The sequence below is a fragment of the Oreochromis niloticus genome, linkage group LG17 (assembly GCF_001858045.2).
Source record: "Oreochromis niloticus isolate F11D_XX linkage group LG17, O_niloticus_UMD_NMBU, whole genome shotgun sequence".
Taxonomy (NCBI): Eukaryota; Metazoa; Chordata; class Actinopteri; order Cichliformes; family Cichlidae; genus Oreochromis; species Oreochromis niloticus.
This window is the reverse complement of record NC_031981.2, coordinates 28191337-28263425: the sequence shown is the minus strand read 5'-3', so window position 1 is coordinate 28263425 and position 72089 is coordinate 28191337. Positions and strand designations below refer to the sequence as shown.

Genomic DNA, 72089 nt, shown 5'->3' with positions numbered 1-72089 from the left:
ATCTCCCTGAAAACTTCAGATGGATGCTCTCAGCATGTTTTGATACTAATTTATGATGCTAATTTAATATTTAAAATTCATTTCATATTTGGTGGAATATGGTACATATGCATTATCTTTATCTAGAGTAATGTGTTTAGTTTTGCAGTAGTTGAAAGTTAAATTATTAAACAGGCATATTAGTTTTTGCTGAATGTTTATTTTTTATAAAACATTAATAACTGTTGGTACAGTAACTGTGCAATTAAATGCTGTCAAATGTAAATATTAAGTAATTTGAAGAAAAAAAACTGCATAAGTGGTTTTGGAATATATTGTTTTGTTTTCATTGTCTAAACCAAAAACTAGTTTCAGCCACCTTATTATAAGTGCAGCACAATGTCCAATGAAATCAACAAGAACCACAATGGATGGCTGAGAAAAGAAACACTGGACATCCATGTCTTATCAACTCAACACAGCGGGAGTTCTGTTTCGCAGCTGAGCCGCTGCACACATATGCTTATCTGAGCCTCACAAATACCTCAATATACACCTCACACACACACGCACCCCTCCACACACACATGCACACACACAAATACACTATTTCAAAGTCAGGCTCCTGACTGCAGCAGCCTCACATGATTTGCCAGCAAAGAAGGAAAAAAGGCAGATTGCAGGAAGAAAGGTTTGGTCTGTGAAGCGTTCTGAATCAATGCATCTGGGTTGCCTTTGAACATTCACTATAGTGCAATTCAGAATCATGAGAAGAAGAGGATAAATGGGTTAATTGAAATATTAAGCAAGGGCATAGACAAGAAATTGAATAACCCAAGTGCAATGCTGCTGGAAAAAAAAACAGTAAAACGAGTTCCCAAATTTTAAAAGAAAAACACTCTGGCTTATGCATTTTCCCTGCTCTGTTCTGTTACATTAAGGTTGTGGAAAGGTTTGCTTGTGCGCCTTAACACAACGGGGGTCAGCCAGGCCGCTTCAGAGCTTACTCAACAAAGTGTCAATCTCAGCCCGTGTTCACTCCGAAATCAAATTCCACACAGCCATTTCTACAAAGTTTTCTCCGAGTAGGTTCATGTGACACACAGCAATACAGTGCCATGGAGCCTTTAGATGTCCTTCAGCACGCTGCGCTCCATTTGGCCCTACTGCGCACAGCAGGCAATTTCAGACATTTGCCTGCTATTGCCTCCCACGGCTTTGCACTCTGTTCATGCTATCGTACCACTGTCTAACACTATCTTTAAGTTTGAACTTACAGATGGAAGGAAGGGGAAATGGAAGATAGATCCTCTACCTTTGATCATTCCTTTAGTTCCAGCACAGACTTCATGGAGAGTATTACTGAAAAAAAGAGAGAAAGAAATTGAGCCAGCTCCTCGGAATGAGAAAGAGGTCCATCTCTGTCTGCTGTAATATAATGGGAAATGGACTGCAGGTCCGAGATAATCAGGAGCATAATGAGTTCAGAAAGTGAGGTTCAAGATCAAGTGATCCTAGTACTGCATGTTGCAGCGTTGCTTTTTCAATACCATATTTAATGCAAATAATGTATGAAAAATGCAGCAGAATTATATCAGCACCAGTCTAAGTATTATCCAAACACCATAAAAATAGAGTATCCTCATGTTTTTGGTAAATAGCTCAACATGACAGCAATTTCTTTTTCATTTTCTGTCTATTATAGAAAAAATGAGTGAAACATAAGTAGGATAAAAGCTACACAGCTCCTTTCATTGCATCGTCAGGGAATCATGACATAAAGTTGCCAAATAGTTTGATTTATATGCAGAAACAGAATACACAGCAACAGGAACAGTGTTCTTATTACTAATTGTGTTATCTCCACTGCAGCGGTGCGACACCTGCTATGATTTTATGATTTCACAAACTATGGAGGAAGAAATGTTCACAGAATGACAAACAGCAGAAAATAAGGAGGATACTAAAACATTTAGAAATGCCTTTTATTGCACAGCATATTGCAAGCGCAACAATTAATGCATATTGACAAAAGACCCATTCGCTGATTAAATTTATAAAAGAATCGGTTATGGTATTTAGTTCATCAAGCTTTATTATTCGAGAAGTCTCATTAAGAACTGCAGAATTGTGGTTAAATGAAGTAGATTATCTGTAACATGCAGCTGTTTTGCCGCTCATTATGTTATGGGGGAAACTGTTTTTGCATTAAGTATTTGTGTATGAGAGAAACACCCATGAATTTTACTTTTCATATTAATTAATATTTAAGGAGCATGTGGGACATGCATGTGAATATGCAGCATTTGTTAAATGCTGCATATTGCCCGGACAACTTGCGAAAAACAAAAATATAATCATCCTTTATATTGACGTACTTATTTATGTGTGTTTAAAATCTTTTTTTTGAACATCTGGACATACATTATGTAATGTGAGTGTTCATCCACCTTGTGTCTGTTGATATCTCCTCTATATATCCTTGAAAAGTAACTGCAGCAAAGGTGAAGACGCAACTAACAACTGCAACCAAAATACAACAGCAACAACTATATTTAAAGATATTAAATGACATTAAATACTTGAACAACTTACTTTCCTTATTGGAAAGTAATGATCATGTGGACTTTTATATTACTGGTTGTACAGCATGTACTGAATGGAAGAGAATGGGAGGAACAGCAGAGAATATCATTGCGGGCTTCATGATTTTATGACATTTGAAAGGTCATATTTTTTTCAAATGCCCCCACCCCCCCAGCTGTAGTCACTGTACATTATGCTGTAAACACAATAACATTAAATGTGAAATATATGGATGCGAATAACATTTTCTCTGCTGTGACCTTGATGTTGAGAATTTAGTCATGGAGGCAGCCTGACAGTTTGAGCTGAGGCAGAGCTTTCTGTTGACACCTCACTGGTGAGTCATTATTCACTGCTGGATATTTTAAATTACAGACTGTAGTGATTCTCATCTGAGCAATAACTGACTTACTTATTTTTTCCCAAAATATTAAGAATTCACAGCGAAGCCATCCAACTAAAGTTAACCCTGTGGCATTTGTTTACAGTTATGTTTAATTTGGAGTGAGGATGGGTTCAAGTAGGTATGAAAGTGGTTATTAAGTAAACATAAAATCAGGAAGTTATCTAGAATTTCTTACTGATTTGATGATCTGAATGTTTGGATTTAACACCTTTTGCTGGACTGTGTTGGCTAATGGTGGAAAAAGTTAAACAGATAAACAGTATGTGCAGGCTCAGTGCAGGTAAACACACCACTAAGCTGTGTCTCACATACACACACACACACACACACACACACACACACACACACACACTTCTACACACACACGCACGGACTCATACATATTCCTCTGCTTGACGTCTTCCACAATATCTGCAAAAATTAGGGTGTTTTTGTATAAAGACAGAATAGGAGACAGTATTTATTATAACCTGCTGGAGCCCCAGGGGCTCAACACCTCATATTTCATCTTAATGTATCTTCACTCACAGCCTCACATTTTTTCCTGTCTTGCCTTAGCCAGGAAAACTTCAGAGAAGAGAAACAACAATGGCAAAGCAGGCGGCTTGGTGTTCACAGTCAGTCTCACCTTGGCCTTATCTGGGGCTTCTATATCTCAACAGATTAAACTGCCTAAATTAGGCTGTGCTCTCGCCGGATGCAGCTAGACGTCTCTAGGGACTGGGAGAGGAGCGATGGACTTTTGCTGGAACGGGGAGTGTGGCAATAGGCCTTTCTGGGCAAGCCATTATATGCCCTGCCAGACTGGATGGGTGGGCCCTACAGTACTGCTCTGCATCTATGGCTTCTGCTCCATGATGAGGCCCATAGCGCCTTCATGACAGAGTTTCTCATGGGAACTGGAAGAATCTCACCACTGAGCAAGTGAACTACTGAACTATGAAATGAAATATGCTAGTGCTGTAAGATGATGGAAGACTAAGGTTTTTAGATTGCCTGGGTTGTTTTCATTATGCAGCATGCACAAATAAAGCAGAACATCGTCATTTAGCAGACAGCAGGGGCTAAAATGTATCTCCACAACACCAACAAGGAACCATGTTTTTTAACATCTTGGATTCTAAGCAGTAGTTGGATTGCTCTGAGTTGGGCAATAGACTAGATCAAAGTTTCAGCATCTTTGAATATCACAGATTTTGTAGATGTCTTTACAATCCAAAAATGAACAGTCAAACAAAAGTACTGTTAAATGTATGTTTTTGGACTTTTTCATAGTTCCACTTCTCAAATGTAGCGATTAGTTATATTAATCATGAGCTTCTTATAGGTAGAGTCAGTGATGCATCTCATGAGCCCATAGTGTGTTTCACAAATGACATTGCACATGGAACATGGATGGGATGGAGTTACCTGGAAATAAGGTTCTCATTGAAAAAGTATCATAGTATTTAACACTCTGTATTTGGGTGGATAATCTTTCTGTCTGAATGGCTATCAATAAATAGTCTAAAAATCTGGAGAAATCTCTGTGCGCAAGTGACTGAGCGAAATTTCACGTTGGATCCTAATGCATTAAAAACACGTATGATTCTGTCATGGAAATCAATGCATAGGTTCAGGACCACTTCCTGACGTCATTGTCAGTGACTGCAGTCTGCTATGCAGTATGCATCCACAAATACAGGTCAAAGATCTATCACGCAAAAAAAATGTGGGAACATGAAAAGCTTCCATCTTCTTTGGGCCAAAGCTCATTTCAAATGAGCTGAGAAAAAGTGGAAAAGCCCTGTGGGCAGACGAATTGCAATTTGAAATTCTTTCAGAAAATCATGAATGCCTTTGACCTCTGGACTAAAGAGGAGAGGAACAGTGCTCAGTTCAAAAGCCTGCGTCTCAGATGGTATTGGGGTGTACCATGCCTGAAGAATTGGTGGCTTGCACATCTAGAAAGACACGGTCAATTCTAAAAGGCATGTACAGCTTTTACAACCATATATGTTGCATCTTCTTTTTAATGAAAGGTCCAAGGTCCAGACCTTTCACCAGTTCAAAAGACTTGGACCATTATGAAACAAAAGGTAAGATAAAGAAGAGCCTGTTAAAAATTATATATATCAGAAAAGAATAGGACAAAATATATCTCCCAAAAGTCCAATAGCTGGTCTTCTCAGTTTCCAGAAATTTCCGGATTGTTGTTAAAGAACAGGGGATGCTACATGGTGTAAACAGGACACTGTTCCAGCTTTTTTGAGACGTGTTGCTGTATCAAATTTAAAATGAGGTAATATATTTCATAAAAAGATCATCTTGATATTTTTTCTATATGCTAATGTGAGTAAGATATGGCTTTATGAGATTTGCAAATCAAATCAACAATCAACAATCTTCAAATCTCTCTTTTTTTTTAATTGTGCATTTAAAATAGTTTTATGTCCTGTTGGTTTGGTCACCTTGATCATAGAATTACCTTCAGAAAACATGAATGGTTAATGTGTTTGTCTACCTCGGAGAGTTCAGAAGTCCTTCACGGAATTCTCTAACTGACTATATACACTCACTTACCACTTTATTATGTACTCCTGTTCAACTGCTTGTTACACGACCAACAATCAGCACATGGCAGCACCACAATGCATTTAAGCATCTGGGCATCCTCAAAACGGCCTGTTGAAGTTCTTCCAAAAACACTGCATACTTTTTTGCTTAACAGACTTATTTTGTGCATTAGGGCAGGTCTTGGATGAAAATGATGTGAAACTGATGCTAGAAAAAATATTTATAATCCCTTGTCAGGCAACCTCGTGGTTGTGTATAAAATATGCTTATTTTTGGATGGCTATACCTCAGGCGGTAGAGCAACACCTACTAGTCGGAATGTTGCTGGTTTGACCCCCGTCTACTCCAGTCTGCATGCCAAAGATACTAACCCGAAGTTGTTCTCTAATCCATCCATTGGAATATGAATCTGTATAAATGATAAGCCACCGCCTCTGTTCAAAGATGGTCATTCACAGTGGACATAGATGGCTTCTTTCACTCATCTATTTCAAACCATCTGCCAAAATGTGTGGCCTACGACATCAACTGTCTGCCATCTATAATCCAGTTTTGAGATCCTTTCCCAAACGCCTTAATGCCCACTAATATCTATGGACATTTAACCTCAATAAACCACATGATAGGGTGGGGCTAGGTTTTCACAGTGGGTTCACTCAAAACCCTGATTGTGACCCACACCCGTTTTCACACCTTGGCTCGTGTGATTAGGTATAGGATCAAAAAGGGGTCCATGACCCTCATGGGGTCACTCCTATAGGGCTTAAAATCTGGGACTCTCCACCAATTGCTATTAGAACTGAAGAAACTTCTCGAATGAGAGGTGAAACGTCTTCAAGGAAACTTAAAGAAGTCCAGACGCTTTTCTTTCCAATCTCCTTAGACTAACATCAAGGGCAAAATTTCATTATATTTCTTCACGTCAATATATGGGTCGCAAGTAGGGGTGACGTGGTCGCAAGTGGCCATGCAAGTGTCATTGTCTCTAGATAAATTCATGTACAACTGGGGCAAAGTGATCTAAGCATGCATAAGACCGACATCAGTAGTCCCACCATGTTCACATGATACTGAGTGAATTCAGAGATGAAATAAAGTTTGGAACACAGAGGAGAGCAGAAGAGCCCTTACAGTATCCTGCCTCACTGGCATTAAGGAGAAAATGAGATCCTTCACACCTCTGCAATGACAATCACTTTGTGATGCACATGGTGGAATGAGATCTGCATTGTTCACACAAATTATAGCAGATGCACTCAAGGTGTATTCATTTGATGCTCAATCATGTGTGATGCAAATTACCTTTTCAACTTGTGGCCTGAGGGACTTTTGAAATTTATACGAAGTTGGAAGGAAAAAAGTTTCCAAAGAATGCACACGTGGTACTAATTCAATTTTCTGCTCTTAACATAGAAGGAGAGATCATTTGGAAGAAGAGCAAAAACATCAGCATGTAAAGTATTTTTGGCAGTTAGACTCTAACGAAAAACAAGTCAGCGTTGGTATCTTCTGACCTATTTCATCAACTAGTCATTCAGTTTGTCTCCACAATGACACTGGTGAGAGTAAACCAACAACAGTAAAGGCACTGGTCATAAATTCCCAGCAAAAAATTAAACACTTAAAAGCTTTGTGTAAAGCTTGGAGGGAATGGTCATCGGTCACTATAAGCAATTGCTATCACATTACATGTAGTCATGTAAGCCATTAAGTAATTACTGGCGCAGCTTTAGGTAATATATTTAAATTTTAAAGCATTTAGTCACCACTGGTCATTCTGTTATTATTATTATTAGAATCGAAACAGGTTTTCCCCTGTAGTCATGCATATGATTTCCTGAAGACTTATTCCATTAAAATATTCAGATATACTGATTCACATATAGTGTATCTATTAGAGCTTTCCAAAACAAAGGCCTCAGTCAGTCATGTTACAACCTTTTATGTCATATAACATACATATTTTTTCCTGACATTAGTCATAGAAGAAAATTGTGCAGTCTGGGGGAAAACGTTGTCTAAAGGGCAAACAAATGCTCCTTCATTGACATTCAAAAAGTCTGCTGATTATGTCATGCTAATACAAATACGAAGCAAAAACCTCAGTCCACCTTAAAAGTTTGTCAGTAAGAAAAATGCCATCTGCCAATACTTACGCCAATGACCTCTGCCAGTAAGAGGGAAAAAGACAAGATTACATAGACACGACAATTGTTGTAGCAGAAATAATCAGATTCACAACATCACTGCAAGACATAATAATCCAACTACTGCAGTTCCATATTAAACATAACTAGTTCTGGTTTTTGTAAATAATAATACAAAAAATTCATTAAAGCTTATGGATGTTATACACATTCCACTACAAAAAATAATTGAATAAACAGACAGAAAAAACACCACCCTTTTCTACAGTCAGTATTTTGCAAACCCCAAAGCACAGCAGACAATAGGAACAGCATTAATTAGACTATTTAATTTCATACTCTCATCCCCATATGGGTATAGCAGCTGCTGCTGCTATCCAGCCAGTGCACTTTTATTGATTATAGCACTGATACATATCTGTATTCCCCAGAAACCAAAGGCAATTACTCTGTGTAAACCACATCCAGCTGTATGCCTTTCACTTGTAAATGGTTCGGTCCAACATGCAGTCAAGCTGTAGGGCCCATGTCTGATATTTCCCCAAAGATTCTTGTTGTATTTTTCTCTATTCCACACTTAGAAAACATCCCTGAGGAAAAAACCTGGTGGAACCGATAGGGAACATATGAATATGGATTACCAACATGATAAAATATGGAAGAAAAGCACAACATAATTTACTATTTTCATATTCAGCATATTAATAACTGTATGCCCTGGAGTGTGGAGGGAAAAAAGCGTATTGGTATTAGAATGAGACAAAATGCATGTGCTGAGTCCTGCTTTGTACTGCGTGATTGTCAAGGAGACGATGTTACAGAGCACCACGACCCATCTATTTATCTGCGGTCTAAAGGAGTAAGTCCAAGTCATTTGCACATCAATCATTTGAATAATATATTCAGTTTTCAGTGAGGACATTCCTTTTTCCAGGTCAGGGATGTCCAGGATTGAATATAGTTCAATTTAGATTTACACTACAGCAACATAAACGACTTCTCAACCCTTCGCATGCTGATGCTTACTCAAGATCGCTTTTTGTCACCTTAACACCCTGGGTACCACGTTAGCATCAGTGTTCATCATATACCAGAACACAGCATGTACTAATTCAAATCCCCCACCTGTAACCTTGTGCACAGTGTGATGCCATCTAATCAGTGTGAAAAGCCAGCATGAATGAGGTCACAATTTTTCCCTGTCTAAGGTTGGAAATCTGCAGCTTGTGTCTGAACCTTTAAACTATGATATTAGAACTTGTGATCTTCTTAAAAAACTGATGATGAGTGTTAAACCGGGGACCTGAGTTCAACATATGTGGATATTTAAAGACGCAGGAGGGGATCTAAGGAAAGATGTGCCCTTCTTATTAGTCTGGAGGGTCATGTCGGTCTGTACAGTGCAGGCTCAAAACCTTGTACAGATACTGTATTTTTAAGGTGCCCAGTAAATATTTTTTAGACATTTGTAGGCACAGGAAGCTTTTTGAAAGTGATGATGATCTCATTTGTGAAGATAAACTTCAAACTGTGTCAATCGTGAATGTTTATTCCTGCATTCGTGTGTGGATTGAAGTGTGCATTTCTGAGTAATCAAAACTATCCACAAGTCATCGTGCTTATTTGTAAAGCACAGTTTATGATTGGGGATCATATCGTACACACTTGTGACCTTTCTGATACTATTTTCACTCCATCAACCATGAATCACAGTTCCCCAAGCTTAACTTTCTCTTATCTTGAGCATAATGTAGCAATACTGGGCTTACTCCAGTAAGCAGTTAGTTTTAAGCCTTTTTAAATGGGACAGTACAAATGAAATAACACAAAAGGCATCATGTAAATACAACAGATTTAGTATTTTATGCTAGTTTTCATTTGTTGTCCATGGCGAACTCTCAGTAAAAATATTTCACAAAAGACTTAGGCACAATCTTCTTGAAGATTTTCAATGTGCTATCAGATGGTTTAAATTATAAAATATTTTCACATGTCCAATGAGCATCTGATATTTTAAATGAACTCCTGCAGTGTGAACATCCTGTTACATTATTGATCTCTATGAAGCTTTACAGCTAGCTCCGGCTGACCCTGCTAAGCCTCCAATTGACACTGCTCTGGAAACTGGTTTAATTATTCAGTCTTCTTTTGACCCCAGTCTGCAAATCAGAGCCAGGGGGATTGATTAAGTACATGTTAGATACACAGACTGGCCTTAGTGGTGTTTATGTTGGACTATTAGCATGGATCGGCCAGGAAGGTTCAGGAATCAAAGGAAACACATAACCTGTGTTTATATTTTGGTAGATAAAAAGCTCTGAGTGAGTGGATCTGTGTCTCTAGGGTGTTCTCATTTACACCAACCTGACTGATCGACGTGACTCGGGTTTAGCTCCTATTTAACCGTCAGCAATTAGAAGTACAGTTTGTCAAGGCTACTTGCATTGATTGGGAAATATATGATGAATATGTAGCAAATAGCTTAATAAGAGAAGAGGAGAGCGAGAGGACAAATCAGAACGAGGAAGAGGTTAAAATAATCAATGCTCCGAAGAGTCACAGCCCCCAGTTTCACATCCTCTCATAGGTCTCAAAGGAGCTTTGTGGACTTTTGTGATGAACCAGTTACACTGCGCCACCGTGTGGCACAAGTGAGAAGTGTCATTTTCCATCAAATTCTTGTCACCTGTCCATAAGTAATGAGGTTTTTTGTTGTTGTTGTCGTTTATTGTTCAATATTTTCTATAGAAAAAAAGTATTTAAAAAAGTATAAAAAGTACAAAATATAAACTTAGTATACCACACGCAGATTCCACATGATAACACATAAAGGGGCATTTTATCTGTTATATTTTTCCTAAATATAATAATCATAGCTGAAGCTTTCTCATAGTATATATATATATATATATATATTCATAAACTGCATATGTATATCTGTTAAGAGGATGTGTTGCTTTTGCTTGACGTCCTCCTAGTTGTTCTCTACTATACAGCAGAAAGCAATTTGAACATGGATGACAGGACGTAAATCATCTTTTCAGATGCTCCTGACATTGGGGCAAAGCCATACAATTGTATACACCACAGAGAAATACACTCTTCACATTTTCTTTCCAGTTGTCTTCAAAATATTACAGTCTTTTTTCCCTAGTACATTTTGAAATACAATAGCTGTTTCAAAAGGAGTAATTTTCTTGTTCGGTGTTTGTGTTACCTTAAATTCCCACTGTGTTACTAATTTAAAAAAAACAACTCTCTGTCTCATTTTGCCAGTTCTTATTTACTCTAAAAATATTTGTGTTCTCCTTTAGGAGTTGTTGCCACTGCTGTTATGGGCCACATGTCTCTGGAGTGGTCTGTGTGGGGGGAAGTGGTCCTAAGGGGTTTCTCGTTCCCCATCACTGGGGCCGTATTCCTGACGGATCTAACTGACAACATCTGGATCAGCTACACATGCTCCCTTTCAAAATAGTTTATATGCCTCTAACCACTATCTGCATGTAGGATTACATTACATATTTATGTCAGCAGCCAAATATGTGTACCAACTCGCAATGTTCTGTGCAAAGCGTTCCTTCTAAGCCTTTATGGGTCTACAATGAATGGAGGCATTTTTGATAGCCAAAAAATGGCTAACTGTATTTATTATTTGTCAGAGTGGAGTTGATGAAAGAACTACTCCTTTTTGAAATGTTTCAAAAATAATTGGATAAACTGCAGAAACATTCAGCAAATATGTTAATATTAGCTCATTTCCTCCTGAAATGTAGGAACTTGTTCTAAATCCATGTAGTTAAGTACAGGAAGATAATTTGATATTGTAGGATGTATGTTTTTCCCCAGTTTTAAGGTAGCCCGGATGCTAAAGATCCAGCACTGCGCGATGGTACATGGACATGAACAAAATGCTCACTGCTACTGTCCTCAACAGCAAGCATCTGCAGCTCCCCAACACGTCTCAGGTGCTACAATATATGCACATAGATAAGATCAGGATTTGACTTTTGTTTTAATATTCCAAGTTTAGTATGTTTGTTTTACTCTTATTTATTTGACTACACATGTTATAAAATTGTAGTAAAAGACTGGTTTATTCATATATTATCAAAAGACAACTGAGAAAATCATGGGTAGGACTTTATGAAATCCAGCTATTTTACAAACAAACAATGAAATGATTAGTAATTAATAAGATATGTTATGCTCATGTGTGTTATTACTATCTTCTTCTTCTTTCAAGGAGTTTTGTTTAGAGGTCACCTCCATCTCACTCTATCCCCATCATTCTCCTCTGTCACACCAGCTCTCTGCAAGTCCTCCTTCACTCCATCCATGAATCTTCTCTGCGGTCTTCCTTTTTTTCCTGCTGCACGGCAGCTTCATATTTAACATCCTAAATGGATGTCATGCCATAAAAATATTCGATCTTATCCAGCTTACCACAACATAATATTACTTTAGAGCTCCAAATGTTCAACAGTTGCATTCTGAGAACACATTTTCTGTACTTTATGTTCCCCTGAACTGCATCAAAGAAGGCAAATTTAATAAGAAACCTGTGGTAAAAAAGTGAACTCTGGTGTCCTCCAGTGCCGATTGCTGAGTGGAGTCCTGCTTCACAGAGACAAAGGACACACCCACTCAAAGCAAAGTAGGTCTGCTAATGGAAGATATATTATGTTTTAATGCTTGAAATTAATGCTCACCAAATGTTATTACTTTTGTTATTAACACTGATATGTGAGCATGCATAATTATGCATCATTTTTCCACTAATATTCTAAAGTGTTTCTTTTAACCCCTTCTGTGTTTTTCCTAAAAGATTTAACCTCCTAGGACCTGGCGTCCACATATGTGGACATCACATTTTGGGTTATTTAGACCAAAATACTCAAATTTGCTCTACAGAGGCCTGATATCCACTTACGAGGACATTATACTGCTACTGTTCTATCAAAATTTTAAACGAATATCCTCATTTGTGGCTCTCATTTTTCTTAGAAACAAAAATCAGGTAAAAAAATGGTTGGTTTTTTTTATCCATAAATCGCTCCTTGTGTTGATTCCCTCTCATCTGTGTGATTATATGTGTACAGGGAGTGCAGAATTATTAGGCAAGTTGTATTTTTGAGGAATAATTTTATTATTGAACAACAACCATGTTCTCAATGAACCCAAAAAACTCATTAATATCAAAGCTGAATGTTTTTGGAAGTAGTTTTTAGTTTATTTTTAGTTTGAGCTATTTTAGGGGGATATCTGTGTGTGCAGGTGACTATTACTGTGCATAATTATTAGGCAACGTAACAAAAAACAAATATATACCCATTTCAATTATTTATTTTTACCAGTGAAACCAATATAACATCTCCACATTCACAAATATACATTTCTGACATTCAAAAACAAAACAAAAACAAATCAGCGACCAATATAGCCACCTTTCTTTGCAAGGACACTCAAAAGCCTGCCATCCATGGATTCTGTCAGTGTTTTGATCTGTTCACCATCAACATTGCGTGCAGCAGCAACCACAGCCTCCCAGACACTGTTCAGAGAGGTGTACTGTTTTCCCTCCTTGTAAATCTCACATTTGATGATGGACCACAGGTTCTCAATGGGGTTCAGATCAGGTGAACAAGGAGGCCATGTCATTAGTTTTTCTTCTTTTATACCCTTTCTTGCCAGCCACGCTGTGGAGTACTTGGACGCGTGTGATGGAGCATTGTCCTGCATGAAAATCATGTTTTTCTTGAAGGATGCAGACTTCTTCCTGTACCACTGCTTGAAGAAGGTGTCTTCCAGAAATGGCAGTAGGACTGGGAGTTGAGCTTGACTCCATCCTCAACCCGAAAAGGCCCCACAAGCTCATCTTTGATGATACCAGCCCAAACCAGTACTCCACCTCCACCTTGCTGGCGTCTGAGTCGGACTGGAGCTCTCTGCCCTTTACCAATCCAGCCACGGGCCCATCCATCTGGCCCATCAAGACTCACTCTCATTTCATCAGTCCATAAAACCTTAGAAAAATCAGTCTTGAGATATTTCTTGGCCCAGTCTTGACGTTTCAGCTTGTGTGTCTTGTTCAGTGGTGGTCGTCTTTCAGCCTTTCTTACCTTGGCCATGTCTCTGAGTATTGCACACCTTGTGCTTTTGGGCACTCCAGTGATGTTGCAGCTCTGAAATATGGCCAAACTGGTGGCAAGTGGCATCTTGGCAGCTGCACGCTTGACTTTTCTCAGTTCATGGGCAGTTATTTTGCGCCTTGGTTTTTCCACACGCTTCTTGCGACCCTGTTGACTATTTTGAATGAAACGCTTGATTGTTCGATGATCACGCTTCAGAAGCTTTGCAATTTTAAGACTGCTGCATCCCTCTGCAAGATATCTCACTATTTTTGACTTTTCTGAGCCTGTCAAGTCCTTCTTTTGACCCATTTTGCCAAAGGAAAGGAAGTTGCCTAATAATTATGCACACCTGATATAGGGTGTTGATGTCATTAGACCACACCCCTTCTCATTACAGAGATGCACATCACCTAATATGCTTAATTGGTAGTAGGCTTTCGAGCCTATACAGCTTGGAGTAAGACAACATGCATGAAGAGGATGATGTGGACAAAATACTCATTTGCCTAATAATTCTGCACTCCCTGTAAAAGCCACAACAAATGTAGCCTTCACTCTCACAATCGTCAAACAAACGATTGTCTTGAGAATAAGAACAGAAGGAACTGAAATTGTCATGGTTACCATGGGGGACATTAAAAAAAAAGGTTTTATGTTGTGAAATGTATTTTCACTTTTTTGTTTTAAATCACACTTTTGCAGTCCATGCGCAGACAGTTGACTACTTAAGTCACCCCCAGAGGAGGCCATACCTCCTGTTAACTTTCTTTTACATACAGTAATGTTGATCTATTAAATCTATTTAAAACTGAAATCTGCATTTCTTTGTTTGACTAGAATATTGTGAAGTATAAAATTATGAAACTGAAAAATGCTTGGACTATATTCAAGCATAATTTCTGTTAGCATTTAATTGATTAGTCATCACTTGGCTATTATTTAACAAAAGTGTTTAACCAATGGTTTTTGAAACTGTATGTATGTTAAGTTAGCTTCACTTTAAATGACAAATCGAGGAATATAAAGAAAGGAAAAGCTAAAAATTCTTAGCAGTAAAGAAAAAATAAATATTTGCATAAAATATCCCCAGATCAAAAATAATACTTAAAGGGCATCCAGTGAAGGCATCATCCTCAGTGCAAACAATTCTCACGTCCCTGTTCGGTTCCTTGTCTTTGCTTCCCATTTTACTTGTATTTTCCTGCTGTTTGCAGTCAGGGGTTAATGCTGCACTCCACCGGCACACCAGAGATCACCTCCAACTAACCTGACTGCTCTTAACTGTGATGAGCCGCTGTGATACAAGAAAACTGAGAATTTGTATAACTGTCACCACAACTAACAATCTCTGTACATCAGTACTGGTCCATTAAGTAATGGCTGTGGTTCAGTCTGTCGTCAGTAGGCGTAAACTAATCGATTCGTCACACAAGCTGGCTTAAATAGTGAAAGTGCAGTGGATTGAAGAGGCCACTAGAGAGCAGCAGAACCTTTGTGGCAGATTATGGCGATTCAATCACAGACTATTGTTCTCTTTTACCATTAAAGCAGCACTTTGATTTAATCAGATTTTAGAAATGACTGGATTGAGCAATTGAAAATGTATTTCTTATATAAAAAGCCTACATGGAAAATGTGTAAATTACAATAAAGACATATAAATATGTTTACAATGTAACGACCAAATAAACAGATAAGCTAATAAATAAAATAAACCAATTTATCAGCTGAATATTTCTTAAATAGAGACTTTATACATTTTTTTTTTTACAATTTTCCAGTTAAAGTAACCTTCCTGCTAATTAATAATTAATGAAAAACACTTATTTGCTTAGCTATTAATTTTCTTTTTCAATGCATGCACATTATTGTGTGGGGTTTCATGGAATAATGAAGTGACAGTGAAAGATCTGCTTCATAGACTCGCTAACATGAGCTCCCTGATGCATAATGCACAGTGACTATTCCTGGACTTTCTAGAAAGTACTTTTCTACCCTGCTAAGGAGCCAACTCCTGGTTTTTGTTTGCACCATCTCAGTTCCACCTCCGAGCTGGCTGTTAATCAAAAAGAAAGAAAGTATATTTCTAGCAGTGTACTGTTGCCAGGTAACAGGTCCAGGTGTTTTTGAGACTTTAAAGCCTCTGTCAAAAAAATCTGCTACCACTACTGCTGTTTGTTTGTTTGTGTGTGTTATTATTGCTTGCTTATTAAATATTTGCATACTTGCACATGTCTAATTTTCAGGAGCCACATTCAAAGAACTAGAACTTTATTTGTTCCATTTTCGTCATTATCCTTGTTTGAAAAGAGACCTCGTTAAAGTCAGCTGTCCTCTGCTGGGTTTCTCAGCAGGCAGTGTACAAACTAATTTTTGCTTTTATTCATAAACCCCATAGAGAAGTCAGGATCATGGAAAATATGGAAATGACCCTTCACAAGTGGTCAGATGATTTATGTATGCTCACGTCTGACCTATAATTCATAATTATGTCAGTAAACTAATCAAGGTTCCAAGATGGATAACAGAGCAGCGATTACTTGGAATGAGCTGGCATATTATATGTGTCACACACCCTAATTTATAACATCTTGACAATGGCATGTCCCATGGTTTTGCTCGTCATTGTAATTAGGAGCTTTATTCAATGTATGGTAAAGTGGCTTCCACATTTGCCACTCAAAATAAGGGCTGGAAAATTAATACCTAATTGTTATTTTCCCAATATTATTAGGTTTACTTAAGCTTGTTTTATGTCGTCATTAAAGTCAACTTACCAAGACCCAGTGATATAAATGATTAGAGAAAGGGCTTTTTTCTATGTAAATGACATTGAGGCACTGGTACGAGTGTGGCCCTCGCTAAATTTCGGTTTCTGTGTGTCTCGTTTGTTTCTTATATATAATCCTCTGTCTAACTCACCAGCTGGTCAAACACGTCTGTAGGAGAGGTGATGGGAGAATCATGCAAAGGAAGGGATAAAAACATAGGACGTAAGTGAGTTTATCTGGATGTTACAACTAAAAATCGAATATTTGGGTTTGATGGCTGTTTTCAGAGCTCATATTCGACATCTAAGGGAAAACTGGAACTTTTAACTGGAAACAAAAAACATCTGAGACTGTAGCACAATGATGATGATTTTTGTGTTTGTTTGTTTTGTTTTGTTCCATTTTAGAGCTCTTACAGTTTTCTCTTTGCATTTATTTGTGTTGTATGTCTACTGACACTGACTATTTTTAAAATTTAAATTAAAAAACATCAGATGAATATACAAATATCTACATTTGCTTGATTGTAATGGTAGAGAGAAATGTTAATGTGACAGTGTGTGGTCGGCGGTGTCTCTGGGTAAGCCATGTGATAGACTGACGATCTGTCCCATCTTCACCCTTCATCACCTGGGTGGGTGAATGAATGGATGGATGGATGGATGGATACTGGCACTGATCTCTTTAACAATAGTAATTTAATATATCTTAGTCGACTGAGACATGCCATTAAGTCACAATGAACAATACCAGACTCTGAAATTGAGGAAACTGAAGAAAATTCAGTCATAAAAAATTTTCATGCTCAATTTGTGCAGTTGTGCATTTCCTGCTATGATGGGTCAAAATGTCCTCTGCTGGAGTTACAGTCTGAAACAAATAAAAAACACACATACACAAAACCACTGCCACTGCTGTAAAACAATAGAAAAAAATTTTTTATTTGATTAACTTGCAGATTATTTTCACAGTTAATCTGTGTAGAATGCAGTGTACACGCTCTAATGACAGATGTGTTAAAAACTCATTTTGTCCTTTGAAGATATTAAATCACCATCAATCTGTAGGAGAAAGATTGGAAGGAAACAAGCAAAGACAAGTGCCTGAAACAACTCATTATCTGAAGCACACTACAATACGAGTAAACGTCACCGGAGGCAATGAGATGCATGGGTATGCATGGCTTCCAGTGGCGGAGTCAGTATTGGTGACGTGTATAGATGTATACTTCTATACACGTCATACTGAGTGTGCAATTTTTGAGATGACCAATCTAAGCCCCATTGAGCATGCGTTTGATAAAGGTCAAACTAAAGGCAGAATGACCAGCACACAACGACGACAGAAGACAGCTGCAAAAAATAGCATCATAAAGGAAATCCATTCACTGATGCGGTCAACAGGTAATTTGAGAGCCTTCATCATTAGAATTAAAACAAAAAAAAAAACACCTCATTTGCTGACCCCTGCTGAAGGCTGTCACAATAAGAGAAAATGCAGTTGTAACCCTTGTTTTCTCTATATTTTTTGAAGCTCAGCAGTTATACTTTTATTGGAACACCACCAGTAAAAAAGATTTTTAAAGCTACACTCAGCACCAGAGCCACAGTCCTACAGGCTCTTGGCAGCCATCAGCATCTCTTTTTCTTTCTGGAGAATTCAGAAAGAAAGTGCAGAGAATATTCTGCTCTCCATCCCACGCACAGCTGTTACATGGCCAACATTTTTTGGCATTTAGCTGTAAAATCTGGAACTGTTACAGCAGCTCACATTTTTCAAAAACTGGCGGCTTTATTTTACTTATCTGTTGACTACTGACACACACATAGAGAAAAGGGGCATTCTAAAAGGTCAACTTCCTTTTCTTCCAGCTTACAGATATATGAGTGGTGATGATTAATGACAGCTATTTATATTTCCTAAAACTGTGAGTCAGCACTAACTCTACAGGTATGGTGCCTATCAATAATAAGAAGAATTGCCCAACTTTCATTTCTCTTTTTTTACTTAAACACTCAAAGAAAAAAAAGTGTACTAGATCAGGTGCAGCTTGGAGGCAATCTCTGCACGTGAGCAATGCTTGATAATGTTATTTTCTACTCAAACTGTTGAAATAGAAAAAGTCACTGCGCTAGATGAAGCAAACTACTCCAATGTGCTGGCAGAGAACACACTGGTCACATCACAACCACACTAACTGTAACAAAGAGGAAGAGGATATATCTTGTTATTGCACATATACTCTTGCCAACTGGCTACTAAGAGACGTGTTATACAAGAAACCTTCTAGTCTTCTCTGCTTTGATCAGCAATTAACAAACACTGCACATGGACACTCTTACTTGTGTTCCTCAAAACTGCTTCAAGCATGTCTTTGACACTTCGTCGCTCTCCGTACTAGATAATGTGAGGGCATAATGCCCTAACACAGTAAGAGCTAAAAAAGGGGGGAAGGATTTGCAATGTCATGCAACAGGTATGTGGGTTAACACAAATGATACTGTATAATGATAATGTATTTAAAAAAAAAAAAAAAAAAACTTTTCCATTGGAGTGTTTGAAATGGATAAAAGTAATAAAATGAAGGGTAGACCCTAACCATTGTTTCTCACCAGTAACCTGGTGGATGTTAGTGGTGACAACTGTCTAAAATCCAAACAATCCACATAATCCGTTTCACAAATAGGTCATGATAGCAAAGCTAGACCCTGACTGTATTAATATAGGCCACAACTATTCAGCTTTTGTTCCGCCTCAACAGTGTAACATTAATGACATGATTAAACCGTGGCATGTGGCGTGGTGGCCCACATTGTCACAGTCTCTTGCCAATAAATATGATGACATCAGATAGTCTTTATAACCCTTTATGAAGCCATTTGAAAAAAACCGTAGTGAACCACTCCTTGTTTGCCACACTCATATGCTGATATGATAATCTGGTCATCAAGTCATTTCTATTGAAGATTTCTGGGTATTAGCTACAATAAACAGCTCCCAGAAAATGTGCATTACAGAAACCCTTTTTGTAACCGTAACCATTAAAAGCTATGACACAGCGTTTTCCGACCAAATAATTAGGCCAAAGTGTGGAATTCAATTTCATTACACATATACACAGAAAGGCCTCTTCAGACCTACTTCTTCTGCTTGGCTTTTGACACAGTTTAAGTTGCTAATTAATTTTCCTTTTTTTTGTTTAATTTATGTTTTTTGTTGTCTTGTATTTTATTTATGCTTTTGTTTTGTGTTATGATTTTAATTCTATTGATTTTAATATGATATACTCATTTTTGATCCTATGTCGCAAACTTTGGTCAGTGGTTTCTGTTTTTAAAGTCATTTATAAATGACATTGGATATATGTTTCTAATGAGATAACTCTTGATTAAATAATACCAAGGTTTATATGTTCACCATTTGGAGAGAGAGCTCGGGAAATTCCAGGTCATGTTGCAAACTATGAGTGTGTAACGAAACAAAAATACAACATGAGTGAAAGGCAGAAAGATTAGCATAGAACCAATAAAATAAAATGGGATCGCTGAAAAGACTGAAAGAACGACAGTGACCAAAAGCATCTCTATATTTAGATGTGGGGACAATAATTTTGTATTGTACAGGTTTAGTAGGGGTAACATAAAATCCCTGAACCAATCTATAAACCTACCCCTTGTGGTTTTTTTTCACTGTGTATGACAGAATAATGAAGATGTAGGGCATAAACACCACAAATAGATGAAAGGGATATGACACCAGAATTAGAATCCAGTAAATCTTCCACATAGTGCTCTGTCTCATAGTGGAGCCTTAACAGTCCAGAGAAGACAACAATAATATACTTTTTCAGGTCACAGCCCTTTCTTTATGAAACTGCTATTGGTACTTTTTTCCCCTTACAAAGCTACAGTATAACTAGAAAAACAAAGAGCAGCATCATGACTATTCTTGTAAAATAAGAAAACGTCTCTGGTATTGTAGATGAAAAATAATCAATCAAGCTCCAACAAACCAGAAACTGATCCAACATTATTGTAACTTTAAATGAGCTATTATTCATATTCATACATGTTCATACAGGGTGAGGAAATTTCCAGGGTTAATAATAGTGCTCCACAATTTAGCCTGAATTCTGAACTTAAAGCCACTCAGAGAAGAATAATGAACAACTGAGTGAATCGTGCTTTGAATTAGCTTTTGCTCTTCAGTCCAGAGAGAGCAAAAGTTGCTTTAATGATGCATAAAGCCAGGTCATAACTGTTTGGACAATAAGAGTTTTTGTAGCTAACCTTGTGCACCCTTAGAGTGGATTTTAAATTAAACAATCAAGATGTGACTGAAGTGCAGTTTAATGAAAGTATTGCATTAAGTCATTTGACATTACACATATTTTTGTTTAATATATTCCTAAAACTATTCAAACATTCTACCATTATCTTAAATATAAGACTTGCTTTTAATACATGAAATAAAATAATTTGCGGTCAGTGCCTTCAGTAACTGAAAATCGCGCTCTGCTGGGTTGAGACCAGGTGACTGAGTTGGCCATTAAATAATATATCATCATATTTTGTGCCTTATGCTTTTGCAGTTTCTCAAAGCTATTGTCCATTTGCACTGTGAAGTGCTTGGCAAACAGTTTTGTAGCATTTGGCTCAATCTGAGTGTAGCTGTGTACATTTCACAGTTCATCCTGCTACTTTTATCAGCAGGAACATCATCAGTAAACACTTGCAGCCCAGTTCCACTGGCAGCCATGCAAAACCATGCCAAAAAATACCAACTAGGGGTGAGAATTGAGAACTGATTCTTGTAGAGAACCGGTCCCCATTTGTTCCGTTCCTTAGAATTCTTTGTCCGCTTGCCTATTGATCCCACTTTTTGGTTACACTTGCTTTTATGGTGAATTTCAGTTGTTGTGTGTCAGAAGAGGAAAGTAGTGGGACACTCTACAGTGTGGATATAGACACTTTTATTTTTATTCCACAAAAGGATGAGAGTGTGCTCATCAAGTGCAAACTGCACTGGAAACGCTAAATTCTTATCAGTTCCCAACACTATCTCCCACCATGTTACATAATGTCTATCAGCTGTTCTTTCCTGTCTCCATACTTTTCTCTTCCCCTCATTCAAGTTACAAGTTACAATTTAATCTTGGCTTCATTTGTCCAAAGAACTGTTTGTTTTTTTTCTCCCAGGACTGGGCAGGCTATTTTAGATGTCATCTGGCAAAGTGTGGGGGGCAGCTTGGATCTTCCAGATGTTGGAAAAGTGGTTTCACATCCAAATATTTTGTACTTTCATGCAACTGCTTGAACTGATGATCTTGAAATCTGCATCTGAAAATGTCTATTTTAGATCTTCACCGAGTTCCTTGGACTTTCCCATTGTTCTGAGTATCGGTCAATCCAGTGAGGGATGTCAAATCAATTCCCTTTTTATACTGGCAAAGAGAAACTGCCGTCTGTAGTCAATCATGATTACTAACATGAAGTTAATAGGCCTTGTCCTTGTCAAATTAAGGGACCTTGTAGACTCCTCAGCAGCACTTATTAAAAGACAATCATCATTAACTATCATTCCACCCTAGCAAAAGAACAGTTCAAAGAAATCACTAAAAGCCTAAAATTTATAATGTCATTGTTGCCCATGATGAGCATATGTAAACTTCTGACCACCTGTATAATGATAGCCTAGCAAAAGGTGAACACTCTTAACACTCTAAACAAATATCAAAAGAGCTCAAAAAAGATTCAAAAACAAAAAAGATCCAAAAAAGTAGGTGCAAATTAAGAAAAAAACTCAAATTTAGAAGTGAAATTTTTTGTTAACCTGCACTAACTCTGCACCCTGGCACTGAAACACTACTCGGGTGGCCCCACACAAGAAAGGAGTGCAAGGCAGTGATGCACCAGCAATAGTAGCTGCAAACCTGAAGATTAGAAATGAAATGTGAGTCCTATAAAAAGACATAAATGCATAATGGAAACCCATGAATTGGCATACACTTATACAACACTACTCATGCAGATAATTGGACATAAGCTCAAGAATGCAATGTGCAAGGATTGCTCTCCTTGAAATAGAGTTCTGTTAGCCAACATCAAGAAAGCTGAAGGTTTAGACTAAGAAGTCCCAACAAACAATAATGGTCATATAAGAAATACTTTAGTTCTTTAGTTCTGTTCAGCCTTCAAATCTCAATCACTGAAATCTGAGTTGTGTAAAATGTCAGACAGAGCTGGGGGTGTGTGCGTGTCAGGCAACGTGAAACATAAATTACTTGATGAGGTAAAGATTTTTGCTTCCAGGAGAGGATTTCCGATGAGTCACCCAGAGATACAGTAAGAGACAAAGGCGACTGGGAAACCTGTGATGTAAACAGCATCATGAAAGTCGCACATACCTGGCCAACTATGTGTGTGGGTGAACATTCTTTATACACCCTCTCTATGTGGCCAGCCTTCTTCTAAATGAAAAGGTCTTTGAATTGCTCAAATTATTCTCTGCTCCGTGTAATGTGTGTAATTGCTGAATGACATTAGCACACAGAGGAAAAAATGGATTGTGTAAACCGTCGTTGTGTGTGAGCACAATTTCCTGTTTTGGGCGCATAGACAAAGATGTGTGCTTTTTGCGCTCCCTTTTATCACAATACATAATTGGTGACTCACAAGGTAAATTTGTCCTGTTCATCAAGTTCAAGTTGAAAAGGAGACTTAACAAGGAATCACTGCTTTCTTGCGTTTTTACTTTCTTTCTAGTGTTTTTACTCTTCTTCTGAAGTGCATCAAAGGGATTTTTTTTTCTTTTTAACAAACTGCCTTTTGCCCATAAAAAGTGTAGCCATGTGTTTAATCTTTTCTTTGTATCCACTATGTCCTTTAAGTCATTTATCCAGCCCCACTGGTATTATATACTTAGATTTTTCAGTAAGATTAGTAAAGGGCTACAAGTATATGACATTCTCTGTGATCTTGAGTTTTTGACAAGACAGTGTTCTACTATGTGCCACTTGTTTCGCTTATTCATCAAGGAATACAATAAAGTTTTACAGCAAAAGGTAAAGCAATTCATGGCTTTCTAAGTGACTTTGAATTTTACAAATTTTTTTATCAGTACCATCTGCTTTATCAGTATATCTGTGATTAGAAATGTCACATATGACTGAGCATATGACTTATCAACCCTCATTCTGGGTCCAAACACATAAGGCTGTCTGTTTTTTTTATATATATATGAATAAGCCAGTAAAAATATTCAATGGTGACTGTCAGTCTGTCTGGCTATTTGTTAGCATCATTCATGTGCATTGCATTTTTAAGCTCGATTTTTAAAACCATATTATGTAACTACAGCCCTTGGGCTCACAATATGCCAGACGCATATCATTCAAATGATTCAGAAAAGAATCACTCTGAGGTAAACTAAGAATTGAATGGGTACCTGAAGCTGAGGCACTGAATTTTTTCATAGGGAGTAATCCAAACCACGCAGTAACATAATGACTAACTTTGCGTTGTGGATGAATCATCGAACGTGCTCTCTTGACTGAAGTTTGGTTGTTTTCAGCCTCTTTTCCCTGCCCTGATAGGATTGCGTTTGTCTTTCGCCATTGGGGAGCCTAAAATAAACTTTTATTGAGGATAAAAAAAGTTAGCATTCATCTTCTATTTTCATTCTGTTAATATGTTTATATTATCCAAACCATACCTGTGTAGCTAACTACTAGGTAGCACACCATTGTGTACCAGCTACCCAACATTAGGAACCCTGAAAACATTTCTGTTGTTTAATTTTCTGACCACACTTATGTTGAAAGTGATAGCTGAGCTGCACATTTTAGTTTTTTAGAAATTCCTCAGTCAAAACATGGTATTTCGTCTTTAGATGACACGTAGCGAGCTAACTTCTTGCTGACTTCAACTTTTGCTAGACTTTGTAAATCCTCTTTCTCATGCATGTCTGAATGTTAAACTTTATTGCAAAGCAGCGACACTACCGGTAATCTTTTTACTGAACATGAAGGAGTTTTGACTATTTTTAACTCTCGAAGTTGTTTGAGTTTGGGAACTGAAGAAAGGTTCGGACCTAGTGGCTAGTGGCGTCAGGTATAGGGAACTTTTTTTTTATTAGCCATCCAAACACATGCACCCCTATAAACCCTGTAAAAGTCAGTTTAACTTGTATTTCTGTAGGTTAGCGTTCGGCTTGTGTTACACGCTCTTTTATGGCTGCCACCATGTTGTTTTTTTGGAGCCAGGAGTTACAATATTTGGACAAGACTGCTAAGGTAACAGCTGAGGCTAGCTAGCTTTGTTAGCCTAAAGCAGGGGTAGGCAACCTTTCTGATGACGAGTGCCATCTAAAATTTCCTCAGAAGTCAGAGTGCCATATGATTGCATTAGCAATAAATTTAATAACGCTCCATATTAACAGTTACACACTATATAGAACCACTTTATAGAATTATATTTGTTCGCAGATGTTGGCAGCTATCAGCGAATAGTTATCAGCTATTTTGAAACAAAAAAAGACACTTTTTATACATAACAAGAACTCCATAACAGCAAGTACAACAGAAAATGCAAATGCTATTTATGGTCTCCTCACAACAATGATAAGAAAAATAAACTGAGCCAATATGGCATGTTTGTTAATACACATCTTAATCTGATCTCTGGTCTCCCACTCAGAGACACAGGTCTCAGAGTTTCCAGCATTCAGACGGCTACCTGAGGACTCTCATGTGAGAGAAAATCTGCTCACACAGATATGTAGAGCCAAATACTGTCTATAAGGCCTCTGCAATGTTCTGAAGACAGTTAAACGTGAAAATGCAAGCTCCATGAACACGCACAGCTATGGATTCCAACTGCTTAACTGACATTAACTCAGCCAGTTAATGTGAGACAAACCCAGCTGCTCATTAAAGCTTTCTGGTTTTATCAGGAAAGAAAACATTGGTCCATACACCTGAAAGTCCCAAAAACAGATTGTGAATTCTGTCTGGAGTCTACGGATGTATCCATGTATTTCCGTGGTGCTGATGCTGTGCTGAGCGGACAGCTCCTGAAGCATTTGAAGTGTCGGAATGTGGAAAGCTATTTTTAGCCAATTACAAGTTGAATCTGGTAGTTGGGGTTGTTAGCTAAGATACCATCATTAAGAAGCGGCAGAACTAATGTGTCTATGTGAGCTAATTTGCGATGTGCACTGCTGGCGCTGCCATTTATTTTTTAATGCACCTTCTCAGATTAATTCACTGCGTGTCGTGCCCAGGGCTGGACTGGGACAAAAAATCGGCCCGGCATTTTGACTACAGACCGGCCCACCAGGTATTAAAGGAAAAGCCATAAAGCCTTTGAATGAAAACAAACGCTGTTGTGACAGTGATGTACACATACATTATTATACATTTTACGTCAGATAAAAACTTTGGGTTGTAAGATTCAGATAATTATTTAATAAAAGCTAGACATTTTAAATGAGAATAAAAAATAAAAGTATTTCTTTGTGTCCCCCTTTCCCTGTTAATGCCCTACCTGGCCTCCTGGCAAAACTTTGCTAGACCCGCCCCTGCACAGTTACCAGCTGTCAGCTACATAGAAAAGGATCCTGGTGTTATTTGTCTCTCAGAAACAGTTCATAACTTCCCTTCAACTCATCCATGTCACCTAAAAGGTAAACCTGCTTCTCCATCACCTGTTCAGCTCTGATGATTCAGTAAGGACATCTCCTGGTTTCATCTTCATGTTTCCCTCTCACCAGATATACAAACCGACATCATGACCAGCAGTTTTTACAGCTGTGGCTCCAGCAAACATCAACTGATACTAGAAAGTAATATGAAATAAATTCTAACAACAGCTGATCAAGCTTAAATGTGCTGCTGTTGTTTAGCGCGACATCTGCTGGTTTCCTCTTTCTGGCGCAAAGTGGGTGATAAACAAACAAGAGAGAAAAGACGATCAGCTGATCATTGATCAGTTTCATGATTGAAGTAGCAACAGGAGAGGGAGGGGGAGAGAATGAGAGAAGAAGAGGCAGCTGTGCAGCGTAAAGACACAGAATAACTCCAGCTTTGTGTCTTTTTCCATTCTAGCTGAAGTACGGGACAAACTGTGTTCCTTTTCAGCTCAATACGAAACGCGTAATATTTTCTCTGAATACAGGACGGTTGGCAACTCTACTAACTAACCTTATGAATAAAATAGAGTTCACTATGAGTAACATCATAGCACCCACCCGGGCTGTATAGAAACTCCGTCATGCTAGCTAGTACGCAGTACGAGTTATTGTAACTGACTGTAAAAAGTCAGCACAACGAAAATAAACTCCACCTAAACTTGGTTTATATCTGACCCAGATAGACTGCAGGTCATAACTTCTTACCTGAAGTTCAGTTCAACTGACACTCGGACTGCCCCGCCTCGGGTCTCTCCTCCTCCTGCCTCCCCTTTCTCTCATCCACCTGCCAGCCTCCACCACTTGCTAATGTTACTGAATCTGTGGAAGCTCCGCCATAGCCACCACCAAACAACTGAGTTATTTTTACACACCGGCCAGCATCTGGCCAATCCACCACCTTTCATTGTTTATAACGTTACAAAAAGAGAAAAAAAAATCATCGGCCCATAAAAAGAAAAAATCACCATCGGCCCACCGAGTAAATGCCCGGTATGCCTGATGGCCAGTGCAGGTATGGTCGTGCCATCAGTTAACCCTTCGCTTGCCAGCTGTGGCACGCGTGCAGGGTTGCCGACCCCTGGCCTAAAGTCTTAAAATGCCACAGTTTCACTCACCGAAACTGAATCTCACATGTCCCTAATAAATCACACAGCAAGCCATATTATGTTATCTGTCAAATGACTCCATGAAAAATTATCTAACAAGGCAAAAACACCATTAAAAAATCTAGTTCTGGGAGCCAGCTATCACATAGAGCTTTGTGCATCAGTACACCTGTACACCTCAAAGCAGCCACACTCCCAGCATGATTATGCACCACTTCTACAACAATTTTAAACATCCTTTGTACACCTTAATTCTTAATATGTAGTGTACAGGATTCACTTTGCTCTGAAGCAAAAAAGCAGTTTCAGTTGGAATTAATCTTCTTTAACTGATGTCAACACAGCAAGAAAGTAAGCAGTTTAACTTCACTCTCTTGGAGGGGGTTAGTGCATCAGTATGCTTCACACAAAGTACTTGTCAAATTGCGTAACATTGCCTAAAACCTCCAGAGCAAAATGTTTTTAATTGGCTTGTAGATTTACTTTCTCAAAAGAATAGTGGTGTAAATTACTCAAGCTGCTAAATCTTTTTACACTTTACCACTGTAACACCGTTTACCCATGTGTGAGTGCACATCCAAAGCTGGAGAAAACGAGACGGGAGGAAACTCAGAGCATGTGCACGTAGGCAGCGCTGTTTAACTGCTTTGTGTGTGTGCGTGCGTCCTTGTGCAAGTGCGTGCATGTGTGTGATTTTATATAACACTTAGTTGCCTATTCAGCAGCAAGAATTATTGGTTCTCAGCCAGACTGCCTCCTCCACACTCTCAGTTCCTTGCAGATCTTATCTTTCTTTTCACGTTGCAGTAAGACAAATAATTTTCACTTTCACTCGCATCTATGTGCCCTAAGCTTGTCATGTGCCGTTTTCCATATGCCTTTGGCTTGCAAACAAATGAAGGTGCAATCCCACCTCTTGCACGCATTGTCTTTATGTTTTATGCAAAATTGCACATACACAAAGATAAATAAAAGCTACTGCAAGATAACTAGGCTTTTGTTGACTACCAAATCATGTTATCATCATTGTTCCAGTTTGCCTGAGTGTACACTAGGTTTTGGGTTACGTAATCTTTATTTATTTATTTTAGTTCGTTCAGATGCACAGCATCTAGTGATCCAGAAGACGGACATTAAAGTGATTGTCTTTTATGCTGATCATGTAAATCAGCATCAAAATGCTTTATTCATCACAGAGGCTTAGTCAAGTATTAAACACTAGATTAAAATGGTTGAATTTCATATGCAGTTTCCTGGCCAGAAAAAGTGAGAGAAAACTGTAAGAAAATAAAAAAATAAATAAATAAATAAATGACTTCTGTTGCTGTCGCCCTAATGTCCTAAAATACCTCACAATCAATTTCAACAGTTCTTAGAGTGTTAATTTCAAACAAATAGTTTTAGTTTCCTCTTGAGAATTTTGGGTAGTCAACCTTAGCCTTCAGTAGCCACCCACAGCTGTATTCCTGCACTACACATTTACGTTCCCATCTTTGCAAACGCAACCTCACTGACATCACCGAACAGCACCTCTCCTCTCCACAGATGTGCTCTGGGCTGTCCTTGGAGATTTCCCCATGCAAACAAAGCTCTCCTCCCCTACGACTCTCTCTCTGTTTCCAGCCCCACTCTCTGCCTCCATCCATCTCAGCTGCTCTCTCCCCCCCACCTCACAATTTCACACCAATGAGCATGCCGCATGTAGCTCCCACTCACTGGCATCAGAAACACTAGATATCTTCAGTGCTGAGCGGTACAGTTTCACACAAATACACAACAGCATTGGCTAGACGGAGGCTGCGTTCAGCCAAAAGGCACGTTGGGGATAGGCAGTGATAAAAAAAGAGGGGGAGAAAGAGTCCAGCTGCTCTCTCACACCGGACTCAAGGTAAAGGATCCATATTAATTTATTGGGTGACAGAGTGTTATGTAATTCTGTTGTAGACACTGAGCTCCAGGCATTATGTAGGTCTTTGTTATTCTTGATGGTTCACAGCACGGATTATTATGTGTAGCTTTGAATGGAGGCTTACTAGTAAATCAGGGAAAACACTGTTGACTAAGTGATATGACGTCTTTGGGGCTAATATTGGAAACACTAATGAAACTATTATGGGAGAGTAATTGAAGTTTTGAACATCAGTGTCATGCAGCTAATTTTAAGAAGTGTTTGTGTACACTGCCAGTCTAAATGTCTTCCTAAGTGTTTTCTTATTTACACATGCTTTCAATTTCGTTTCCTGTAAGCACTCCTGAAAATCAGTTCATACCCTCCCACTTTCCCTCCCTTGATTCTGGTAGCTCTGAGGGCTTTTCAGTCCAGTAAATGTCACTCAGCACTGCTATCAAAGATGGAGAAGGGTTTTAAAGTCTACACAAGTGGCATCTGAGGGTGAGGTTGCATCCAGAACCTTCCTAAACTGCTAATCCTTATTACTTTTTTTCAGCCATTGATTTTAAAGGGTCAATTCACCTAAAATATGAAATGACTTTTTTTTTTTTTTTTATCACTTTCCTCTGTGAACCTTTAGCCAGTTTTACTTGTACTTGACAGGGAAACCCTATTTTCTGAGAGTTGTACTGATAATTTTTTATAATACTAGGATCTCTACATTGGAAGGGAGGCTTCACATCCTGTCAGTGGTGGTTCTAGACTCTGGATGGGCAAAGTAAAAAAAAAAAAGAACATTAACCCCCAGCAGAAATGCATTTAGTCAATTCAATCAAACAATGTGCAAAATGTCACTGCAAAATGTGCAAACACATGCAGTTTGTTTGGAATGAGGCAAACAATTTTTAATTGATTAATTAAATTGATTAATAAATAATTTGCTTCCTATAATTTTTCTCTAGCTTTTCTCCTCTCTGCTTTATAAAAAATACAAATATTTTCTGAAAACAAAAATCATAACGTTCATTCAAAGAGTACATTGGGGAGATCGATACCATTCTGCCTGTAGGGTAAATGTACAGCCTTTACATAAAAGGTGCATATGACTGCAAATATTGCCTATTTGTTTGCAAAGCGCTGTTTTTGGAGCCTCAAGCTGAACCTTTTTCATTCTTACCTTGAAGCTTTGTGAAATCAAGCATCACATGTGAGGGACTGTGAAAACAAGGGACACTGTATAATTGTAGAGAAGTCACTTTTCAAATGCAAGGGAGGCCCCCCATAAAGGATAGCCTCCTTTCCTTAACTGAAATCAGACATCAAAGGACCAGAAGGTCATTTTCCCATAGACTATACAACTACCCCTGCCACACTAATCACATACAATGTGATTAGGCAGAATTCCCGTTCCCCCCTCCCATATGGTTTGTCCTGTAGCAAATATCCTAAAGCTGGAGAAAATATCTAGCCTGGATCTGACAAAATCATTCTTTTTTTTTACACTTAAGAACATTTAAGCACATTTACACTTAAGCACGAGTTAACGACGTGTTAGCGCGGTTAGCTCATTAACACGTTAGCGCAGTGCAGCCCCACACACGGGGCGATCCGCGCTAACTCGCTAACTGAGATTTGCCGTGTTAATGTGGTTATGGCGTTAGCGTCATTTTAACGAGATTAACGCTGATATATATATAATATAATAATAAATATATAGCTAGTAAAGTTTATATTAGTCAGTTTTAACAATGCTACCATGACCGCGTTGTGGGCAGTAGCTCCATATTTAAAGGTACACTGTGTAAAATCTCACCAAAAGATGTCAGTGGATTGCAAATTGCAGTCAACTGAATTATGATACCTTATTGCTCCTAATTAAAGTGCATGATCCTAGTGGCCGGTGTAGGACAATCAACTCTGCCTCCAGTTTTTCTGTAATGGGTCAGTCTGCAGTTTATGTCAGCTGTCAGTATGTTTGCAGTGTCAATATGTTAGGTGGGGAAGGAGATTGAGTTATCCTTAGTTAAACTTTGTTGTTAATGTTCTTGAAGGGACACTTAAGTAATAATTTACATACTACGTGAGAATTTAATGAAACTGTTTATCAGAGGGAAAATCTGATTTTTAGCACACTGGAGAATAACATTAGCTACCACGTTAGCTTATAACCAGTTGCTGTTGTTCTGTTTTATTTTGTGTTTTTGTCCTTGTCAGCTGTTCAGTGACAGGTGGGTCAGATGTCTAATCTGCTGACAATATGTAATTTTGACAGGAATAATACATGTATGTATGTTTATGCATGTTTTCATGTGTTAGAGTCCTGAATTCAGTTCAGGATATGAGGTTTCAGATGAGAAGGAAGAGGATAATGTTTTATGTAGATCGCCTGACATGTGGTCCTCTGGCTTCACATTTTTGCTTCTTTGTTTCATCATTTGAGAAGAGGTTCCAATTCATCATAGGTATGATCCTTCATATCCTGAGTGAGAAGGTGCAGACATGAATTAAAATTTGCCTTCATGGCACACAAATGCCTATAATGACTACTTATAGTATGTGTCCAGTCTGTTGTCATTTGCATACAATGTGATTAGGCAGAATTCCAGTGCCCATCTCAGTCACTGTATTCAAGATGGGCGGGGCAACATGGTGGCTTCCACAAATGCCTGCTCTTAGGTATTTTTAATGGATTATTTTCAAGTGTATGAGGATGAACAAGTTTTTTGGGAAGATCTTATTACACACTAATCAATGTATTCGTATTTGTACAACACTGTTGTGTCGATAAAGCATATGCCAGAATTGTGTCCCTGTGCACCAGTGGTTTAAGGTGAGCATTATGCAATGTACCCAGTTCAATTCCAGTGAGGGACTTCTGTCACGTTTGATTCTCTCTGCTCTCTGTCCTCATGTTCTGTGCCTGTCCCAGCTGCCAGTTGTCACAAAAAAAGAAAAAAAAAAAGGCCTAATCCCTTGGCATTACATTGCCCATAAAAGATTATTTGACTTAACACATTAGTTGTATGTTATTGTATGATTATTTGTAGAGGCAATGTCAGACAAAGTACAATCACCGTAATGCATTTTGCAGAACATGTTAGCAGTTCTGTTGTACTGTAATCTTTTCTTCTTTGAAGATTGAAGAAAATCACATTTTTTTAAAAAAAATTAGCATTGTAACCACATGTAGCAGTTCAAGTAAAGTGCACCACTGTAGCTCAGCAATGGTAGTCAGCATTTTCTTGTTACATTTATATGAAACACAGTTTTAAATCCTGCTGAAATGAAATGCTTTTAGTAGACACAACATGAGGCCTAGGAGTGAATCTGATTTTCTGCAATTCAAAATAAGTCTCTGGAACAAACTGATTACAAAAATGACTGTAGGCGGGCTGAGTAAAAAGAGACATGCTTACAGTCTGTAGTAGTGAGCAGTTAACCGAACAAAGCGTTTTGACACTTAGGCCAATGAACCCAGGTAAAACAAGACAAAACACACAACGCTTGACTAGCCTACTGTGAAAAAAAAGACAGTGGAAAAAAAAACTAAGAAAAAAACTCATTCAGTCTAGTCACATCTCATCATTTTCAGATTTAGCCCACAGGAGATGACAAGCTCTAATTTTATCACCAAGCAAAATGTTCTCCACAAGCTAATGCAAGTCATTGCCGTGCCCTTATCATCCTAAACATGCGTGTGCTTTTAATAGTTCTGTGCAGCCAGTGACAAGCAGATTTACTTGAGTGTAATCTGACATAGCTCTGAGATAAATACTTGGCCAACGACTGGGCAGCCTTATTCGCCCTCCCTTTACACCCGAGGTGAGTGACAGTGGTAAGGGCTCCTGGTGGTCACTTGAGAACTGTGGGAGGTGAAAGCAAAGATATGTAACACATTATTAAAGCACAGAATGTAAGGATTTCAAGAGGCATACCAGGTTATCACAGTCAGTGTGAATACCTAAAATATCAACATCAGCAATGCTTTGACAGAAAACTAATCATCAGCTGTTGCTGGGGTCGACTTTGGTATAAAAAAGCATGAAAGTGTCTGTGTCTGTCTGTCTGTGTAATATTGTATATGTAATGCAAAATATTTAATAGCTGTACTTATAAAGCAAAACATTGCCAAAAAAAAAGTATCACAAAACTCTGCAGTTGGTTTATTAATGTAGCTGATTAACTTTATTGTTAATCATCAAGTTGATTTACCATGAGCTTAATCAACTTAATGAGCCCATAATAAGAACCTAGGTGGACAAAACCATTAGTGCTGCTTTAACTATTCACATTATCCCTGATAGCCAATGTACACCAGTCAAAATGCTTTTGCTACAGTAGCTTCAAACTCTGAATGAATTATCCCTCAGAGCAGCAAACTGGTTCAATGAACTGCACTGTTCTAATCTTGGGCTAAGGAAATGATAATGTCCCTCAGTATTGTTAGTTTGTACTTAGAGGTCTTTAAAAGCTGATCATATTGATGCACAAAAGTGGTGACAAGTGTACATGAGTAATTTTGAAATTAGGAGACACCAAAGAGGCTTCCTGTGATGAGTCCCCCAAAATATCAATCTATCATACTATATATCTAATATGTTTGTTTGAGCAAGGATGGTAGGACACCCACACCAATAATTGTCTTTTTAATTATTTTCAGTGTTTTCGTATTACATTACATTGATTTTTTTCTTTGTAACTTTCAAGGATCTTCATCTTTCTTCTTGGAGGTTTATTTTTAAGGGGAATAGAAAAATAAGAGTTTGACTGTTCAATGTAAATCACTGTCTTTATTTCCAACATGCATAATACATAGAATCATCTAAATTTCTAATACTGGTCCAAAAGAACAGCTCCGTTTCTCCTCGGTCCAAACTAAGTCTTTCTACAAGTTGGTCTTGCAGCTCCTGCAGCCATCTTTGAACCACATTCAGACATCTTTTTTGAAGCCTTTATCTAACTCAGTGGTGAAAGTCCAAAACATTAATTTCAGCTGCCAACATAAAAAATTAAAAGTGCATGTAGAATCCTATAAAATTAAAAAATAAACAAATAAATAAAGGCTGGCATGCCATTGAAGTGCTCATAACTGAACTCAGCAACCCCACTGTCCTAAATTCTTTGTTGTATAGGTTAAGTAAGAATTGGACTCCAAAAGACATAAGGCTATACGATGATAGTAAAACCTTTTTAGTCAGCCCTTTCCTCAGCTGATAATGTAATGAAGACATAGCAGTGAGCAGTACCCACAGGTATCAAGGTTGGAGATATAGAAGACCGAGAGATCTTTTCTGGTGAACTGCTTCTCAAATTAACTGTAAAACACCTTTGAAGAGCTTAGGAGAATCCAGGTTGGTGGTGTTCTGGTCCATCACTCAGCCACATTTGGAAAAATATCAAGCCTTTGTGCATTCTCGCCACAAAATTAGGAACTATCAAGTAAAGTTCTAAACAAGCTTGTTCCATTTGGCAAACAAGTTCAGTAAGGAAGGTATATTTAGAGCATATTTCAGCTGCAAAAAGCAAAAGTATGTTTGAAAAAAGGGTGCCAAAACTCTCTAAGCCTCTAATTTGCAACACCCCACACATCAGATTTGAAAATCTGAAAATAGACCTTTAAAGGTTAATGCATGCAAGATGGCCCAAAAATTCTCACTGGGTTAACATTCCCCCAGACAAGAAGAACTCTTGGCTGTTACAAAAACTGTTTACAAGCTGTGATACTTGCTGGGGGTGAGGGGGCGGTTACTAAGTACAGACCATGCAGTGTGCCCAAACATTTGCTTCAAGCAATTTTCCTTCTTTGTTGCTTTAAAACTGTAAAAGATGGAAATAAAAGAGCAGTGCTGCTCAGGTCAGCCTTTATATACTCACAGCCAATGAACTTTTGACCAAACTGTGGGTGACCAAAATTGTGTGTGTCATTATATATTCGCTTGACATGAAAAGCGTAGTAGCACTCAGAGAGCAGATGGGTCCTTTTTTCAGGATCCCAAACTAACTGCAATAACAGATAATGTGCTCCGCCCTTATATGGTCAGTGCTGTACATTTGTATTCTGTCTGAGATTAAGTTATAATCCGCTGGAGCTTGTGAAGTGGACACAGATTATGTTTCTACACAATAAACTGATAAAGAGAAGCCTGCAGCAGGGAAGTGACAATAATCTGACCGTACATGAATGTACTTTTTTGAGTAGAAGGAAGATGAAAATAGTAACAGGGTGTTATGTACTGAAAAGCCCCTGGGCAGTTCTTATCCCAGGTTGACTCGTGAAGTGAGTAATGAGCTCAGGTGTTCTCATGGCAGGCCTCGGAGGACTGAGGAACTGTGGCGTTATGGAACATGATTAACTAAATGAAAATTTTAAATCTCTGACTCGAGAGTATTTTTAGAACTCATTACTGCTTTTAGAATGTTGCTTCTGAGATGGAAAATGTATGGAACTTCAGAAGTCCATGACTGCAAAGTTCTAAATGGAGGAAAAGAATAATAATAATAATAGGATATTTTTTAAGGCACAAAAGAGGGCTGATAATTGTAGTTTTAAAGCTATTTGATTTATGACTAACCAAGTGAAAATAAAAGGATTTCTTTTTTTTTTTTGCTGATTTTGCAACAACATCAAGGTTCGCTACATATCAAAACAACTGTACAAGCAACTTTTGCTTATGGGTGTGAATATATATAGACCCTTTTTCTTTATTCACCCCACAGCTACCCAGTTACTTGCTGTAGTATTTTATTGACAATGAATTTATTCAGGCAGCACGGTGGCATGGTGGTTAGCACTGTTGCCGCACAGCAAGAAGGTCCTGAGTTCAATTCCACCATCAGGGTGGGGTCTTTCTGTGTGGAGTTTGCATGTTCTCCCTGTGTTTGCGTGGGTTCCCTCCGGGTACTCCGGCTTCCTGCCACAATCCAAAGACATACAGCTTGTGGGGATAGGTTAATTGGGTAATCGAAATTGTCACTAGATGGTGACAATGAATGGTTGTCTGTCCCTGTGTGTTGGCTCTGCGACAGACTGGCGACCTGTCCAGGGTGTACCCCGCCTCTTGCCCTGTGACAGCTGGGATAGGCTCCAGCACCCCCGGTGACCCTGAAAAGGATAAGCGGAAGCAAATGGATGGATGAATTTATTCATTAAGTTACCATTGGACAATCCCTCTACTTTTCGAGTTGCTGTTATGGTGTCCTCAGTATTGTTATGTGATCTGTGCGTCATCCTGCAGTCACACAACAGCAAGAATGATTTCACCTTCTTAAACTGCAGTTGCCCTTAAATGCTTCAGCTTACAGTGAAGCTGAAGTCTGTCATCGACATGTTAAAACTACTCAACAGGAGGATGATTGCTGTGCTGTTATACCCTATAATATGACACAGTGCAATACAGTGTAATTCTGTGGGAAACACTGCCTTAAAACCAAAAGACTTTACTGTAAACAGCATTCACCAAATTTACTGGAAAATGGAATGGAAAATTCACATGGAAACAAAAAAACAAATTAAAGAACTGAAAATAAATTGGCCATTTCTAATGCTTGGTTGAACACTTTTGCTGGCAATGACAGCCTGAAGTCTTAAACTCATGGATGTCACCAGATGCTGGGTTTCCTCCTTTTTAATACTCAACCAGGCCTTCACTGCAGCTGCTGTTTAATTGTGGTATTTATGTCTGAAGTTTAGTCTTCAAGAAGTGAAATGCATGCTCAGTTGGATTAAGGTCATGTGACCGAATTGGGAATTCAATAATATTCCACTTCTTTACATTGTCCATCGGTTGCTTCTGTCGTTTATCACATTATCAATAAACACTAGTGTCACAGTGCCACTACCACCCATGCACGTGATATTAATGTATGTATATAAAAAATGCTGCCTCCACCTTGTTTTAGAGATGATGTGATATGCTTTGGATCACGAGCTGTTCCACGCCTTCTCCATACTTTCCATCATTCTGGTAAAGCTTGATCTTGGTTTCATCTTTCCAAACAATGTTTTTCCAGAACTGTGCTGGTTTTTCAGATATGTTTTTTTATCAAAGTCCAATCTAGTGCTGAGTTCACTAGTGCTTTCATTCTTTCCCAGGATGTACCAAATTGTAGATTTGTCCACTCCTACTATTGTAGCAATTTCTCTCATTTTTTGTAGCTTAAGGGTGCCTTTTTTCACCTGCATGGGGACCTCCTTTGACTGCATGTTGTCTGTCCACAGCAAAATCTACACCACACCTCAAATCAACTCCAGGCCAAATATCTTTCTGTAAGCAGGTAAAAAAACTAAACTTGTTCAGTGTCCAAACATATATAGGCTTAACTGTATATCAGAAAACAGTCGTCATTTTCTCCTTAACACTTTGATTATCACCTTTTCAATTTTTTGTTGATCTGGCTTTCAATTCTGACAACAGAAAGAATTTAGCCTGCAGACATTTCTGGATGGGCAATGCATGTTGTGAATTGGCCTGTCCTGAGACCAGTAATAAAACCGAAATCGGCCATGATTTCTCCTTCTGTTGTTGCTAAACGTGGCAACACATCAGATGGTCTGACACATACTTCTGTGGGCAGTCGGTTTTCCGCTCTCGTGGCCAAGTGTACACAAATGCACACAGGCAAAGGCACAAGTGCAAGACCACAGCTGTGCTCCTGTGACTCGAGTATCAAATCTGACAAGTTTGCAGCAGAGAGGGAACGGACATGGATGGACTTGCCAAAGCTGAACTGCCGAGCAGTCACCCTTATAACTTGTCATCTGAGTCACAGTGCATCTTAATTAGCCTGAAAACAGCAAAAACAGACTTATGTAATGAATGGAGAGTAGAGCTAGACAAACAATCGCACTTTGATTGTGACATTTGGCAGCAGACTAGCCAAGATTTGAGAGATTTCTAGTACTTTGGGGATTTGAATGACAAAAGAAAATACTTTCTTTTGTCTTTTCTTCACTAATAATTTAAGCATAATATTAGCTCTCCAGTAGTATTTCTCCTCCTATCTATGTACTAAATGTATGTACATACAGTCAGTATGCCATTTAGGTCAGAACATTGTGTGATTTTTCTTGCCATGCTTGGTCCAGAAGAACTTGCTGATTCCTTAGAGAGTATTTTTGACCCCTTGTTCTCTAAAGAGCGAGAGGTCCGCACATCAAGGTGACGCAGTGGCACAGAAGCAAATCAGCCAGCATGCATGAGTGTGGTTCTGCAGAGATAACATAAGCAACTGTACTCTTTCCTTAATGTGTGTGAAAAAGAGCGGGAGTAAGGCTGACAGTGAGTGAGTGGAGTAATTAAGCAGCTCATTGATCCATTAATTAAAAGATGTGTGAATGCCAGTTCCTGTCTGGATGTGAAGTATTCAAAAGATATTGTGATGTGGTGATACTGAGACAAAGTAAGAACTAAGAGAACGTTTATAAAGATTTTTTAAGAGTGAAAAAATAATAGCATAAGTAACATTGCATAATAAATTGTTTGTGTAATATAAATATAATATAAAATAGGCATTTAATAATATCTATATATTTTTCAAATGTTTTTCTGTATGATCATTGTTAAGGACATTATTACAGACACTGCAAAATCATCGTTTTTAAAGGATGGCTCTATTCTGAATATGACTATACACAACAGACTGAGCTGAGGAGCAAAAACTGTCCATATTATATAATTTACAAAAATAGAACTACAGCAGCTGGTTATTTTTGCACATGAACCACTCAGGAACAACTCTAACAAGTCTGATGTCCTAAGTAATCAGTGTAAGAGTTCCCCTCATAATAAAGTTTATTGGGGTTTTTGAGAGTTAGAGAGAAAGCAAGACCATTTTACTGACATCCAACATGGTCTGGAGTTTAAAAGGTTTTATATAATAGTAACAAATAGTGGGAAGGCTGAGTCACCCTGCTAAAAGTGAAACAGTTCCTCATTATTTCAATCAGTGTTGTGCGTGACTTAGACAGTGACATATTTAGGGTTGAATCTTTAATTTAATGGCAAGATAGACAGCTCCTGCTGGAATTGGAATGACATGTCACACAATGTGAGCCCTACAAAGCATTGGGAGTTAATGTTGTTACACATTTTAGGTTAGGTTATATGATTGTCCTTATTTATTTTTTTTAAAGCTCTTATTTAAAATAGTTTATTTAAATTGTTAGTTATGTTAAGACATGTTTTCAAAATAAGAGCTTGTTTTATTAAAATAATCCTTTTTTTAATCCTCTTAGCTCTTATTTTGAACTTTGATTTTTTTTTCTTTGCAATTAGACTGGGTTTTAGGCATTGGTAACCTGTCATTGATGCTAGACATGGAGTCCACACTTTCAGATAAATTCGACACCCTAGTTGAATAAGCAGTCGAGCATGGATGGATGCATGGGTTGTTAGATGGATGTCTGGCTTTGGAGAGGTGACACAATATTGTAGGATTTCTAGAGTTTTTATTTTCAATTTTTAGAGTACTTCTAAAAGTAGAAGTAGAAGCAGAATAGCAGTAGTGGCAATCAAAAAGAGACAAACTTATGGTGGAAAACAATAACTTTACAATAATGGGAAACATATAAATGTTGGAATAAAGTCTGAGTGTCTTTGAGCAAAACAGAGTGCTGAAACAGTATGACGTATGCTGTGAGGTGGGCTCGGAAGTAGGAAGAAAATGTACGAGCAATGTATAAAACTTTAACTTGACAGGTTGCTATTTTTACTGGCACTCAACAGGAACAAGAGCAGGGATGTGACCTGTGCATAAGATTATCTTCTCTAAACTTGAGAGATGACCTGACACGCATGCCCTCTGCTTTTAACGTCAACGCAGAGTCACTGCCGACATGTTCTCCAGGGCCCTGTACATGTACCCTACGTGGTTATGCTGTCGGTCTATACGGTCCCTCTCCTTAGCACCAAATAAATACATTTTACCAGTATACACCAGCATGCTGACAAGTAGAGAATTTTTGGATGAATATGCTATATGTACATCAATCTAATCCCTTTTTACAGGATTTGTTTAAAAGCTGATAGTACACACATACAGTGTATAGAACTGCAGAGTGTCTCTTGTCAGCATGAAAAAATGAGGACATGGAGAGACGTCTCAAAACCTGCATTGCACCAAGTTAGGTAACATCAAAGATTATTCATATACACGCACACACACAGACGCAGCTTCCATGATCTACATTTTAACATCTTAATCCACCAACCCCACCAGGGATCTCAGACACTGGAAGTCTAGCGGATGCTTCCTGTACTTTTAGATTCACGAGGCGTACTTGTGTGTATCCGAGGCATTCGAGCGCTGTTGCTGTTTTTAGCCTCCTTCCTCCAGGAGCCAGCCTTGCTGCATGGCTGAATAGAACATGCACTGCTTCCCCCTGACTACACAGATTTGTCAGGGGTTTTTATAAATAGCTCAGCGGTAGCGCAGCACATGTCCGCATCATACTGCAGATGAAGAATGTACCTCACAACATACAGATTTGTCTAAACAAAGAAGAAGAGACAGGGAGAATAGACAAAGTAGCAGGACGAGGGCATCTGTTGCCATGATACTGAGAATTTTGTCGATCACCAAACAAGCTTATCAATATATAAATGTCTCTCCTTATCAATTTCACTTGATGGCCTCCGCCTGCTAAAGAATGGCACAGGCTGGCACACAAACAAAATCTGACCATAATACATAGTTTCTGTTTCTAGTACTAATGGATGAAAGCTGCTGCCTAACGTGCCAGTATTTCAAATTTAAATGCTCGTGTATTATTGCCAAACATGAATTCATGACCAGATGCGTTTCAATTTAAATCACTAATTGCGGTCTAAAGGCAATATGTTCGATGCATTATGCAATCCAGATTGTAATAACCTTTCATTTTCACTTATCGCTCATAAAGGGGGTGATTAAATGACGGCAATGTTTTGCAGGAAGTGCAGCTTAAAAGCATAGCTTGTTTACTTTAAAAGAAATCTGTCAACAAAGACAATTCTGAGACTTTTCTCCGAATGATGACCGAGCTTCCTTTCAGTCATGAAGAAGCAGACATTTCGGATTCTTTGTTTATTTCTTAATCTTTATTCTGAAGCTCTGTAGTTGAACTACCTCACATCATTTAAATCATGTGATTAAAAATTATGATAAGTTAAGTAGCAAATAAGTAATGTAGACACTCCCTATTTATGCTCTAACCTTAGCAGATCTGGTTTCTCGTGCGCCACTAAAATGGAATGAATCCCAATCTATTCTCTGGCTAGAGTCTTCATTCTCTGGGAGAGTATTTTAAGTGAGATTTGTTGTGATTCTTGCAGCTTTGGGTCATTGTTTATGTCTGCTGAGTGCACCCTTGTCAGTTTTCTCACTCTTATACTGCTTTTGTAAAAGTCACTCACAGACTTTATATGACTAGACAGCTGAGATTTATAAATTGACACCTAAGGATGTTCGCTCATTTCCTTTCCTGTTTGAGGGAACAACACTTTTGTGATTTATTAGTAGGCCATGCTATTACATTTGGAAAGTTCATCACTGCAAACACGGCTCTGTTGACTGCAGTGCTCCTTTTACTCTCTGTTGGCTAGAAGGTCTCTTACTTTACAGCACCTGCAGCAGGTGGAGCTGGTATTTACTTGCAGCATTTATTGAAATTTATTGAAGAAGCAGCTGATTACGTTAGATATTTATTGCCACAAAGTGCTTGGCAAATATAATATTTGTAGAATAGGAGCTTATTGTTTTATTATTCATGTAGGAAAGCCTGTGCATTACCTTTGGCTGTGCACATGCACACACCTAAATGCCTGTGCACGCCCTCTGCCACAAATAGAATTAAATAAAATGTGAAAAACACTGACATTTGATTTTAATCTCATAGAAACAACCTGAATATAAATATGGTTATTCTTTTAAGCCAAGAAAATATGAGACAAAGCTATGCTTTTTAATACTGTAAGTCAAAATTAAAATGGAATAGAAATGACTATGTTGCTGAATATGAATAAGTAGTCCCAAATTGAATTTAATAATAGACAGTACTAAATAGAAATACATTATGCTTTCATTTCAGCTGGGAACTGAAACAGATTTGAATCAAACATAGAAACGAGAAAATGGATTTGGTGATTACATTACTTCAGAGATAAAAAAAAAAAAACTGAAAAAAAATCAGCACCTTCTGTAATGTATAGATCTATGTTTCCATGTTCCACAGATGACTTGACAAATCTACATTTCCATCCAGGTGATGTTTACCAAACCTATTATCATTGAACACTTAACCTCATATATTTCGATAGGTTGCTTATATACACATCAACTCACTTTTATGAAATCTTCACCGACATGGCAGATCCAAATCAAAATCTTACAAGTGAAGAACTGCAAGGCCAGAACACATGTAAGACAGCTTGAAAGGAAATATCTTTAAGTATCTGAAACTATGCTTCTTTAGCCTGTTAGCTAAATGGGACCTAATGCTAGTCCTGCACCAGAGGAATCGCCAGCAATCTGGTGGATGTTAATAGGTTTAAAGCTTTGCATCATCTTGTGGGGAAAATTGTGTGTCAAAGCTGCAGAGCAGCCATTAAATTTGACAAAGCTGTCATGTCATATTTTAAATCTTAAAGTTTAGTCTCTCTGGTGTTATAGCTATATTTGTTTCATTCTAACAGCAGTCTTTTTTTATAATGTTCCTAACTACTGACGCACAACTCGGCCCTCACTAGTGATCTTTAGTTAACTACAAGTCTATACATAGTCTATCATGCTTAAAATATCCCTGCCTATTATTTTAGCTTTCCTCTCTGAAAATGAATTTTCAATAATACCTTGTGTTAAGTGCACCTTGAGATTATGACTCATATAGATGACACATACGCTGCCTTTCTAGTTGAGTGGATTTGTTTTATATATAACATCCGATATATAACTTAGGCGTTTCTGGGGCAGGCTGCATCACATCTGCAGTGCATCTGAAACAACCCGCCTACAGTCTTTATTTAGATTTACGTTTGATGAGTAGGAAAGGTTTTTGACAGAGCATTAACTCTTAACCGAAACCCAAACAAATCTTTCAGTGCACAATATTCTAGGTTTCATTGATGGTTTTGTAACCTCGTGTTCTCCTCTGTGAACATAGATTTACCTCACTGGCTTACCTCTTCCACTTAAAGGCAGAGTGCTGAGCAAATTTCATTAAATAGCAATACCACAAACCTTCTGCATTAGTGCACCCCAAACATAAGTGCACGTACACTCTCTTACATGCATGCAACACCTCAAAACACCCAGGAGTGGATAGACGGGGAACAAAAAGTAATATTTTAAAGAGCTTTGGAATTCATGTGGTGGATGAAGCCCATTATGCCCAGCAAATGGATTTCGGTCAGCTAATGAACAGTACATTTCACAATGTTCCCACTTCAAGGTCCAAACATCAAAACAATCTAGTGCTCCAACTCCTCTGCTGCACTGATATCATCGAAGAAAAAGGGACACTAAACTGGGATAATTATCCAAAATAATTGCTTTTTATGATGGATGGACAACTACAATGAAAAGAAGGATGGACGGATAGATGGAGAAACAAGCAGCTTGAGTCATTCTAAAGCTCATCAGTGTCTAATAAAATAGCCCACTCTGGAAATGTTTACATAACAGGACTATCACCAAAGCCAAGCAAACATCCTGTAGATGTAACACTGCAACAAAGTGAGTGGACAAGACAAATCTTTACCCAAATACGTGCTACTGTCAGCAGCTGTTTATCTTAGATCAACTGAAAGGCTGGAAACAAATAAAGAATGACTTTATTTGGCTTTTACTACAGATAAAACAAGAGTCATGCAGTCATCTGGTAAAATGTCATAGACGGTAGGGACAACGATACTTTTCCGCACCTCTTTATCTTTGAATTTAAGGGTTTTCAGTCACAAAGGTGCCACAGTTGTATAGAATCAACCGCCTAGTCATTGAGTCTGCATTCGCAAACAATAAGTCAGTTTGTGTGTTCCATGCTCAAATGAATGTGGTGTTATTGCAAAATGGAAGTGTTTAGGAACCACAACAACTCAGTCACCAAGAAAGAAAGCCACATAAAGTCACCAATGTTTCTCCAAAACTCCTCTTGACATTCACATCAGGACAAAAACTGTGTGCTGGGAGCTTCATGGTATGAGCTTCCATGGCAGAGCAGCTTCTGTAGGTGTAACGTGTAGGTAGCTCAGTACTTTTGTTCATGTACTCTATGTCGACTATAGAACACTAGCCAAACTGGTTTAGCTTGTTTCCAATTAGCAAACATTTTATGAAAATTAAAATCTGAAATTTAATGAATGATCTACGATATCAAGACATGGCGAAAGCCAAATTACACAAATAAATACAGCATAGAATTATTAGTTAGGGTACGTCTTTTTCTCAGTGATGACAGACTTCACTGGATTGAATATACAGTAATACACCAGTAATATCTTACAGTTAAAATTAAGTAAGGAAGTAAGTAATATTAATGACGAGACTGACACTTAATGACAGCTTATTGAGACTATCCATATAGACTTACTTTTAAAAAACAGCATCTTTATAACCATGCCCCATCTGGAGTGACCCATGTGTCCCAGAGGCAAAACAGTGACAAATTGTACATGGCAGCAGCAGTGTACAAATGAAACAGGACAGACTGTGATGAGAGACGGAGATATGGTTTGTTTCAGTGTGGTCCATGAGAGATGCTGTTTTTTCTTTTGTTGGGGGGAGAGTGTTAATACACAGTGGGGCTTTTAAAGATTCCCCACATGTTGAAGGGTCATCTAAATACTATAAACATGATATAGAGAAATTTATAGAGAAATCACAAATAAGCCTAGCTATTGGGTTAGTGGTCTATCACAGTGGTCGGTTTAATGGTAATAAATAAGATGATGAGCAGAATAGGTGCAAAAATACATTTCTGTTGTTTTATCATTATAGTGCAGGTAAAATGTTCAGGAAAAATTGAAAAATGATCTTTACTTTTCACACTCTGTGAAACTCGTTTAAAACTTTGCATCATGTGTATTACACAGCTACACCAAAACACCTTCTCAGGAAGGGAAGTTGGGTATCAGTGATGTTTGAAGCTCCATTCTGAATGAGGCAGAGCCATACGGAATCGGCTCTTTGCATATGGAGTTGCACCTGTTGTCCACGTTCAGTCCTGTCTTGTGGATTCAGTTGGCCTAATCTCTCTGCATCTTGTTTCTTTATGATCAGCTTATTCAGCAGGCCATTCATCAACATTTGAGAACTTATAAATACATCATCTAAAGGAACAGCCCAACTACACAAAGTCAAAACATATGATTAGCCATCTTGGCACCAACAACTACGTGAGAGCAAGATTCTTGATAGCAGAGGTGTTTCCAGTGTATTATAAATAGCATGGCACAGGGAAAACCAAGAAGGGGTTGGGGGGAGGGGGTCCAGTGGAGAAGGCTGGAAGTGTGTTGTGGTTAAAGCGCTGTGCATGATTTTGGAGCACAGGCTCAGTCCTGATGCAGGTAGTGTTACATAAAGTGGCGACTCTTGCAAAGTACCAAAACAATATGGAAAATAAAGCAAAAGTTGGTTTTCGTGATTTAAAAAAAAGTGTTGAAAACCATTAAATACTGTGTTCTTTTTCAGCAAGATTTGCACCATGAAGACCAGACTAGGCTGCCTGTCCCACAAATCTGACTCCTACAATGACTTCTCAGAATTCCTGCCTCCAGCCCACGAAACCACAGCCAGGTGTCTGAAGTGAGTTCGCCAGAAAAAAAGCCTTCCTGTGCTGGTTTTAGAAGACTACAGCTTGTTTTTGTGCTTGACCTGTTGTTGTGTAAAATAATTAGAATTATTAGACCTTTCAAGGAAAAGTTGCCTTTAAGACTTCCTTTAATTTGAGGTGATATTAATGTAATTTATTGCTTTCCGTTTGGGCAGTATGTCGGTAAAAGTATTATACATTCTGAGAAAGACACTATAATATTTTTATTATTATAGTTATTATTATTAATGCAAGTCCTAAGTCATAACATATTTGCAAGAATCACCCTTGGCATTTACTAGAGGAGATAACTTCAGCGGTGCAATGTCCTGCTGTAATGACTGTATGAATGTCACTGCTGCACTAAACCACTCTGTTTGTTTGTCTGCCCAACCTAAGCTGGCAAACAAATGCACTTTGGGCTTCGAAGCTGTGCGATTCTTATCTGTATCAGATATTATGATATCATCATATTGCCCAGCGCCGACCTATCAACTGGCTGAAATTTATAGCATGTATAGCATTTCATAAAATTGTCTTTGGTCAGTTTATTTTCACCACAATGACATGTAATCTATCATATTAATATAATAATATTATATAATGTTAAATATAACCATTTTGGTATTTCCAACTTGTGTTTATGGCCTCGAAATTACATTATATCATATGACATATTATGAAGTCAAGCTGAAGTAATGTTGGATCATAAAACCTTCTAAATGTATGTAAGGCGATGGCAGTTCAAGCCGTGTGAATTGATCCAACCAACCTTCCAGTCTTTTTTTAAAGCATGTCATAGAAATCTTTTGTCAGGTGCATGTTACTCATATGTACAAGTTCACCATAATGCATGTAAATACAGAGTCATGGTGAAAATTAAAAAGTCCTCTTTTATAGATCTGTTTATAAAATATTTAATTGAACTTAATCTTGCATGCCACTTTTTATGATTTTATTCTTTTGACAATGAAACACACAGTCCCTTAATCATATATAGATTACTTACATGTTGCTGGATATAAATATACATTAAGTTCCATATTTATCTTTTTATTATTTTTTATATAAACACCCCATTTTTTAAAAATCTTTTCTCAATGTGATTAACTATATGAGCCAAAAGCACAAACAGAGCAAACTGTACAGCATACTTGCTGTTTAACATAGCCATTTTTGCACTTAGTAATAGTTATAAATTAAATAAATATCATTTTGGCCAGTTGAAAAAAGTCACACGGTCAGATGTTTTAAAACATCCTCACTAAAGAAACTTGTGGAATTGGTTTAAAATATTTCAGCCTGCTATACTTTTTGTCTTTCCCTCCATCAGGCTATCAACCGATGAAGTTGTTCGATGGTCTGAGTCGTTCGATAGCCTCCTCACTCACAAGTGTAAGTGAACACTTCCTATTTTCTGTGGGAACAGTTCGTACAGCGCAGAACACTTACAGCCAGCCCCAAGAAAATGAAAGCCACCTTATACAGGAGTAAACAAGCCCCTTCCAGTTTCTTTAATACTTCCTATTTTTCACTCAGGACACACGAATTTTACTGTTCTCCTTTCAAGCCCATGTTACGCAAGTGTGTCATTTCTTTGTTGTTAAGCGTCCGTGCCGCATAATGAGTCATATCCTCGTCTCTGACCTTCCCCTTGGACCAAACAGACAGCAGCACGCACTCACAACTCACACGTCTGTCTCCACAAATGGGTCATGTATTTATTTTCTGCTGACAAGCCATGTGACATAGCGTCTTTGACAGAAAACTCTAAACTAAAAGAGTAAAGGGCACATCCACTTGGTGAGAGTCGGATCAATTCAAATCAAATTCAAACATTTTCCTCCTACAATTAGGATGCTCGTGTCTTGCTGAACCTCAAAGGTCAAATCCATTTTTTTTAAACTGATATAGAAATCAATCGTCATTTGGAAGCGAAACTTTAATCTAAGCCGCTTGAGGTCCTGTCCACGTTTCCTGGAACAACTCAAAATCTTGGGTCAGTCAACTAATACTGGATGAGTTTAATAATACCTTCAGGACTGTTGACCCCAAGTAACATTTGATGAGCTGACAGCTTTGTCTTCCTTATTGTACGTATGCATACATGTACATAGATCAAGCACGCAATTTACAACATATGCTTCCCTAAAAATGGTAATAAAAACACTGTATACCTGTCCAGTTATATGACCAGTGATTGTGGCAATAATGTGTCAGTATCTGTAGCAAAGCGAGAGAACTACTATATAATGTTTTTTGATAAAGAAACACATGAGGTTATAACTAGCTATTCGTTTGTCTTTTTTGCCAATTAATCTGCCAAATATTGTCTCAAATAATTAAAATCATTGTTTTGTTATGCATCAATATAACCAAACATGAGTGAGCTTGAACTGCTGGATATTTGGTGAATGATGAATGTCTAAAACCATAACGTGATTATCCCACTAGTTCTATTACAGGAAAGGTTTAGGGTGTCCATCATTGTATCATTTCATTTTTTTAAAGTTCACCCAGGACCATCTTTATTTTTACTGTCCTTGCTAACTAAATGTCAATCCACAGTTACCCTCTTTTTTTGTTTTTTTATTGAAATGCTAGGTGAATGCTTTAGCTGGGTGTCTGTGAATTCTGTTCTTAGTACAATTATATGAAATTTCTTTAAATACAATACAATTTAGGGCTTTTCCAGGTTAAAGATACCAGGATCTATGAGCAGTTACAAACCTGGCAGATTAAAAAACACATATTTCCCTGTGTTGTTGCCTCACCATTTCACCAGCAAAGATAATAAAGAACAAGACTTTAAAACACACCATAACATTCTCATACATACACCTAAACTGAAGTCCTATCCATATCTATGTATCCTTGTTGCACAGTGTTACTTGCACTGTTTAGATTCCTGTTATCGCATATATGCTTTTAAAAACTTAAGTGAAAACTTTAGTGACAGTTAATAGACACTGAAATATTAACTCCCAAGTCAGAAATATGTGGGTAGTTATTAGCGTGTTTTGGACAAGATTTTTGCAAAAGTTAATAAGAGTTGGAGTCCAAAGGGTGGGTTGCAACAGCTGTATCCCAGTTTTGTTCAGTGATGAACTCCATAACACTAGGCTAACAAATGGTAGTCTTGAATGAAGCAAAGTCATACTCACTTGAACAGCTTTATTAAAATTGAGGTTATGACATAACAGATCAGTTTGACACACAAAACCAGGCAAAACTAGAGGATTTCCCTAGACACAGAGAGCCTGATGCACCTGTGCATCCTGTGCACAACTAACCAAGCATTAGAGCAGCACACTACAACATGTAGATACAAACACACACATATTTGGATTACATAAGTGATGTTAAATCAATAGGAACAGAGTGCTGGATGTTCCTTTAATAAGGTTCTAACCTTAATTTGCTTTAAAAGGAATACTGTGTATTTCATCTGGATGCATCCAACCTGTGTGCACTGTTAGCTAATATTTGACTTGTTAGAACAAAATAACAAGCAATACCTTTTTTAAGTGTAACAGATTAGGAGAAAAAATATTGAGAGGAAAAAATGTTAATATTTCTGTACCAGAGATTGAGAGATGTCTAAAAAGAAATAAGTGACTTATGGTCCACAACTTTCTTAACGATTTAGCAAATTAATGGAGGTTTCAAAATGGGCTGTAAATGTCTGAAATGGTGGGATCTGGGGAGAGGTTTTATAGCAAAAGGATGACAGTGACTGTTTTAAAGAAATCTGGCATGCAAACAGAAGATACAGACAGGCTGATAATGGACAGGAGGTGGAGATGATAAGTAGAACCTCATTAAAAGATTTACAACGAATATCAATTGGGCATGAAGAAGTGCACATCTGCAAACTATATCTGGCAGATCTGTCATGGAAATTGGATAAAACTCAGACAACGGGGTGGGCTGAGGCACTTGGACAGATTGGAAGGTTCCTGGCTTGAACTGTGATCTGATACCATTGACCTTACCAGCAAAAAAAAGAAAAAATCGCAGTCATGGTAGGAAAACCAGACTGAGCGGGAGTAAGATGGTGTCTAACAGGAACCTAGGATTGTGCCTATGTGCTTGTTAGTGCTTATATAGCCAGAGAAGTAGATTGCTCTTATATCTTTAATGTAAAACAGGTTTATTTTTGTTTCATTTATCTACAAACAATGTTCAAATGACACAAAAATCTGAGAAACGACCTAAAAGTAACAGTTCATGTGCAAAAACCTGACATCATCCTAAACTTGTTCAGAGGCAAATATGGCAAAACTTCCATAAACTTCCTAAGACCCGAACTCTTTCATGGCATGCATTTTTAATTTTTCTTTGCTATTTGGGTTGATTGGGACCTAAAGAATGTAAAAACAAAGAATTACCTTTTTCTTTTTTTTTTACCTAATTTTTGTTTTTGAGAAAAATGAGATCCAGATATGAGGACGGTATTTTGGTCTAGATGTTCCAAAATGTGATGTCCACATATGTGGACGCCAGGTCCTAGGAGGTTAAGTTCATATGCAACAGCGATTTAGTGTTATTGGAAATGTTTAGCTCCAGTTCTTGCTCTCATTTGTGATAAACGAGGCCCCAAATGATACAGAAAACATATTCATATTCTTCTGCCAGTCATCCTCAAATAAATGAAGTGTAATATTTTTTGTCTCATTTGGTTTAATTGAGTTCTCCTTTTTTTGGAAAAAAAAAACTTTCAAAGTTTTTTTTTTTTTTTTTCTAATGCTTTTGTTGGTAAGAAGAACAAAAAATTGTAATGGGTTTACAAATTTCCAAGCACCACGGTAAGCGTATATGCTGTTGGAGGCCAATCAAGACAGTATTGCTGCATAAAACATGCTTTGCACCGTGTTAAGAGGTAAACAGCAGAAAGGGTGGAAATGACATGTCAGTATGACACAGGCACATAGAAAAACATGCCCCACTTCTCATAACGTCAACACAGGGAGCACATTAATTACTCACTTATCCTGACTGACAAAAATGTGTTCTCTTTGTGGGAGTATTTTGTTCTGATTTCTTTATGCTGTAACTATAATACCATTTCCTGCTTATGTTCAGCACACAACAAAGAATAATAAAGGATAAAATGCTGTACAGTCTTACATGTTTTTGTTTTTTTATATTCTTTAACTTTTTTATTCTTTGTTTCTGTTCTCAGATGGGCTGGCAGCTTTCCGGACATTTCTTAAGTCAGAATTCAGTGATGAGAATATTGAGTTTTGGATGGCCTGTGAAGACTACAAAAAAATCAAGAGCTCAGCTAAGCTGGTGTCAAAAGCAAACAAGATATTTAAGGAGTTTGTTGAGGTTCAGGCACCAAGAGAGGTGAGATAATGCAGTTTTCTACAGACTTGAATCGATAAAAAGACTATTAATTTTAAACCCATAATTCACTGTTTAAACCCAGTCAAAAGAAATAAAAAGATTCTTATCGGGGTAACAGAAACAAACTGAAAATTACATTAATGAAAGTAAATGACTCTTATCTCATTAAAATTATTCTTTCCTCTCTTTATCCTGGCAGATTAACATTGACTACCGTACCAGGGAGAGGACTAAGCAGAGCCTGGCGGATCCCACCCCAACCAGCCTCAATGAAGTCCAAGGTAAAATCTACAGCCTCATGGAGAAAGACTCCTACCCACGGTTTCTCAGGTCCAAGATGTACCAGGATATAGTCAACAGGGCACAAGCGCGAGGACAACGAAGGTCTGTTTGACAAACAGTGGCAATAAAACTGGACCTCTACTGTAGATCATTTATCCTTTGAAATCTCTTAATACTGTGAATCTGCAAGGATGGGGTGACCTGCTTGACTGTTTCCTTTATCAACACCAGCTCCATGCATGCAATCCCTCTAGATAAAACGTGTCTCTGTGGACTGCAATATACAGTACAATGAGTGTGGATGATTATAAGCTAATGGTTTGCTGAGCAATCTGTCTGAAATATCAAAATAAAAGTACAGTATCATGCAATAATGATAGTTATCACAATATTTGCTATGTATTGTTAGTTCTTTAGCTATGTAAGTAATTTATTTTTATATCAGTCATGCACTGTGTGATTATAGCCCAAATATTCATGTTTGGGCTATAAACTCAAATAAAAGACTCAAATAAAGACTGGTAAGTGGTAGTTTGAATTGATATATGCATTTCTGTAGTAAAGAAACTTTACAGTCAATAAAGAAATCAAATGAGTTGTAATCAAATAGTCCTGAAAGCAAAATGTGTGATAAACAGCCCTTTATGGTAATCACCATGTCCTTAGACTTGAGAGACCAGACACCAAACTTCATATCACAGCAAGCGGTTGGATTATGAACAACAACATATCTGTGTGTGTGTGTGTGTGTGTGTGTGTGTGTGTGTGTAGGTGTGTGTGTGTGTGTGTGTGTGTGACTGATTACTGTGGTTGTGCACTGTGAATTTTCAACATCCTAACAGTGAACATTCTGCAACCTGAATCTGAAGCTTTTTGGCCTTGCCAACACTATTTTTTCTCACCAACTGCCTACTTCCCAAATTTGACTTGTCCAGTCCAAGTAGTCATGATGTGACCACTTGGACTGATCTGCAAAAAGCAGAGGCGGTGAAGAGGTGTGCAGAATTCTAGCCAAACTAAAACTGAGTTATTATTCTTTTTATTTTTATAACTACATTTTCTTTCTCTCCTTCTTTTTGTTGGTAGAGTCAGAAATTTGTGATCGCACCTTCTGTACCTCTGTGACTGCAGTTGGTCAGGAATTTGTACATTTTCAGAGCAAAATAAATAATTATTCTGGTTGTGGCCCGTTCACATTCTTTTATTGTGTCTTTTAGATATATTGCAACCAGTAACTCTTCTTAATCTGAATGGTTATTACACATAGAAACCAGGTGTTGGTTTAAGCAACACATTTTAAATACTCCTTGGTTGAAATAGATAACGTTTTCCTGGATAATAAACACCACAGGTTTTATAAAAGTCACTGGGTGGCCTACATGTTATATGTTGTTTTCCAACTTATGCATCTACCCCAACCCTCTCTCTGTGGACTTTGCAGCCCTGCATCACCCTTCTTATTTGCTTTCATTATATTACTCTGCCAAGTAGAGGGTGCTATCACAATAAAACATGGGTCACAGCAAGCAGCACAAATCTTGTGCAGGGTGTCTTTTTCAATAGGAAGAGGGTGTCTCTGCTTTATTTTCTCTCTTTTCAAAGAGTACACTGGATTTACTTTGCAATGAATATTTCTGATATATTTTATCACTGAGGCAACTATATTGTGGTAATTATCATTATTGCTTTATTGCTCAGCCCTGCCACTACTTGTCTTACCTTCTCTGTGAAATAGACAGTTGTATGCAGGTAATTATACCTGTTGTGGTAGTTTGTGTGTTTAAAATGAACAACTAAGTGAGTGACCACTTAATAGCTGAAACTGTGCCAAAATAATCAATTGCACTTTGATGTTGTTATTGCATAATACTGTGTATCTATACTGCAGGTAATCTGTCAGCTCATTTCACTCAGTTCAACAGGCAGACGTTAGCTTTCACTTCTTTTCTAAATGATGAAAATGGTTTAGGCAGTCAAAGATTCCTGGATGAAATTCTCTTCATTATTTCTGATGATTTGGTGGGTTTAACATATGTCACTGAACTGTCATGAGTTTTTTATGGATTATCGACTACCAAAAAAGTTTCCAAGCAGAGTTAAAGAGTAATTTAAATCCTATTCTAAAATGGATTGATACCTGATTAACCAAAACATGCAGCATAAACAGCAGACGCTCCATCAAGGTTAAAATTAAATACAGCGTTCTGCTGACACTCTTCCACTGAATTCCATCCAATCTTTTCTGAAAATAGTTTTCTGCATGATGCAATACTCAGATTTACTGTTTATATATTCTTAAACATGTACAGTATGTTAAACAAATACTGCAGATAACTTTATTTATAATATGTCAGTGTGCTCCTTCAGCATTTGATGTGTTTCTGCATTAGATATGCTCCTTAACTTACCAATCCTTTAAATGAATTAAATGCAAAACTCTCCTGAGCACTTAAAGAGTGGTAAATATTTTCTTTAGTGCATGTGTACCACATAGGCCAGCCTGTTTGAAATGCCAGAAAATGGATAAAGATTTTTAAAAAAGCATACTGCCATATATGGTATGTTACTGTGCTCCACATGAATGTAATCTCCCTCTTCTTCTCTTTGCATTAAAAAAATTAATCTGCATTTATTGTTGCACTGTGTGACTTCATTCTCATTATACCAAAAAGGTATTAGAGTTATGAAAATGCACTCATCCACTGATCAGACACGCAGACAGACGGGTTGACCTCATTTCCCAGCCATTTTATAACAGCAATGAAAGCAGACCAAAACATTTCTAATAAATGAGAAGCCACTTCTCCATCTGCATGATTCACACCTGTGTTAAAATTAAATGTTTGAAGAACAGATTCAAAATTGCATTGTCGGTTGTTCGATTTTGCTTTTGTATTAGAAGACTTTGCATGCAGGATATTCAATAAATACAATCTATTGAACACATGTGCTAATGACTTGTCAGTCTTTCTCACATAAATTCAAAGAAATGAGCTGAATGTAATTGAAAAAACAAGAGAAACCTACATTTCTTTATTTCTTTAACTTTAAATCATCAATTTTAATTCCACTTTTCATATTGAGTTTGAAATTCCCAGCCTCATCAGCAATTTTCATTTTGTTCTTTCTAGCAATAAACATCCTTTACTTGAACAGTGATACTTCAAAACATTTAAAATTGTTCTTTAATTATTTGATTTTTGATAATTGATTATTTGATGATCATATTCAAGAATTACAGTTACCAGTTATTAAACTCAGGGTCGATAACTTTAATCCACAATAACTACTACTGCAATACTAAAATAAATTAAAATACGTCCTGGTAGATTAGCTATGAAGAACTTTGCTCAGCATCTTCCCCTCTCATCCTGTGCCAAGTAAGATTTTAAGTTTAAGTTTAATCAGCAGTGATTCACATGACTGATGACTAGATAACTTTGCTTATTTGCTTACTTTTAAAAGAAAAACAACCAAGAGCAGAAGCATCATCAAACATTCATGATACTATTTTTACTTAGCTGAAACCACCACATATACCTTGTATTTGGGGCACTGGTGGGACTCAGTCGCCCACTGCCCCATTACACATCCATTAACTTTCCTGTTGTTGTCAATGTGTTAGTCACTCTGGGAATGAAGAGCAGTCTGAATGTGGGACAGTGCCCTGCTCGGTAGACACAACACAAGCCTATCTGGGCCAGCAGACCGCAAGCAGTCAATGCATATCTCACAGCGGAAGCGACTGTAAGCAGAGGATCAACTCAACACGTAATGACCCGTCTTGTCTGTGGTTATGAAAGTGTAAATTACATTAATGTAATTGAACATAAGAGTAAACTATATGTGTAGGTGTTCATGGAGCTTTTGAAGTGATCCATTATCAGCCCTGTCTTGATGCTCTTGCAGCTGTAAAAGCATTGCACTTGTGTAAAACTCGAATATTTTGTCTAAAAGGCAAATATGCACTTTTTAGAAAAAAACATAACATCAGGGAGAGTGAGTCCTTGTGGAAAAACCAGATTTCCACAGTAAATGTACAGGACAATCATAAGGCTTTATATACGTCTTGACCAGCTGTTGCTCTACAAAGATGATTTGGGTGGTCTGCAACTAACGGCAAATTGTGGTTCATTTTCTATAATCTTCTCCTATCTTTCCATCTATTCTTTTACTTTAAAATATATTTTCTGTTTCTCAGTCAGTCTGTATTTCTCTAGTCTCTTAATCAATAGTAAGCACAATACCCATGGCGAAGCATTGCCCTGACTATGGATAATGGTGAGGATGAGAGAACATTTAATTACTCCTCCTGTTCAGCCCTGAGACAAACAACAGAAGCAGTGTCGGGAAAACAACAAAGCATATTGGATTGCCTGTTTTGCAACAACCTAGAAAAAAAACATTTGTTTCTATTAGGTACTGCACTACTTTCACTGGTAATGGGAGATGTACTATAAACGCGAAGGTCAATTTTGTGCAGGAACACAACAAATATGAATTATTGGAACACAGAATGTTTTAGCCATATGTTTTGTTTTTATGGTACATTTACTGTGCATTTCAGTCCTCATCCCACACATCAAAACAAGGAAAGACTGATGCACCCAACTCTACACAGACCCAAGGATGTGTAGTAGAGATACAAGCTAACTTGGGGATTGGAGTTGTTACTCTGAAGGAATATATTACACATTAATTGTTAACAGTGTTGAGGCTAACACATTACAAACTAACTCCTTAGAGTACTTTTTTAATAACACAATATGTTTATTGTTCATTTGAAGCTATCAGATGTTTAATTACTTTTTCAAATAAGCAATCCATTAGGATTAAATACTTACAGCACTTCCCAATCCAACAGACTTCTTAGTCTGCGGCATTTTGTTCTTGCTCTCCTATAAACTGACATCAGGTGAATGCTTGTGCTAAAAAAGGCACAGGAAAGGGCACCTAATGATGATGAACTTATGTAACACACTTGATGTAACTGTTTGTAAATGCTGGATTTTGGAACATTAATGCATTATATTATAGCAATACAGTGACATCATCAATATACATTTAATTTATCAAAGTGCCATACATTATTTCTTTTTGTAACATTTAGCAGAGAGCTTATCCACATGAGTGGTTGGAAGCTGCGGCACCAGGAACTTGCAAACTTGCTGCCTTTAAAATTATTCAAAGATGGGTACGAGGTCTGTGACTTTTCAAAGTAAGTTGCCATTTTGACACACCAAAGCAGTTTTGGTGCAATAAACTGTCTGTTTGTAACTGAGAGTGGTCAAGTTAGCAATTATAAGTAATCTGTTTAAGATAATAATGGTAGAAATCTACAAAAATCACAAACCTGTTACTGTGTACATGCAGAGAAACTCACATTACACAGATAATCACATACTTATTGACCCAGGGGCCAAAATCAGACCAGCAATGATTCCAGTCCAGCCCACTGAAAGAGTGAAAGAGGGCATAGATTTTGGACTTTTGAACAATAGCATTACTTTATCAACAAAATGAAAAAAAAAACTGAATGGTGCTGTTGAAATTGCACCTTTTCTTATAGAAAAGGTGAGATATCCCATAGATTAAATGTGACAGGAAGAGGACTTTCACTGGTCCGCCCCACTTAAGAACAAAGTGGGCTGTATGTGGCCTATGATTTAAAATATGTTTGACACTTCTGGTCCAGCCAGACCCAGAATTGAAACTGAAATGTCTCCACAAACAGTGATGTAGTTGCTGCAGGATAGTGATTGATTGCCTCCTACCAGGTGAAACACTGAATTGCCTTCCAATCAGAAGTATTCACATGAACCTCTGGGTGACCAGTTGGTTGCTTATTTATTTGTGAATGAAAGCAAAAATATTTGAATGCAATCATTGAGCAACCACCAGTTTTTTTCTAGTCACAAGGATGTTTATATTTTCATATTCATATTTTTGATCCAGTGTGACTGAGGCTGTCTTTAATGTCCAACTCTAAATGCAAAGTAAGAGAAACGCTGATTTTTTTTAAATTCACGGTGATACAGCATTATATTGGCTATAAGCATGTTCTTTTGCAATCTGGAAATCAAATTGCAAGTTTTTTTTTATATAAGCTAATGCATTTGTGTGTCAGCTCCTATTTTTAGTTACACCAGCCTGTAGAAGCAATAATACCTGCTGCTCTCTGATATTGTCATTGCTGACTGTTTGTTATGATCTCCAAGGCGGCAGGTACATTCATACTGTGTGCATGTGATGTTGACAAGAGTCAAATATCAACGGTGTTGTTGTCTGGGCCTGATATTTCACAACCCAACCGTGGGGGTACAGCGGGAAAAAAACAAAGCCATCCAGCTTCAAGTTAATGATTAGCAGTGATTTCTCCAAGGCATGCTCTGCTGGTAAAGGACCACCTACAAGTCTGTCATTTCACTGCAGGAGGCGCTTTTGTTGGGGGAGCATCATGGCTATATTTTATTCATAGCTGTGAAACCTGTTTCAGCTCAGCCAGATAACCCTGCTCAGCTCTCATTACAGTCTGCATTTTCACAATACACACACACCACACATATAAATACAAACACACACTTCTAAAAAGGAATGCATTCTGAAAGGGTTCATAATACCACTGGCCTCTATCATTAGCACAGTATTGAATGTAGAGGGGACTGTCTGTATCTCTACTGTGCTCTTCATTGTATTTTTAGACAACTCAAATTAGGTCTGAACAAATGATTTGGAGTGTGGCAGAGTTTGCTCCCCAAAATATATTTTTATTATGTAACAGGTAGACAAGAAACCAGCCCACAGATAAAGCAGCACAGTAATATCAAGTAAAAACACAGTAATAACACATCAGATGAGATGGAGGTTGTTTCTACAATGGGGTGGTTTTAATATGGGAGTCTGTGGTTAATAATTCACTTTTAGAACTACCTGCTCTAATGTAAGCAGCTATTTCTTGTGCATAATTAAGTGAGAGTATTTATTGGCTATGTAAACTATAGCGCTAACTGCTGAAATTCACTGGGTTGGTGACTCAGCTGGTATTGTTCTGTTTTCTGGGAGATTTCTCAAATGTTTTTACTGCCATTTTCCCCATATTTTGTTTAAATAAAATACTCAATCCATGTATTTTCTACTTCTTTGTGCTTTCTGAGCAGAGATAACCCAGACTTCCCCAATTCTATCTACAAATTCTATCCACAAAAGTTACCAGTTGAATTGGTGACAGTCACAGTCATTTCATTGTATTGCCAGATTTGATGAAACAGTCCACCACTGCCTTTACAATAGTGTCCTCTTGTCAATATACTAGCCCTTTAAAGCTTCAACCACGAAATAATTGCCAGAAAATGGAGTGTTTATTGAACCTTCTGATGAAATTGTAAAAAAGAAGCGTAATATAAATTTGTATATATTCATTTTAATTTGCCTAATTTTTGCTAAATTCAACATTTTTGCAATTTATTGGTTAAAATGTATGTAATACATAATAAAAACATAATATGTTTATTATTAAATGGATTTTTTTTTCTCTTGGGCGGGGGCTTCAAAGGACTAGGTACAGTTCTGTTCCTCCAAAGATGGATTCTGCCATTTTTTGTGACATGTATTATTGAACTGTCAAAACATTTGGCAAATATATTCATGTTTCCAAAGGTTGAGTTTCCATTTTATGCCACCAGCAAGACCTAAAGATCATTATGGCTTCTTGATAATGAATCCCAGTGCACTGGTTTTTCATCTTGCCCCATCATGAGCTCAAAATTTTAATTTCCCCTTAGTTTAATTAGTAGACAAACATCTGCTAGATTAATGACATTGCCATCAATGAGAATTCACTGTGAATTACCAAATGTTAGCATGCACCAGCATAAAGTCAAGTGACATGTGAGCATTGGTGGGCATTACTTGTTTCACACTGGTATTTTATCTTTGTGATTATAAGTGTGTCACAATGACTGACAGCTGTTAGTACAAGCAGCAATTTTTAATCAGATCTGTAATGCCTGTAATTGTATACTGGACTTAGGTGCACCAGCCTTCTTCTATAGTTCCTAGTCACAAGTAATGAAATTTAAGAATGCCAATCATGTAAGCACAATTAGAACTGAGGGAGAAAGAGGAAAAGAACTCTATAAATTAATTCATTTTATTCAAAAAACACACATTATCAGTTATTACCAGCAATGAAAAACTAAATTTTACAGATTATCACTTCAAATGTCAGGACATTTTGCATATTGTAGGCTTGTCTGACCTCTGTCTAAAATGCCCCTTGGGAGTAGTTACAGATCATAGTGTTGCTGAAGAAGGAGCACACTTCAGTAGTTATTGTTTAACAGTCACAGAGAGCATCTGGCTGGCCCTGCTGTAGGCTGCTTCTTTCCTCCCCAGAGAGCGATCAGACAGATGAGCAACATGAGGCTCTTACATGCACAAAGCCAGATGACTCCCAGAGAGACCGAACATGACCACTACACAAATGTTGAATTGTCCAAGCGCAAAATTAGTGAATGAAAAGCGTCTGTCTAGATGGAATAAAGTTTATTACAGAACTACAGTTGTCAGGTATCTTCACATGTAGTTTTCACACCTATACACTGTTTTACATCAGTGTACAATACAAAATTCATTTTTCATATCAAAAGCCTGGACATTACCCCATAATGTGATGTAAAAAACGTACAAATTTTTGCTTGTAATTCTTGCAAATTAATAAAAAAGAATTCATAGTCTTTGCTCAACACTTTCTTGAAGCACCCTTAGCAGCAATTGGAGCCTCAAGTCTTTTTGAGTGTGATGCTACAAGCTTGGCACATATTGGTCCACCTTTTTGGGCACTTTCTCCCAATCTTCTTTTGCAGACCTCTCAAGCTTCATCAGATTTGGCAGATATCGGTGTACAGTCATTTTCAGATATCTCTAGAGATATTCACTCGGGTTCAACTCAGGGCTCTGGCGGGGCCCCTCAAGGACATTCACAGGCTGGATGCTTAGTCCTGTTGGAAGATGAACCTTTACACGGGTCTGAAATCCAGCGTGCTCAGGAGCAAGTTATTATCAAGGATGTCTCTGTACATTGCTTCATTGAACTATCAACCACCATGTTTTACTGTAGGGATGGTATAGGCCAGGTGATGACTAGTGCCTGGTTTCCTCCTGGCATGACACTTGACATCCAGACCAAAGAGTTCAATCTTTGTATTATCAGATGAGAGAAATTTACTTTTAGTGGTCTGAGAGTCCTTCTGGTCTGTTTTGGCAAACTCCAGATGGGCTGTCATTTGCCTTTTACTGACTACAATACAGGCCTGAATGGTGCACTTTGTGCATTATTCAACACAGTACAAAGTGTTTAAACTGAGCTTAACTTTAAGTATCTGTAGCAGTGCTATTAATCCTTATAAGACTGATGGGATACTTTCAGTACTTTATGTACAACTTGTCAGCAATCTACATTATGTGTAGTGAGGTGTTTTCATAGTGTTTTATTTCCTTTACTAAATAAAAACTTCTATCAATCATTCTCTATCATTCTCAGCTAAGGGTAAATATATTGTTGTTAACTATAAAAATGATCATTTTTACAGTTTCTGAGCCAGGAAGCAGTGCAAACAGATAAAGAAGTCTATGCACAGTGGAGCATATAAAAAAAAGACGGCACAAAATCATTAAAAAAAAAAGTTTGTTTGATTTGATTTGGTCATGTTTGTCTTATTTTGGCTATCCCTATAAAATACCTCTTAGGCTAACCTCTTACACTGGGCAGATCAATCAGCAAGAATTTCCCTGAAATTCATCTTTCTGTTTAGATATTTCCATTAATGGGCTTTCCTCTCTCCTGTTCCGCTCTTTACTGAGTCACCACTCTGATGGACCTTCTGAAAAAAAACCAACCAAACAAACAAACAGGCGGATGTAATGCCAGGAAACACTGGCAATGACCTGAGACTCGGATGTTTGGGGAGGTAGGGGGAGTTTCTATCTGACCTTGTCTTCAACACAAACTGCCCATGAACACAAACAACCAGATAGGCTACATTCAACTTGTTTAAGGCACAGGTTAAAACTGGTTAGTGTTTGATCATGTATAAGTTGTATAGTTTTAATGTTTTATTTGGGAATAGAATGGTCTGGATGTGTGAGTTTGGTGATGGAGTTTTTATTATGAATGAATTATGATTTTTTTTATGAATTATTATGTCTATTTTTTATGTTTTATGGACAACAGATGGAAATTAGCCCTTGGCTATAATCTGGTATGTTTACATTCATGTAATTTTTTTACATGTATGTTCATTAACATGGACTGTCCTAAATAATGTTATTTGAAAAATGATTGCTTCTGCTATGAATTCATCAGCTGCTCGGGTGTAAAGTCATTCTGGAGCAACACAATGATTCACTTTTGGCTATACACTGACACAAACATCTATGGCCAGGGAGTACACTGGAAGCTTACACATCAGACAACTTGTTCAGTTAGTTTGAAGTGTCATCAGTTGTTCAATGTGTTTACTCTGCAGCTAAAGTGATTTACGATCAGCACCACAGAGCAAAGCCCATTTAACCCTTGGTTAAGGCTTCATGTGGGAACAACAGAGCAATCCAGATTATTAGAATGAAAACCACCCATGGCAACCACTTTTATAAATTTATGCTACGCTTCGTAGAGGATACAAGACATATATCAACTGCCATGGTATCCATCAACTGCAACAGCAACTTTGCTAGCATGGACAGCAATGACTCCGAAACAATGTAGAGGACCTAGAATATCCAACCGAGTCTCCAAACCATAGCTAGCTGTAAGATGACAGTGACATTACCACCAAAGTCACAAACTCCAGACCAGTGGTCCCCAAACAGTATGCTGAGAGGCAAGCCTAGCTGTGCTGAAGGATTTTTTTTGTCATGTGTATTGGTACAATATTCAACTGCACAAAACAATAATGAATTAATTTTTAATATTATATCTGTATTTTTATGGGCTCTTTTGTCAATACAGAGTTAAATTTCACACCCTAAAACATTTTTTCTAAAAATATTCACAGTTAATTACCAGATGGTGGGAATTATTACAGCGTGACACTTGAAAGGCCTCCATTGTTAGCAAGTAGGTGTCATGCAAGGTCCAGATGCTGTACACGTGGTAAGTAACATCATCTGATAATAATAGTAAAAGTAGGTGAATTTCACAACATGTTATGTGCAGATCCATGGACGAGAACACAGGTGTGCCTTCGACATTTTCAGCTGCCTTTTGTTCAAGTGGAAAAATTAAACCTGAACACGTAATTATATCAAACGATGACAAGTTTGGGTATGCCTCTCTGTGAACCTAATTAGAAGAATAAGAAGAATCTCTTTAGCTCCTTGACCTACTTTTTATGCTAATGGAAGCTCTTAGTGAAGAAAAGAAGAAAAGATTTCTTATAAGAATTTCCATCAGAGTATAATTCCCTATGAAATAACCAGATATTATTGCCTGCTGGTCATGTTTTTAGTAGGTGAATTTGGACCACAGTGTCATTTTTCATTTTCTCCTTGGCAATGGTAATTGTGAAGGCAGCATTGCAGCAGCTCATGTAGATGTGATGATCTCAATGCGGTCTTTTCATCACAACAACAAAAACCTACGCAGAAGTGAACTGTGAGAAGAGCATGCTGAGTCTAAGATGAGCTTTTGGTCCTCGACATATGAGGCTGAATGAAACCAAAAGATCTTCACTAGGCTTGAGATGGATAGACTTTGATGTTAAATGACTTGCAATTTTAGGTTACACGAGGTAAACAGACCCGCAAGTAATATGGACAGGGCTGTTTGCAGAGGTAAAGTGAGGCCCGGCAACTTAAGTGTCCTAGATTAGCCCCAGGTACATTTCTGACCCAGACACGATTGAACAAGCTAGAGGTGAGATACGACCTTTGATTTAAAACTCACTCATGAAGGTAAATGTCAGTTCTGGTTTATCAGGACTGCCCTGTGGTCCTGGCCGGTATTCAGTATTCTGATTTGACACAATAAATATGAATTGTATTTATTTCTAACACATGCATGCATGGAGACATTTTGTAATTGGAGCAAGCAGAATAATATATGTGCAGACAATATACACTTAATGTATCATTCTAATTTAATTAATCCCAAAAGTAACATGTAGTATGCCTGTAGCCTCTCTCTTTGCCCCTTCTTGTGCTTTGGTGTGTGCCTGATGGCAGGAGTGGAGACAGGTGCACCACAACCTGAGCACAGTCTCGCCAGCTGCATCCACTTCCCCAATCAGTCCCACTTCCAGCAAACAGCTCTGCCACCACCACTCACTACAACAGACACTGCTCATACAATCACAGCTTTCTTTTTCTGACTGGGGTAGACAGAGCTGGCTTTACTCCCATTTTTGTTCCCTGTGACCAGAGCTACCTTACCCTTTACTCATAGATGTTCTGGCTCATCAGCCTCAGCTCTTATGCTACAATCACACTAGAGAAAACTGTAGTTGGAGTTTATGTCATGACTGAACTTATTATGACTTTGTGCAATTTCTGATCTTGTTGCCTTTCAAATCATTGGTTCCAAGATGGGGACCAGGTATCACAGTCACGTGCTGTCTTCAAAGCATCAAGACCGTAATAAAACGGCAATATGACAGTTAGTCTAAAGTCAGTCTGAATTGGGTCAAGTTGTCAATTACATGTGATCTGTTTGTGATACTGATTAAACTTTGCATTTCTGTTGCCTTCTACATGCACAGAAAGTGAGATCCTGCGTACAGCCAGGATTTCATATATTTGAACCTGAAATTTAGAAAGTCGTTAACAAATAGAGATGTAGTTCCTGCAGGACGGCAATTTAACATCAAAACCTCATAGGTGCTCAACATATGGGCTCAAAATGTGGTCATAAATATTTTGTACTTGTAAATCAGGATTTGTATATGTAAAAAGAATTTGTGTGTGTGTAAAAAAGATTTGTGTGTGGACTTAGCCAAAAAACCCCTGCAAGTTACAAGTACGAATTTTGACCCTATTTTTCTTCCTTTCATCTGATTGGTCAATGTCATGTCAATCACAAATGTAACAATCCAATCAGAGAACAGATGGGTTTGGCTGTCGGAGGGGTGCTTTTTTTTTTAACTGCAGGTCTTTGAAGGGAATAAATGCCCTTTTACCTGCCAACCCAGCGTTTTCCTTCATCACCACGAAGGAAAACAGTCTGTGGTCGTCCGAGTTTGGTGATTTTTGTGTCACAGGTCTACGTGTTTAATACAGGGACTTCCACAGCCTTTTCAACAGCGCTGCGGACCGGGGCGGGCAGTGTTTTGGAAATGACAGTCTTCATTACAAAGCTTTCTTCGTTATGAATTAGCATACATGTTTTTATTGAACATTTGAAGAAAGCTTACTATACTGAAAGGTAAAGACACTACAACAAGAATTAGACAAGAGTTATTTCAAACCCTTGTGACGGTCAGTGTGAGTCAGACAGAGATTGTTAGAAGATAGTTGGAGATTGAAAAGGGTTCAGCATGCATCACTCTCAATCTCTGTGCAGCTTATTGGGTGCTGAGTGCAAAATTATTCAGTGCAGTTACTGGGCAAACACCATTTTTTTCTAGTCACAAGGAGATTGCTATCCTATTTTTACTCTAGTGTGAGTAACCTTTTAAAAAAATTATAACCACATATTAATTCATTATTCATTCAGCCTTTTGACTGTAAAAAATACCTCAGAAATTAATAATTAAATAAATTATTTTAATTACTAGGATTTTTTTTTCTGTTCAAAACCTGAGAAATTGAATGTAATCAGTTGAATTCATAATCGTAACATCAAAATGTATACAGCAAAGAAAATGGTACAATTCCTTAAGAAAGAGGCTATCTCATGCAATGTGGAAGGCATGGTACACACTGGGTAAGTTGCCAATTTTGCAGTACAATCTAGTAAAATCTTGTAAAATATTTCAGATCTAGTTAGACTTGGGGCAGAGTATGATTCAAAAGGAGGAACAGGATCATGCTTTTATTCAACCAAATCTAAAAATATTTTTTGTCTGCAATTTAAATTAAAATGATTAAAAAAAAACCATACATGAACATACCCGAGACAATGTGATTCTATTATGTGGTATAACTAATACCTGGATCCTTCCAAGATCACTTTCCCTCAGTCTGTCCTCCTGCCCTTCTCAGCCCAACCTCAACCTATTCTCAGCCCCAGGTTCCAGTAGTAACTGTAGCCTTAGCCCCTTGGTTACAGACCAAGAAGCTGAAACTAGACTGATCTTTAGACTGGTCTGTAGACTGGTCTTAATTTTGCTCATAGTATACATCAGAGTGTTTAAGAAAATCAAAAACAAACACATTTTATCAGCAAAAGCGAGCATACGCAATTCACAGCAACTTGGTGACCAGAGACGTAAAAACTCAACAACATTCAGTCACTTCAAGTGACGACCAACAAATAAAACACTTTTTGCAGCTTGAACGCTAATGACCAAAACAACTAAAAGCAAAATAACATGATTTAAATATGACATCAGGTAACACCAACATTTTGCAACAAAGTGAAACCTGGTACAAGTGGTACATCCTGTGTGGACACCCCCTAAAGATTGATCTATACTTCTGCAGGAAATCTGTCCTAACCTATAATGTAACCAAAAACCCCTCTTAATCCTGTCCCATTCAAGTCTCTGTGAGCTGCATCTATTTGACATGTAGTTCCATTTCTCAGGGAGGTTCATGTCAGATTTTGTGGAAGGTTAAAAAGAGTTTCCGGTTACATCGTAAGTTACCTAAATAGCTGTAACAACTATAAAGTAGCAAATCCAGAACTCTTTCAAGAAATCTTATCCTAACAAACAAAAACCAGACTGTAATGAAAGTTTTAAAAATTCTCTGTATATTTTTCTCATTTTGATTGAAGACAGAGGCATGAACTTTGAAAATGTTTGAAATTCTTTGGTTGTCTCTTGTCATAACACAGCCCAATGATAAGTTCTGTTCTGAACAAAGATTTTGTCTCCAAAGTAACGAGGCTATCTTATGTGTTGAGGCAGAGTGTGCTGTTGTGAGGAAAAGCAAAAGAAGCAAGATGTTTAAAAGATGTCTGTTGCTATATTGTGCATCCACCTATGTCAGAGCTCTGCTCTAATTGAAATGAAGATTTGACTTACTGTCAGCTATTTGCCTCTCACTGAACCTCGGGTAAAAATAATAGCACATCAATCATAAATAGCACATCATGTCCATTTTGACTACTAACTTTTACACCATTTAAATGCCAAATGAATAGATATGAGCTAGGCAGTTATACCTCAAGACTACATGCCATAAAATAGCACACGAAAAGTAAAAAAGAAAAAATTCTGAATACTAGTATTGAGCATGATAAATGCATGTTATTCAATACACCAGGTAAATCATGATATCATAATATAGTAGCTGAAATCAATTCAAAGCCAACAGATGGCACACACAGCATAACCTCTTCTGAGCTTGCTCAAGCAGAAATGTTCAGTCATTTACCCTGTGTTTTTATTAAGCTTAAGACCCCCCCTAGATATATCAAATGACCTTTTGTGCGATCAAAGAACTCTCTTAAATCACTTGTAAACTAACACTCTTTCTAAGTCTGACTACTGGGTAAAGACACCCGGGGGCTTTCTGAGAAAAGTGTCTGTGCAGTCTCAATTCTGGGAGCATTAGTGTTTTATTTTTATTTTTTTCATCTGGCAGGAAGTCTGAGCTGTAGCAGTTTAACAACAGGAAAAAATGACCAGCACTTTATAAAGAATATGTGGTGCTGTTGTGAAACAATGGAACGAAGCTCGAGGGCATTACTAGCTGACAGATGATCCAAACTCATGGTTAAATTCAATTCACCAAGAGAGTTTCAGGGAAATCAGATGTTAACGCCTTCTCTCGCAGCTTTATCTCAGCATCACATCTGTGCTTTATTTGTAACACTGGAAACTATTGTTATGAAACATGAACACGTTATGGTGAATATGATTCTCCTGACCTGAATTATAGCCATTTCAATGCCAAAACATTGAAGCACTTTCTTGCTTTTTTGTCATCCGTAGAAGCACATAGTAGTTAAATCCTTGTCTGGCTAGGACAGCTGTGAAATGGTCATCACAATCAGCTAGAAACCTTTTATAGTCAGAATGATTTTCAGTATCAAGTACTAGCATCACCCAGCTCCAAGGACAGTGACTACCCAACTTCCAGAAATGCCCTTTGGTCAGTCATAGTCATTTTTCACACCGTCTCTTACATTGTCTCATTTCCGGCTTTGTCACCAGGATTGATAAGAGCTGTGCTGACATCACCGTGACTGTATGAGTAGGTGAGTGGGTAGCCGGGTTCCCCCAGGCTTCTCAGGCAAACCTTTGTTCTTTGATGGCACCAAATGGCGCAGTTAAATCCTCCCCAGCAAAATGAGTCCCCTCTGTATCAGCTGACTTAACCTAATCAGCGCTGCCTGGCCCTGCCACACTGTGAATGTTTCTGCTAAAATGTGTTTGTATCAAAGGCAGTGCGGTTTGCACTACTTCCTTTTTAGGGATAGTCTTGGACTAAAATGTCTTATGGGTCATTTGTATTGTGCCAAACAGACAGTCCAGATAGTGCTTATCCAGATATCAGCTATCAGCTGAAAGCACTGCCTTACTGTTAGAAAAGGAGCATAATTTAAAGTTAAGAAAATGCAGATTATTGTTGACAGGCGATTTTCAATCGCTGAGCCGCATTACGCATTTGCATCTGAGAGTCATCATTCATGTAAGACCAAAAGGTCGCTTTAAATAAAAAAATACAAATTGGTTTTGTATAAAGCTCCCAGCTGGGAAACCATGGTTCCTGGCATTTATGTACATACATTTTTGACATGTACCACCTGCCTAAAAGTTGTCAAAGACCAAGCACACCCACATATGGCAACACCACTCCCCAATGGCAGTGGCTGCCCCTCAGCCGGCAGTGTACGCTACTCCATTGTTTAGGAGCACAACAAAGAGCCCAAGTCACTGAGGCAGCCAGCAGACTCCCCCCAGGACCTATCGCACTGGGCACAAAGGTTCAAACCCAGTGCCAGGCATCACAGGACAACTGCACAGGTCCCATGTGTTTGTCCTGAACAGAGTGATCAATGTATAGTCCTGCTGATGTTCAGTAGTTCATAGCTACGTATCACTCTACTGCTTGTACATCCATTTAAGCAAGTTTTGCTAATAAATACAGTTATTAGCTGTTTCAAAAAAAGTCAAATGAATTAATAGTTGGTGTTGTTCAGAGAAGGAATTGTAGACTTATTAATTAGTTGTCAGGTTAACCTCATGTATGTCATGTCTTGATGCTGTACCTTAATTTATCAGTTCATTCTAAGCATGTAACAGCTTAATAGGTCTAATAAGATTCCAGGCTGATATGTGATTCCTTGATAAACAGCAAAAAAAAAAAAAAAAACTTGGACGCTGAATATCCTTCTTTGTATAATGGCTTTTATTTGAAGTGGTTTAAAATACTGTTATGGTGAATCTAGCTGTTTCCTAGGAATTCACAAGTGACAATCACCACAATGTGATTTTTAATTCTAGAGGGGAGGGATATTACCAGCAGAGGCTATTGCATTTATCACACTGCCCTTGTGGGTACTCAGTTCCTTGAAACGCCCATGGCTGTAACCTTACATAAGCAGCGCAATACAAAGTTCCAACTGTCAGGAGGAAACCCCGATTCTAATATTTGTTCTATTGGTTCTAGTTACAACACCAGTTATGTGCCTGTCCCTTCTTTTTTTTTTTACTGTAATGCGAATATGACAAACAAATCCCAGATAAGCAACTCCCAGCTTGCCATATGGGAAACGGTCTAGCTTCAGCTTTATTGTGTCCTGCAGTTGGCAGTACATCCACCCTGCTTTCAGGAAAATATAATTAAACAGAGTGAATATCACATTTCCTTCCCATAATGCCCTGGAATGAACACCTTTATCTGCCTCATAAAGAGTGTAAAGTGTGACTGTGTTTGCGCCTAGAGGGCATTGAATCAGGGGAAAAAACCAAAGGAGGTGTCGAGAAGCAATTTGACAACACAATAAAATGTTCAAAATTTGTCCTTTTAAAATTTTGTCAAATTAAACCCAGTGATGTGCAAAAGAGTTTCTGTGATGCTGGCAGTCACCTGTGCTTATTATTATTATTATTATTATTATTATCATTATTATTATTATTATTATTATTATTATTATTATTATTGCATTTAGCAACCTATCTTATTTCAAAGTCTGTTATACAGTGGACTTGATGTTTAGTCTAGAGTTAGGTACTAGGTACCAACACTGCTGTATATCAAGATTATATGCAGTATGAAGTGATCAGATTTGATTATTAGTATTTATTTATTTATTTTTTAATCTTCTGCTTATAAGTGATTTCCTGCTAGGATTCAGCTTTCACTGAAATTGGATATGTTTAGTGTGGGTATACGGTTTCTTAGTGTGTTGTTTTTCTTTGCATTTGTTTTTCTTTTTCTGTTCTGTTTTTTAGTCTTTGTAGAACAAACTCACATGAATGACAGCTTGCCACTGAGTTATCTCAGTGGCAAGCTGTCCTAATGACTTGATATGACACGTTTTAGGGAAGAGCCACAGCTTGCGAGGATGTGATAAGACCTATGAGAGACCCACAGAAACAAAAAGCTTTTTCCATTTGACCTTGAAGCCTGTTGTATTATATGAATTGTCATGTTAAAATGTATGTTCCCTTGCCCAAGACTATTTTAAAGGCTGTTAATAAAAACTAATTTCACAAGCACTCTTAGCACTAAATAAATCCATGAGCTCACATATAAACACCAGATGTGTTTTTTCTACTTGAAGACTGATGGTTTTTTGTTTTGTTTTGTTTTGTTTTGGGGTTGTTCATGGAAGAGGCAGAGTGGTTTGTTTTGGTTGTGGCTGGTTAAGGGAAATGCAAGAACAACAAAGTGGAGAATATCTGTACCATTTATCTTCTGACAGTAATTTCCCAGCCTTGTCCTCGCATATATTCTCTCTCTCTCTCTCTCCCTCACTCTCTCCCTCTTTGTGATTGGCTGAGGTGGCTGATGACACATCACAGGCAGGGGCGGTTGAACTATAAAGCCTCTGTACTCACTCTCTTCAGATACAGACAATCTCGCTCCATACTGAGCTTTACTGAACGGATATTTGAGCACCACAAAACCGAAACACCACCCCCACCAGCTCCAACCTGCTGCTATGTGTAAAGGACTAGCATCACTGCCTACCTGCTGCTTGGAAAGGTACATTAATCTTCTTGCAAACACTGATGTTTGGGGATTTGGATTAGATGGTAGAGGACAGCTCTTTTTCTTTATCACTGTACATCTGCATGTGAGCATCTGGGAAGCTAAAATACAATGTAAGTTTTAGGTTATGCAAAATCTAGACTTTTTCACCAAGTAACGGCTTGTCAATAGGTATGCCATCAAGGCCTTGGTCAAAAATGTAAATAACCTGTTTTCTGTTTCTCTTAGGGCCAAGGAGCTGAAGGCAAGGCTGGGAAGTGTTTTGCAGATCGCCAACTGGAATCTATCCTGTTGCAAAATAGGGAAAAATAAGTAAGGCTCACATATACAGTATAATACTGCAGGGTGCATTTATTGCCATTGTGTGTTTGATAAAATTCCAGTGTAAATCTAATTGGATCTAATGCTTCATTTGTTTTCAGGCCAACCCTGGAGGAATGCCTTAGGTGGAAAGAGTCCTTTGAAAAACTTCTTTCCAGCAAATGTAAGTAAAGCCTTAGTTTCTTTCTTTTGTTGTTTTGTGGGATTTTCATGAAAAGAAGTGCATTCAAATGCCTGTATGGATGCACACACATACACATTCATCCACTCTGGGTCCATTATGTGCAATGAGTAATCACATTTCCTCTATTTCTGCAGATGGACTGTATGCCTTCACAGCCTTCCTTATGTCTGAGTTCAGTGAGGAGAACATTGCGTTCTACTTTGCCTGTGAGGAATACAAAAATATCAAGTGTCCTGCCAAGCTAGCTACTAAGGCTAAAAAGATCTATGATGAATTCATCGGCAGCGAAGCTCCCCGGGAGGTAAGTAAATGTCAAATCTCATAGAAGACGTAGCCATAACTCTCAAAGTGGTCAAAAAGAAACTCAACCTAATATCTTGTGTCCTTTTTTTGTAGATTAATATTGACCACGAAACCCGTGACATCACCAAAGCCAACATGCTGGCCCCCACACATTCTTGTTTCGACATGGCCCAGCACAAGATCTACATGCTCATGGCCAAAGACTGCTATCCACGCTTTCTCCGCTCTCCAGCCTACAGACATCTGGTGTGCCAAGCCAAGCCGAGCACCAAGGCCAG

General features: G+C 37.9%; 2 protein-coding genes across 3 annotated transcripts in view; both read left to right on the top strand.

Annotated features, from left to right (window-relative positions):
• The first annotated feature begins 29035 nt into the window (after positions 1-29035).
• Positions 29036-54310, top strand: LOC100707567 (regulator of G-protein signaling 8). Of its 2 annotated transcripts, none has more exons than XM_003453526.5 (5): positions 29036-29260; positions 45930-46039; positions 47380-47441; positions 51232-51398; positions 51598-54310. In XM_003453526.5, exons 2-5 carry the CDS (start codon positions 45939-45941, stop codon positions 51790-51792), a joined length of 525 nt encoding a protein of 174 aa, XP_003453574.1. In that variant the 5' UTR covers positions 29036-29260; positions 45930-45938; the 3' UTR covers positions 51793-54310. The 2 variants fall into 2 exon arrangements, with proteins under 2 accessions (XP_003453574.1, XP_005458332.1); XM_005458275.4 differs by having other exon boundaries at positions 29039-29260; positions 45926-46039.
• A 16531-nt stretch (positions 54311-70841) lies between these two features.
• rgs16 (regulator of G protein signaling 16) overlaps positions 70842-72089 on the top strand; it is a 1572-nt gene continuing 324 nt past the window's right edge. The window contains exons 1-5 of the mRNA XM_003453527.5: positions 70842-70997; positions 71232-71315; positions 71426-71487; positions 71643-71809; positions 71905-72089. The exon at positions 71905-72089 is cut by the window's right edge and continues 324 nt beyond it. Of these exons, the coding sequence (XP_003453575.1) occupies positions 70954-70997; positions 71232-71315; positions 71426-71487; positions 71643-71809; positions 71905-72089 (542 nt within the window). The 5' untranslated portion in view covers positions 70842-70953. The remainder of the gene's footprint in view (positions 70998-71231; positions 71316-71425; positions 71488-71642; positions 71810-71904) is intronic.

Excerpts from the sequence above, each read along its gene's own strand:
- LOC100707567 (XM_003453526.5), top strand. The coding sequence starts at position 45,939 with ATGAAGACCAGACTAGGCTGCCTGTCCCACAAATCTGACTCCTACAAT. Across the intron at positions 46,040-47,379 it reads ACCACAGCCAGGTGTCTGAA|GCTATCAACCGATGAAGTTG; the intron begins GTGAGTTCGCCA and ends TCCCTCCATCAG. Across the intron at positions 51,399-51,597 it reads AGGTTCAGGCACCAAGAGAG|ATTAACATTGACTACCGTAC; the intron begins GTGAGATAATGC and ends TTATCCTGGCAG.